This window comes from Vicia villosa, linkage group LG3 (assembly GCF_029867415.1).
Source record: "Vicia villosa cultivar HV-30 ecotype Madison, WI linkage group LG3, Vvil1.0, whole genome shotgun sequence".
Lineage (NCBI taxonomy): Eukaryota > Viridiplantae > Streptophyta > Magnoliopsida > Fabales > Fabaceae > Vicia > Vicia villosa.
Window position 1 is genome coordinate 123,309,154 of NC_081182.1, and position 72,089 is coordinate 123,381,242.

The 72,089-nt window shown below is 32.6% G+C and overlaps 3 protein-coding genes and 2 long non-coding RNA genes across 6 annotated transcripts; 3 read left to right on the top strand and 2 right to left on the bottom strand.

The window, feature by feature from the left end:
* Positions 1–8,190: 8,190 nt before the first annotated feature.
* LOC131662413 (probable tetraacyldisaccharide 4'-kinase, mitochondrial) lies at positions 8,191–12,136 on the top strand. Of its 2 annotated transcripts, none has more exons than XM_058932197.1 (7): positions 8,191–8,601; positions 9,811–10,044; positions 10,321–10,470; positions 10,639–10,848; positions 11,117–11,176; positions 11,291–11,371; positions 11,710–12,136. In XM_058932197.1, the coding sequence occupies exons 1-7, from the start codon at positions 8,314–8,316 to the stop codon at positions 11,962–11,964; spliced, it is 1,278 nt and encodes a 425-aa protein (XP_058788180.1). In that variant the 5' UTR covers positions 8,191–8,313; the 3' UTR covers positions 11,965–12,136. The 2 variants fall into 2 exon arrangements, with proteins under 2 accessions (XP_058788180.1, XP_058788181.1); XM_058932198.1 differs by having other exon boundaries at positions 8,192–8,601; positions 11,467–11,852.
* A 1,096-nt stretch (positions 12,137–13,232) lies between these two features.
* On the top strand, positions 13,233–15,628 carry LOC131662415 (GDSL esterase/lipase At5g55050-like). The gene is made up of 5 exons (XM_058932199.1): positions 13,233–13,677; positions 13,974–14,122; positions 14,196–14,429; positions 14,620–14,866; positions 15,223–15,628. Exons 1-5 carry the CDS (start codon positions 13,428–13,430, stop codon positions 15,522–15,524), a joined length of 1,182 nt encoding a protein of 393 aa, XP_058788182.1. The 5' UTR covers positions 13,233–13,427; the 3' UTR covers positions 15,525–15,628.
* Positions 15,629–30,403: 14,775 nt separating this feature from the next.
* On the bottom strand, positions 30,404–32,037 carry LOC131656615 (uncharacterized). Its single transcript, XR_009300197.1, has 4 exons — positions 31,994–32,037; positions 31,801–31,911; positions 30,638–30,746; positions 30,404–30,535 (listed from the first exon to the last, which is right to left on the bottom strand). It is a non-coding gene; the product is annotated as an uncharacterized LOC131656615 (long non-coding RNA).
* A 1,243-nt stretch (positions 32,038–33,280) lies between these two features.
* LOC131656616 (uncharacterized) lies at positions 33,281–43,129 on the bottom strand. The gene is made up of 3 exons (XR_009300198.1): positions 42,730–43,129; positions 42,492–42,552; positions 33,281–33,514 (listed from the first exon to the last, which is right to left on the bottom strand). It is a non-coding gene; the product is annotated as an uncharacterized LOC131656616 (long non-coding RNA).
* Positions 43,130–51,779: 8,650 nt separating this feature from the next.
* Positions 51,780–57,408, top strand: LOC131662416 (uncharacterized). The gene is made up of 9 exons (XM_058932200.1): positions 51,780–52,304; positions 52,698–52,749; positions 52,931–53,009; positions 53,169–53,214; positions 53,304–53,402; positions 54,661–54,729; positions 54,829–55,144; positions 55,245–55,390; positions 55,487–57,408. The coding sequence occupies exons 1-9, from the start codon at positions 51,951–51,953 to the stop codon at positions 56,849–56,851; spliced, it is 2,526 nt and encodes an 841-aa protein (XP_058788183.1). The 5' UTR covers positions 51,780–51,950; the 3' UTR covers positions 56,852–57,408.
* The last annotated feature ends 14,681 nt before the right edge of the window (positions 57,409–72,089 follow it).

A 72,089-nucleotide genomic window follows, 5' to 3' on the forward strand; every position in this document is an offset into this window, starting at 1 on the left:
TTTGTTTTTTGAAATTTCTTAATGCACACCTATATAATATAATAATGCTCTTAATTTTTTGTAAAAAACTAAAATAATTAAAATTCATACGAAAATGAGTCATATTCTCATTTTGTAAAAAATTAAAATTCTGAAAATACACTTAAAAATTTCGAAAAATGTATTTCCATAAACTCTCTCCTTCACTTAAAATGCTTGATAAGTAAAATCTGCAAGATGAATATATTAATTGAAACTAAAATTATATGTTTACTAACCGTGATATATTTTTCTGATAAAATGAGTAAACTAAAATGATCAACTAAAATTACATGTGATCAACTAAAATGAATAAACTACTAGACTAATTATATGTTTATTAACGATATATTTTTCTGATATGATAGTATTATTATTGAGAGTACTTTTATCAAGCAAAGTAAAATAAATTTACGAAAGTGTACTTTTAAAATTTTTCCGTAGGGTGCAAATATGACGAATTCTAAAATGCAATAATGGAACAAAATTTTAAAAGAAAAATAAGGTGAGACTCATTTCGAATGTGTTTTAATTTGATCAGTACATTCAAAATTACATTTCTAAAATTTGAAAAACATCTTATAAAATTTGAAGATGTTTTTCAACCACCACTTAGTTGTGTTAAAAATTTCCCAAAATTATTATTTTACCTTACCATAATCAGACCTAACAATACATCCATCAACGACAACACAACTAATTTCTTATTATTCCCATTGTTAGCCATAGGGCTGGAAATGAGTCGAGTCGAGTCGAACTCGCCTCAGCTCAGTTTGACTCGTTAAGAATTGGCCGAGTTCGAGTTCGAGTTTAAGACGAACTTTTTTTTCAGCTCAAACTCGACTCGTTAAGAATTGGCCGAGTTCGAGTTCGAGTTCGAGTTTAGGACGAACTTTTTTTTCAGCTCAAACTCGACTTGTTAGAACTTCACGAACATCTCGGTTCAACTCGTTAGATTACTCTTGTTAGGTTCAACTCGCTTATTTCACGGACTTAAAAGTAATTTTTTAAAGTATATATATATATATATATATATATATATATATATATATATATATATATATATATATATATATATATATATATATATATATATATATATATATATATATATATATATATTTGACATTTTAAATTTTTAAATTAATATTTTTAAATAAAAAATATAGAAATAAATTAAAAGTTATAAGATTGGAATTTATACGATGTTAATTTTATTTGTATAACTATTTGTAGAAATATTTTTCTCACTTGAGAATATAAGTTATCAATTATAACCGTTAGATTAAAATAAATTATAATACTAAGATTTAGAGCAAATCTTCAAACCTACTCTTAAAGACAATATAATCTATCTCATATATAATCGAGTTGACTCATGAACCTAACGAGTCGAACAATGTATAGTTCAAGTCCAGCTCATTTAGTTAACGAACTTAGTTTTTAGCTCATACTCAGCTCATTTGGTTCATGAACCTAGTTCAACGATTTAATTTCCGAATCGAGTTTCGAACTATTTTCGAGTTAGGTTGGTTCATTGCCAGCCCTAGTTAGCCACCACTAGGCTGCAACTAGAGTCGCAAAGTACCTGAAAAACTACCAAGCATTCATTTATTTTTTCCCAAAACTTCCCACTACAACTTCATTTATTTTTTGTCTTTGAATAAAAAATAAAAAAAAAAACTTCGTGGTTTTACTGATGCTAATTGGGTTGGATTCATTGATTCAAAAAGATCAACATATGGCCAATGTTTCTTCCTTAATAAGTCTTTTTATATATCGGGGAAGCTAGCAATGACTCATCACTGTTAACAACTGCAACTAACTAGTAAATTACAATGACTCTTATTATACCTATTTCAAAGACACTCAAATCACTTGCAACCACTAGTTGTACTCTATTGTAACAACTTAAGTGCTATCCACATAACTCCGAATCCAGTGTTCCGTGAAATAGCTAAAAACTTAAAAATTGATGGTCACATTGTGAAAAAGAAGTACAATATAATCTTATGAAGCTTCTACCTTTGTCATCCAAGAATCGACTTTCCATCACCTCCTAATTTTACTAAGAGAAGCATCTTTAGGATTTTTTTTTTCTCCGAATTACCTATCCATATCGTTTGTTAGTCTCTTTTAAAACCTAAATAGGACTTTTTTTATATAGATTGAGAAGGGATCAAATTCATTAGGTAAAAGCACCTTATGTAGAGTTTTTTATGTTTCGTGTGAGTTTGCTAACATCACTATCAGTCCTATTACTTCTTATAACCTTACAACTCAAGAAATTGCCAACTATTGTACTTTTAGCAAATACTAAACTATAACATTTGTTATAGGTTAGTAGAGATTTCCTATTTTAATATAAATTATCTAAGAGTTTTTTTTTTTTTTTGGTAATATTTCATTCTTTTAACACACGTTTGTTTGGTGGCCATTCTTATTTTGAAAATTTCTTTACCCACCTCCCTATGGGGGTCACCCCCAGCGAAAAACCAAAACTGCCCCTGCTTCGGAGATTCATCTCCGAAGTTATTTTTTTTTTGAATTTTTTTAACTTCGGAAATGCATCTCCGAAGTTAAAAAAATTTAAAAACGTGAATATTTTTGGAAGTTCATTTCCAAAAATATTCCTGCATATACAAATTACCCTCCTTCACTATTTCATCATTTTTCTCCAAAACATCTCAAAACCCTCTCCAAAACCCAATCAATCTCCATCCATTTTTCGCCCTAAAATCAAGTTTCAAACCGTTGATCACGTTAAAGGGAGCATAGAAAGCTACAATTTCAGGTAAACATCACTCATTTCATCCCCTATTTCACTACATTGATTGATAAATTTTATGCTGAAACTGATATGGTTCGGAAGTTCATTTCTGAAATATATTACCTAATAAATTTCAGAAATGAACTTCCGAAATATGCCCTGGCAGTTAAAAAAAAACAGTTTTAGCCAATTTTGCTAATTTATTCATTTGTTAGGTATGGTGCATCCGGACAACATTGTGCGAGACGATGGAGTATTAGTTCCGGAAATTGTCAACGTTAATAACGATCCGGTTATTGACGTTACTCCTATGATCAATGCGGTCGATGTTCGGCAACATTTTACAAATGATCGAAGCTTCGATAGTCGCGAACAATTGATTGATTGGGTTCGGAAGGAAGCTAACAAACATGGATTTGAAATTGTTATTTTAAGGTCGGACAACGGAAATAGTAGGCGGAAAGCTTTCGTTGTTTTGAATTGCGAACGGGGTGGTAGTTATGTACAATCAAACCGGGTGCTAAAACACGAGGACACGGGATCGAGAAAGTGCGGGTGTCCGTTTAAGTCGCGTGCTACTCGGAGGGTTGATGATTTGTGGCGGTTAACCGTAATTTGTGGAATTCATAATCATGCCTTGGATGTCAAGTTACACGGACATCCAATGGCGTGTCGTTTGTCCCGCGAAGAGAGGAATGTGATATCGAACCTAACGATAGTCAAAGTGGCGCCTCGCAACATACTTGCCGATTTGAAGCGTAAGAATCCGGATAGCGTTTCAAATATCAAGCAAGTTTACAATGAACGGCACAATCTCAAAGTTTTGAATAAGGGCCCTCGGTCGGAAATGCAACAACTTTTGAAACTACTAGGCGATAACAATTATGTTTCAAGCTTCCGAACCTCCGAGGACAAAGTTACGGTGCGTGATATTTTTTGGACTCATCCCGAAAGTATCAAATTATTCAACACATTTCCAACCGTTCTAGTCATGGATTCGACGTACAAGACAAACAAATATAGGCTTCCTCTTCTAGAGATAGTTGGTGTGACCTCGACGGACAAGACTTATTCGGTCGGGTTTGCTTTTTTGGAGTGTGAAAAAGAAGACAACTTTACATGGGCCTTGGGAATTTGCAAGTCTTTGTTAGTTGATCAAGAGGTTATGCCAAACGTCATTGTCACCGACCGGGACAATGCTTTGATGAATGCGGTTGATACCGTCTTCCCGACATCGACCGCGTTACTTTGTCGGTATCACATAACTTGCAACGTGAGAAGTAAGTTGAAACCCGCGGTTGGGACAAAAGATAGGCCGGATGAAAACGGTAAAGTTATCAAAGCCGGTGTTGTGGTTGAGAGGATAATGGCGGCATGGAGGGAAACTTTGGATGCACACTCCGAAGAGGTGTATACCGAGAAATTGGTACACTTTAGGTCTTTGTGTGGTTCCATTAAGACATTTTGTCATTACGTCGAATCCACCATTCTTGACAAAGTTATAGAAAAAGTCGTGTGCGCTTGGACAAATCGAGTTAGACATCTTGGTTGCACCACGACTAACCGAGTTGAATCCGCACATGCGGTCTTCAAGAGGTGGTTGGGTGATAGCAAGGGAGATTTGTGTCGGGGATGGGACACCGTCAACCAAATGCTCCAAAATCAACACAATGAAATTCAAACATCGTTCGGTCGGAGCAAGACGGTTATGGAACACCGGTATAATGGCCAAATTCTATTCTCCCAATTGATTTACAACATATCCCGAACGGGTTTGAATTTTTTGTTTCATGAAGCTAAGCGGTCGGAGACCACGGGGCCGGATAGTTCATTATGTGGGTGCACCATTATAAAGACATACGGCATTCCATGTGCTTGTATACTTGCAAAAAAGAAGAAGTTGAATTCACCAATACGCATGGATGAGGTAGCCGACCATTGGAAGAAGCTTCGTTTTGATGATTTTGACCCGCCGAAGGAAAATGACTCCAAAATCACCATCTCCGACGAGTTGGAAGTGATAATGGAGAAGTTTGCTAAAGCGGATGACACCACCAAAATGCACATAAAAGAACAATTGCAAAAAATTGCATTTTCGGAGACCACCGATTTGAAACCGCCATCTCAACCGGTTAAAACGAAAGGTGCACCGAAAAAGTCCAAAATTACACAAGATGACACGTCAACAAAACGATATCCTTCCTACTTTGAACATGTTGATGCATCGTTCCCGGATTCACCGACACCGAAGTCCAAGTGTAGTGGTAACAAAGGTGCTCGTATTTCGAAGCCACCTCGCACGCCGCCGATAAAAAAATCACCCATACCCTACATTGATGAGATGCCACTTTTTATACACAAATATATCGATAACATCGTTGATGTTGGAGGCGACGGCAATTGTGGATATCGGGCCGTTGCGGGTTTGCTCGGTAAAGGGGAAAATAATCACACTTTAGTCCGACGGGAACTTATTGCGGAGTTGACTTCGTATCGGGACATCTACGACCGACTATATGAAAATCAAGAAAAGTTTGCGAAAATTCATGATTCACTTGTTCCATCACTTACCGGTATCGCTCCGATTTCGAAGTGGATGTCATTCCCCGATATGGGTCATCTAATAGCAAGTGCATATGATATTGTATGCGTCGATTTGACGAGGTTTGGACTAAGTGAGACTTTCTTTCCACTTCATAGTCGACCGCCATTGGACTCGTCGGGCCGGATCATATGCATCGGGTATCTACGATCGCGGCACTTCGTCCAAGTGTTTTTGAAACCGGGGTGTCCTATACCGGCTACTTGTTGTCAATGGACCGCACATCGTTCAAATGAGGCGGAGACTTGGCCGGATCCTTTCGTTTCAAGAATGGCGGAGTTTGAAGAAATGATGAGCCTAGAGCGCGAGCAAAATAGAGAGCGGTCGAAGAACGTGCCTATTTTGGACTTAGGATCCACCGATTGGTTCAGTGAATTTTAGTTTGTTCCGGATCGTTTTTGGTTTGTAATGACCATTTTTGTATGTATTGTTGTTTATCATGTAAAATCAGACCGATTCAATACATATATAATATAAGTATGTTTTATGTCATCTTTGTCTAATTTATGTTTAATGTACCTTCCATTTGTTCAATTTACACAACACACTAAGCAATCAACAAAATGCAAAATTTATGTCTGTTTCTGCATAATTCGGAAATGAACTTCCGAAATATACATCTCTGCCTCCTATTTTCGGAAGTTCATTTCCGAAAAGTCCCCTGAGGCAGGATAAGTTTTGTTGGGCCATCAATGCTCCAATAAGTCTATAAATACTACACACTCTTCTTCATCCTCTTCACACCACAAAACACAAATGACACAAACCTACCCCCACCTAGCATTCGTGTACTTTGAAATTGGCTACCCGATGTCGTTCCAATTTCGCTTCTCGCGCGACACGCCGTTTGCGGAGTTGATACCGTCGCTCAACACGCTTTTGCACTATCCCGAGAATCGAAAGGTTGTCAAGCTCGAGTACCGCTCGCCATCGCTTAACGACGAGGGAGGCATTAAGTTCACACCTTTTGAGATCAAGAACGACGAAGATTTAGCGGTTTTGTGGACAACGTTCGACCGATTTTCTTCGAAAGGCCCGATCGAGTTGGATGCGAAACTTCAAAGATTGGCGGACGACGTTATCAAAATGTTGACTCATCTCCACCTACCCGTGTTCAACAATATGTAACTTTAATTTTCAGTAATATTATCGTTGTAATATTCACCCGATTAAATAAAGCGAATCGTTGTTGTTTTTCATTTTTCTTCTGTCCAGACATAAATTCGGAGGTTCATTTCCGAATTCCCCCAAGGGGGGTGCGTTCGGAGATGAACTTCCGAAAACACCACATTTTCTGAAAAGTAACTTTATTTCGGAGATGCATCTCCGAAATCAATATTTTATATTAAAAAAAACACGTTTTCGGAAATACATTTCTGAAAACACATTTTTTTACAAAAAAAAAAATACCTTTTCGGAAATGAACTTCCGAAACAAGGGGTAGTGTGGTAAATTCACCAGGGGTGGGCAAGAAGGTTAGGAGGTGGGTGAAGAAATTTTCCTTATTTTACAAACTATATGAAACCATACCTGAAATGAATCAAATTGAAGTTTTGGATTTCCTTATTATAATTCTACTTTACAAATTTACAAAACTAAAGAAACTTTAGAGGAAAGAGGGAGGAAGGATTTGGAAGGAGGGAATTTAAAAAAAAGATAAAAAAAACTTTAATATTTTTTGAAATTGTATTTTTGTATAGACTGATTAGCGAATATTTATTATTTTTTTTTGTAGATGTGAGTTTTTTGAACGGTAGATTGTATAAATATGTGAATGCAACCTCACTCTTTGAGATAATTTTTTGTGATGAGTTCCAAATATGTATCAGAACCTGGTTAAGGATTACAATAATGCAATGTGGGCATTTGACTCAGGTCTATGCTAAGCATGAATATGCGAGGACAACCTCACCATATTTGAATTAGTTTTTGGGAATGAGATTCAAGCATATTTAACCAATTTTAATGAGAAAAATTAATTTTTTGAGACAATTTAAAATGATTTCATTAAAATTTATTGTTTTGAATAAAAAATATGAAAAATTGTTAAAATTATGAAAATTTATAAAATACTTTATTAAAGTTAAATTTAAAATTTTTTAAATGACATCTAAAAGTAGGGGTGAAAAATGAGACTTACTCATTGGACATTGTGCATTTTACCCGCATTTTTTTATGGAATGAACTAAAGTTCTAAGCTCGCACTATCTTATATGTCCGACCTACTTCGCTCCATTTTTTTTTTCAAAATTTTGCTGGTATAGACATTAACATAAATTTTTGTGATTTTAAACTACGAAAAATGTAATGTTCATGGGTTTGACCCACATCAACTTCATTTTTTCGCAGAACGAGTCAAAGTTTTAACCCCGCATTTTCAACAATATCCGCCCTAGTCCCATCCAAATTTTTTTGTGGACTTTTACGTGGCGAATCAAAATGGACGAACATCCCATTTACCACCCATATCTATAAGTAAAAATAAACTCCTCTCTCACCCTATTCAATATTAATGTCAAATTGGTTATCATTAATATTTTAAAATTTGTAAATTGAATCTCATATTTTATAAAATTTTCAAATTGATCCCAAAATGTTAAAAAAGATTGCATAATGTTAATTTCTATATAATTTTTAACTTTTACAAATCGTTAAACTTTTAAAATTTGCAAAATAGTCATTAATTTTCAATTTTCAAATTTGACCCAATTTTATAAAAAAAAATAATTAAAATATTTAACAATAAATAATTTAAATACTTTATCCAAACAATACAATTTAAAATAAATGTTTGGATTAATCATCTCGATCTCAAACAATGGAGAATGGATTGAAAGTATAGTGTAGGAGGCTTAGTTTGTAGAAAGTGATATAATAACTCTCTTGTAGAAATGGGGAAAAGAATGGGTTGAAAGTTGAATCAATGGAGAAACTGAGAAAACTTGTTAACGAGATAGCCTATACGAAGAACTTCAGTAAACTATCTCCACTTCATTTCTCTCTTCTCCCTTTCCTTTATACATCATCTTCTTTCTACAAACTCGCTCTCTCAATTCGCCACCGTTTCTTTCTCTCTCAAATCCATCGTTTGCCACTTCCTGTTATCAGCGTCGGAAATTTAACATGGGGAGGTAATGGCAAGACGCCAATGGTTGAATTCATCGCTCTCTTCTTTCATCGTTCCGGAATTTCACCTCTTGTTCTTTCTAGGGTATTCTCTTTTTTCTTTACATTGTGTGCTACTTTTCCCTCATTTTGTTCATCTGCTTCAATTTTATTTTCCGTGCTGGTTAATTCTGAGATTTTGAAAAATGAAATGAAATGGAAAGTGTACTTTGAATTGATTGATTCAATAGATTCAATGATTCGTAAATCTAGCAGAGATGAAGATTGATTTTGCGGTGTCTGTGTGGTAAGACTAGACATGATAGGATTATAAATGAAAATATTAGTGAGAATGTTGGGTAGAAAAGATGGTAGAAAATAGACTTAGGTGGTTCGGACATGTTCAAAGAAGAGCGGTAGATTTTGTGGTAAGGAGAATAGTTCAGATGGAGAAAAGTCCCGCAACTAGAGAAAAAAGATGACCTAGAAAGACTATAAGAGAAATTATTATGAAAGATCTCGAGATTAACGATTTAGATAGAAGCATGGTCCTGGATAGAACATTACGGCTATGTTTGTAGCATTTGAAAAAATGTACCTGTGAATTGTTTAATTCAATAGCTCCAATGTTTAGATGCATCTTTGTTGTCTTGAGGCGAAAATTTAGATTTTAGGAGAGAAGCTTAAAAATTCAATACTCATTAGCAGAGAACTAACTCAATTAGGGTTTAACAAAAATGCTACTATGCAAGGTGACAAATAGTTCGTTGACTTGGATCAGTGATGTCAACTGCGGTTTTCGAAAAATAGCCATTTGATCAATATCCGCTACTCAACAGTGCTGCAGGATGTAGCGCATTATAGTAGAGCCGATATTTGACAGTATTTGTACTCAATAGCTAATTGCAGAGCAATATCGATATGTTAGAAGTTGTTATTACAAGTGTGTAAATGATTTCGTTAGTATGATGATTGGCTAACTAGTGAATGTTGAAATGGCTATCAATAATTCTTGGTTATGGCTCATTTTCTTGATTAATCAGTTCCCAAGTTATTGAAGATATTGCATTCTCCATGTCTAATTTTAACTCAACTTCTGTTCATTTAACGTTGCAGTGCATGTTAGGATTAGCTTATTTAAGGTTTTCTACGAGCATAAACACTTATGATACTTTTTGGGAGAACTTATAGAAACATCTTATTTCACAAACTCTATAGGATAGCTTATAAAACAACTTAATTAAAATACTTAACAAAACAGGGTCTTACTTAGTAAGTTGCTTAGCTTTGATTCATTTCTACCTTCCTTTGACAGGGTTATGGTGGTGGTGATGAAGTTAACATGCTTCGGAGGCATTTACTTGGAACATCAACTAAGTTTGGTGTTGGCGCAAATCGAGCTGCTGTTGCTAGTCATTTGATCCAAAAATATGGCCACATTGATATTCGCAAGAGTTTATGGCATGAGAAACAAAACCTTAACTGGAAGGCCCATAATTCTCTTGATTCAGAAAAGATTGGGATTGTTGTTCTTGATGATGCAATGCAGGTAAAGTAACACAAGTCTCCCCCATACTACCCTTGTTTGTTTTCCCTTGTATTTATCTAATATTTCATGATTTGCTTCTTAGTTACAAGCTTGAATTTATTTTGTGCCCCAATGTTGGTTTGGTCCATTTGTTATTTGATTTCGTTATCATTTTGCCAGAGCTACTGTTGTTTTGCTACTACTTGTGACTTAAATGCATGAAATTTAGGTTTCCTTTTTTAAAATCTTCATCGACATGACATTTGCTCTAAATCAAATCATTCATATGCAAGGTAGCATTGGAGCTTATGGCGAGATTTGGATATTATGATGGTCAACGGATTAACTCTTTGGGGTAACGGCCGACTACTGCCACTTGGACCTTTAAGAGAGCCTTTGACTGCACTCAGACGAGCAGATGTAGTTGTAATCCATCATGCAGACTTGGTATGGTAAAATGATATTTTTTTGCAAAAAAATGATTATATGATGTTATTAGTTCCTTTAAGAAACTAATTTGCTCTGTTTTGTACCAAGTTTTTCTTCATCAGTTAGTATTTAGGAAATCTATGAGCATAACATCGTACTGAGAATTGTGCTTTTGGAGATTCTTAGGTTTCTGATCATGCTCTCGAGGATATTGAGTCTATGATCCAAGGAATTAAAAATTCTGCTCCTATTTTCTTGACAAAAATGGATCCAACTTACTTATTTGAAGTGGGAAACATCAATGCTAAAATATTGTTGACAGCTCTTCATGAAGCGACTATTTTATGTGTTTCCGCTATTGGTTCTCCAGAACCTTTTGTGAAGCGGGTTCAAGAGGTATTCCTCTATATTCATCTTCTGTCAACTAAGTAGAATATATCTTCCTATAATCTTTGGTGAATAGTCTAACAACAAAAACAACCAAGTCTTATTCTATGAAGTGAGATTGACTGCATGAATCAAGCGCTGTCATGGTGAATAGTCTAAATACAAACATATTAATTGACTTTTTCATTTTAACATGTCAAAGACTCTACCATTTTGTTAAAAATCATGAAATTCTTTTCCTCTTATTTTCTTTCTATTTATTATTTCTGAAGTGCAGATGGGAGCACTATATGTTGATCGGATAGATTTCAGCGATCATCACATATTCCATGCCAGGGTACATTTATCTTTCCTGAGCCAAATAATTTGTTGACTGATTACATACTTTGTTGTTTCGAGTAAACTCTTAAACCCGTCCATTCTTTTTGACACCATGCTGTTAAATAAGCAGGATATTGGTATGATCAGAGCCAGACTTGGAGAACTAGAGAGGAAGTTTGGTTTCAAACCAATTGTTGTAGTAACTGAGAAGGTAACTAGACATAATTTGTGCTGTGTTGTGCATTATATGAATTCCTTATACATGTTTTTATACTTATATCCCTTATTAAACTTTCCTTTTGGCAGGATTATGATAGAGACCCTGAAATTCTTAAGCAACTTTATCCATTTAAAACTTTTGTTCTGTGTTCTACATTGAAGATTTTACCCTATAGAGGAAACAATGAAGATAGCTTTAAGAAATTTCTTAAGGACAAATTGAAACTAGAATTGCGTGCATCTGATTAATTTCTCGCCAATCCCTATGTTTTGCAAAATGGTTGTTTTTTTACGGTAGAAACCGAGTATATCCTCTGCGTGTAATTGCAGAGACTAATCCCTAAAGTTGGGCAACACCACAATGGACAGCGAAACTCTCTCTCAAGAGAACTTAGCACTGCTGTGTGTTTAGAGCTGAGTTCGAATCCAAGACCTCTGGTTAAGTCAGAAGAGATTCCTTACCATATTATCAAATTGTTGATGGGTATAAGAGTTTATAGTTTCCTGATGCATTTTAAGGAGACAAAAGAATTCATAGTTTATAGTTTGCATTTTAAGGAGACCAAAGAGTTTATAGTTTACTAATGCATTTTAAGGAGACAAATTTTCTGTAATATCTATTCTCTTTATAGGTACCATTAACTATCGAGTTTGATTGGAGACAATCTCTTCAAAGTCATAACTGTAACAGAACGATAGAGAGATAGCAAAGTTAATACACAACACAACCTTGCATTTGGTTTCTACTTTCTCTTTCTCTTTCATTTGGTTCTTGATTTGAACAAATTTTGGATGATTTGGTAGGCTTTTATTTTTTGGAACAACCCATTTTAAAGTAACTTTTCAACATAAAATCAGCTTAATTTTCTTTCTACTCCACTCAATGCAACCATAAAAATTAAATCAATTTAAATTTCCTACCCATCCAACATACAAAAAATACATCTATTTTGTATGTGAATAAATGATAGACACGTTGCAAAAGAAAGAAACAAAATCAAGATGTAAGATCTTTTCTCACTTAAATGCACTTGTCAAGTGGCTTGACATATTGTTACTAGTTATTAGTTGGCTCTCAAAGTTTACACCTACACCCCATATGAAAAGGAGGCTTTGCCACATAACTACCACGATCCTTTTTTGTGTTCTAGTTTCTTTAATGTTGTCACTGTCTTCATTGAAGTAAACCAAAAAAGTAGGAAAATACTTCTTGTTGTTTAGTTAAATTTATCATTGGTGTTTAATTGATCGTAACATCGGTGTAAAATACAATTATGATACATGTGATTATATACCATTATTTTTTAAAATTATTATTTAATAAACTTATCTGTTAGTGTTTTATCAAAAATCTGTCGGTTAGTGTCGCATAGTGTCGCATCTGATATTCGTGTATAGCTCTATCTAAAATACGTCGGCTAGTGTCGCATACGAAATTTGTGTATAGCTCCATCTAAAATTTGTCGGTTGTCACATATGATATTCGTGTATAGCTCTAAAATCCGTCGGTTAGTGTCGCATATGATGTTCGTGTATAGCTCTATCTAAAATTCGTCGGTTAGTGTCGCATTTGATATTCGTGTATAGCTTTAAAATTCGTTGGTTAGTGTCGCATCTGATATTTATGTATAACTCTATCTAAAATCTATCGGTTAGTATTACATCTGATATTTGTGTATAGCTCTAAAATCTGTCGGTTAGTGTCGCATCTGATATTCGTGTATAGCTTTGAATAAGTGACAATAGTCAAAGTATGCTATTGTTGTATTTGATATTAGTGTATAGCTAGCAACCGCCAAAGTAAAGTAAAGAGGTCTAATGTTAATAGCAAAACAAAACAAATTATAATGGATTGATGATGCTATCTAGAGAGTACTCTTTGCTCCACTATCTCTAGCTACTTAATCTAATCATAAAAAACTTCCCCACCTATCTTTTAACATCAAGTCAGTCTTTACATCATTAAATTTCTAACCAACACTTCTCAACCACAATTACAAACTATAAAGACAAAAAACCTAATCATATCCTAGTACACAATTTTCAAAATGGACTACTTAGTTATGATGAAAAATTACTCTCTCTTTATCTCTCTCTTGATATTCAATTTAGGATTCTTAGAAGCTCAAACGGTTCCTGCTGTTTATGTGTTTGGAGACTCACTTGTTGATGTTGGAAACAACAATTACTTGAATGGTACCTTTGCAAAAGCTATTTTTCCTTACTATGGTATTGATTTTCCAACTAAGAAACCTGCTGGGAGATTTTGTAATGGCAAGAATGCTGCTGATTTGATTGGTAAGTTACTCTAAATTCACTTTTGCTTCTTCCAACATTTATACAAATTCTAGAAACTGAATTACACCATGGTCAGGACCGTCTCCTAGTTAACGCACATGACCCAAAATTTGTCACAATAGTACTTAGTAAAATATTTGTCAGTTAAATTGGAGTTACATAATGCCTCAATTTTTTTATAAAGGTTAAACTGCGATTAGTCTACACTGAACTTCCAAAAAAATTTGAGACGGCTTTGTCTATGATATTGATGTTTTGCTAATACTTGCATCAAATGAATGTTTGTGATGTGGCAGCTGAAAAGGTAGGATTGCCCACTTCACCACCTTACCTCTCCTTAGTATCTTCTAAGGTCAAAAACAGCAATAGAAATGTATCATTCTTGAATGGTGTTAACTTTGCCTCTGGAGGTGCTGGAGTCTTTAATGGCACAGATCAAAGCTTTGTAAGTAAAGTTTATTTCTCCAACTTTATTTGTCTTTGAATAGTAAACATTATAGGTCCAACTTTTTTTGTAGTGGAAATCAATACATATGACAAAGCAAGTGGAGTACTATTCACAAATGTATGAACAATTGGCTCATCAAATAGGAGCATCTACACTTCAAAAACATGTCTCAGAGTCCATTTTCTTAGTTGTGATTGGAAACAATGATATCTTCGATTACTTTAATTCAATCGATCTTCAAAAGAATAACACGCCGCAACAGTATGTCAAATCCATGGTTTCTTCATTAAAACTTCAACTACAGGTAAGCACAATGGTTGTATTTGTAAGATAACATTGTTCCAAATTGCCGTTGCGGCCGTGATTGCCGTTGCATTGTAAATTTTGATATTGCGTCGAGATCTCTAAAACTATTATATTGTGAGTATGTGAAAGAGTAAAAAATTTATGTTGTTTACATGCATTTTCATTTTGGTATGGTAATTTTTTGGCAGAGATTATACAAAAATAGCGCAAGGAAATTCGAGATTGCTGGTGTTGCTGCAATTGGATGCTGTCCTGCGTTACGGCTCAAGAACAAAACTGAATGCTTCTCAGAAGCCAATTTATTGTCTGTTAAATATAATAAAGAGCTTCAATCTATGTTAAAAGGATGGCAATTGGAGAACAAGAACTTAAGTTACTCATATTTTGATACTTATAATGCCATCCAAGACCTCATTCAGAATCCAACTTCTCATGGTATTATCATATTCTCCTACATCTTTTTATATTATCAACGAAACTTTACTTACATCTCAATCGAATTTCAGATTACTTGAGATTTGGAGGGTTAAGCTAAAAAAAACTATTACTACTTATATTTAGGGCGGTCTTTGAGGACGTGTAAGGCGGGTTACTGTCCAGGGTTCCAAATTCGTCAGGGTTAAACTATAGTTAAATAGAATCCCAAAATATTTGTAGGTTAAATCGTGATTAAATTGGATCTCTATCTGTTCTATCACGGTTAAATTGTTGCTAACCAACACAGGAAATTCAAAAACCTGAGACGGCTCTGGCTATGCTTTAACTAACACTAGAGACATTTTTTTCTTCAGGATTTGTAGATGTGAAAGCTGCATGTTGTGGAATAGGTGAACTGAATGCTGAGTTTCCATGTCTACCAAGTGCAAACATTTGTAGCAATAGACAAGACCATATTTTTTGGGATTCAGTTCATCCTACTGAAGCAACTACTCGCATTATTGTGGATAGGCTTTATAATGGACCTTCACAATACACATCTCCTGTTAATATGAAAGAGTTACTTCATGTGTCAATTGCCAAATCAAATTTTCCCTTCAATTTTTTCATTTTGTTGAGTTTGATGGTTACTTGTTATCAAATAAAAGCAATGTAGAACATGGAAAGAAAGAAATTGTATACAAACATGAGTTATCATGTGAAATGTGAGTGTGTGACAGAAATATAAAATTAGAAGATTGATTGATGAATTTGTTATAACTTCTTTAGAGTTATTGATTGATTGATTAGTGCAGCCTACATCATAATTTGTGATTGGGAGGTTTACTCTTGTCCAAACTTTGATTTCTTTATAATTTTAAATTTTGGAAATTTCTTTCTCTACCTCCCTCTTTTCTTGGTCACCTCTGGTGAAAAATCCAAAATACCCTCACTTCGGAAATGCATTTCCGAAATGCTTTTTTTTTTCTTCAAAATTTGTCTTATTTCGGAAATGCACTTCCGAAAACACGAAAAAAAAGGTGTTTTCGGAGATGCATTTCCGAAAACACCCCCTTTTTGGGTTTTCAATAATTATTAAAAAATTAAAATCAAGGTTAATCAATACAATTAATAGGTATAAAATCAAAGTAAATCAATAAAATGAAGGTGAATCAATAAAATCAATGTGAATCAAAATTTCCTAAACAATTTTAAAGTTCAAAATTATTTTTAACTTATATAAATCAAAAACATTTTAATTCCATAAGTAAATTTTGACTTATATAGAATTAAATATAAAATTTATTCATTAAATAAAATTAAGACAAAATCTTTTTTTAATTTTTTTTAACTAAATAAAAAATTATAACTCATTTTTAATTATGAATCAGAATAGAAATATATAAATATATAATAATAATTATTAATTTTGTAAGTGAAATATATAATATATAAATATATAATAATTAATATATAAATATATAAATATATAAATATATAATAATTATTATAAATTAAAACACTCATTTTTTTAATTTTTTTAATTATTTTATAAATATATAAATATATTTATAATTAATATATAATAATTATTATATAAATATATAAATATATAATAATTTTTATAAATATATAATAATTATTATAATTATTATATAAATATATAAATTAAAACACTCATTTTTTTAATTTTTTTTGTAAATACATAAAAATTATTATAAATATATAAATAAAAACTATAACTCATTTTGTAAGTGAAATTATTTTAATTTTTTTTATTAAAATTATTTTAAATTTTAAAATATGAATCAGAATAGAAATATATAATAATTATTATTCATAACTCATAAATTATATCAAAATATATAATTATTATTATTCATTACTCATAAATTATATCAAATTTATTATATATGAATTAATTAATATTCTAAAATTAATTTTTGGGATTTTTAGATTTTTTTTTTGTTTTTTTCGGAGATGCATCTCCGAATTAATCAAAATCCCAATTTTTGGGATTTTTTTGGAAATACACTTCCGAAGTCTGGAAAAATTTAGAAAAAAAATATTTCGGAAATGCATTTCCGAAGCAGAGGTAAAGTGGGGTTTTCGCTGGGGGTGTCCCCCATAGGGAGGTGGGTAAAGAAAAAATCTAATTTTTAGGGTTAAGTATATAAAACCTCTGTAATATAGGCGAAATTTTTTTTTTCTCTATAAATTTTTTTTTCAAACACCTCTCTAAAATATAAAAATACTATATTTTTTGTCCTGTAAATGTAAAGGTTACCCCGTGTAATATTTTTTTTTTTGATTTTCCTCACAATTTTGATGATAAATTTGCACGCTTGTGGGATAATGCAAACAAAAAATATTACAAAAAGGAAACGTAACAAAAAAATGTTACAAAAAGCGAATTTCGGGTGAAAAAATGTTATGCTCATACTTATTTTTCTATTTCTCTTGTATCAATCAATTCAATACCTCAAATCAAACTATTTTTTTACTTTTTTCTCAATTTCTATACTTTTTCAGACCAACTTCTCTTTCAAACTAGACAATCCGTGTGATGTTTGCTTCATTGCTTGGTTCTTATAGTTGTCTTTCAATTAAATCATCACGACCTTCTTCATGTTTCTAAAAAAAACACATTTCATATTTTATTTCCACAATTTCGTATTTAGATTAAGTGTTATCTAACTTTGCAAGAACACGTGGCTTTAATTATGTACTATGGTTAGATGCTTGCAAGAACACATGGCTTTAATTATGTATTAATACTATGGTTAGGTGCTTGCAAGAACATATGGCTTTAATTATGTACTATGGTTAGATGTCTTTAATGGTGTATTATATCTAATTTGAATGTTATTATTTGAACTCCTAAATATTACATCGGATTCCAATGTAAATACATTATTTATAACTTCTGACGTGATAAAAAAAAAGAAGACAATAGTAAAAAACAATATGCGATTTAGTGCCACTTCAACAATGTTTCTACAACTACGAAGATAAGGCTGATCTGGGGTAGGTAATACTAGGGGGCAAAACGGGCCGCCCGCCGCCCGTCCCGTCTTAAGTGTGCTAAAAAACGAGCGGGCGGGCATGTCCACCAAATGAAATGAAAATAAAAATTATGTCTGTCCCGCCATGATGGCGGGTTGGTAGGCGACGGACTTGCCCGTCTATTTTTATTTATATTTTTTTCATTTTTTTAATAGATTAATAGGATTTTTTTTACCTTTTAATTAAATTTTTTACTTATTTTTTATAAAAACAACTTTTTAATAAATTTTATTTAAAAAAATATTATATATATTTACAAATAAATATATAAAATAAACCATCAAAATTGAAATTACTAGAATTAACTAAAAAAGGGGAAATTTTAGAGGAGGGACGGACTTTGGCGGGCGACGGGCATTGGCGGAGTGGGTGGCGGGTTTTGGCGAGCGGCAGACCTAAAATCTCAACCCAACCGCCTTTTTATGGCAGGTACACGGGTCAGCCCGGCAGACAACAATTCATTTTGCCACCCTAGATAATACTAATGACTAATCTAGTTTATACTCTGGAGTGCTTTTATGCTATTGTAGTTATTTATTTATTTATTTTTTGGTACAAAGCTATTGTAGTTATCTTACCATGAGTACAAATATGATATTTGTACACTAATAAATTGGACACCATACGGATGCTATTAATACACTAAATATTACACTTATACCGTAGACACTGTTCATCTTTTTTTACTTTTAATATATTTTTTTAAAAACTATTTTGGTTAATGAAACATTAAAATTTGATTTTTACAATTCAAAGTTTAGTTAATATATATATTTTGACATAAAAAATTAATAAATATGGTACAGACTTTGATTAATCGTATTTATAAAATTGGTTAATACAGTTCATAATTTGGTTAATGAGTTCTCAAACATAAAAAAATAGTAAATAATAAAATAAAGTTGGTTAATGAAGTGTAAATGTTGGTTAATATATTTATAATTTAGTGTTAGAACATGGTTCATAGCATATATTTTATTGGTTAATGAAGTAGTGAAAGTGGTTAGTGAATTATAAGTAAAATAATTGGTTAATGACTTATATTTTTATGGTTAATACAATTGTGAAGTTGGTTAATAACACGTATTATAAAATAAATTTTAAAAATAAAATATATATTTTAAAAATTATTATTTTATTAAAAAAACACATACGGTGTATGTATTGGTGTAAGAAAAGCTATTGTATTTTTTGTGCATCAACATACTTTTAGAGTGTGTTTGGATGAAACATTTTAATGAGGTAATGTAATGTCTTGAGGGAATTTAAAATGATTTGTACAAAATTTATTATTTGGAAACAAAAATGAAGAATTGTTGAAATGATGAAAATTTATGAAGTATTTTATCTAAATTAAATTTAATCATTTTGAAATGACACCAAAAACCAAAGAATTTGAAATTCCTCTCACACTCCATAGAATGTATTTGTTACTATTATTTCTTCAAATTTTGCAAGTTGGCCCTCATATTTTTCAAAATTACAAAATTGACTCCCAAAATTTTTAAAAATTAGAAATTGGTCTTTAATAATTTTTAAATTTTTAAATTTGGTCCTTCAAATTTTTAAAAATTGCAAATTGGCCCCTACTTTTCAGTTAAAAAATTTAAATTTTATACCAAATGTCCCCAAAAATCTAACAATGAATTATCTTAATACTCCATCCAAACAAAATAATTTGAAAATGAATGGATTTGAATTGAATCATTTGAATTGCTTTGAATTTTAAATTCCTTTAAAGTTTCCAATTATCTCATTCAAACACACTCTTAGAGATTTTTGAAAATGTATATGAATAAAAAGTATTTCAAATTTACTATCTTGACACTCTTTTCTTACACTAATAATATCTACACTGTATAGATTCTTCAATGTATTTATATGTGTTACGACCGGCTTAAATTTTAAGTCTATTAACCTAAAATACAGTCGCCACCTATATTTATTCTATCCTAAGGATAAGCGAAATACGGGAAAAAACCTAATTAGAGAGATTCTAAGTAAGTCGAGGAATTAGGATCAAGGGAAGGTGTTAGGCATCCTTAACCATTCCTTAAGGTTTAGAGTGTCTCTTAGGGTAAAGTTTATAAAAAGTTGTGGTTAAACAGTAGGGTAAAGAATAAAATCTTAAACCTACTTAATTTTTAGGGAAAGGAGACTCGCTTTGGTTTCCCAAATGCCTACGTACCTCCTTATTGGAGGATCAGACTCAACGTAGTTCGTAGTTTTTGTTGGTGTTTTGTTATGAGATTATATGCATTTATTTGTATGTGTGAAAGTGTTTTAGAAATTTAACATAGTTCGCAGTTCGTAAATCGTAGTTAACAATGAATTTAGTATGGCATATAATCCCTTTTTTGGTATTTTTTGTGTTAAATAATTAGTATGAATTTTAATTGAATTAGAAAATTGGTGTATTATAATGATAAATAGAATAGAAAAAATAGTAATATTAAATCGATAGTTATATTTATTAATTAAATACTTTAAAAAAATTAGACACATTATTAGCGACATACGTTCGATTATCGCTCGAGACATTAATCGATTTCGTATGATTTCTGTGTGTATAGGATATTTGATCGATGCGAAATAGAAAGTCGATCGATTCGAAAACGCGATGAAATTGTCATTCATTCGTCGTATTATTCGTGGAAAAGGTTGGAATTAATTTGATTTGAAAAAAATTTGATTTCCTTGAACATCTTTATATAAGGGGAGTAATCCAAATTAAATTTAATAATTAATTTGATAAAATTAAAATTATCTAAACAAGATAAAATTTATATTTTCATTTTCTTTACTTTTAATATATATTTTTTATATTAAAACAAATGACAAAATAAAGCATAATATCAATTTGACTCATTCAAAATAATCCTAGTGCTAATAAAGGAAAAGGCAAGTGGCTACTAATATAATAAAAGAAAAATAGTTGTAGAGATAAATAACGGGTGAATATTTATTTCTTTCCGTTTTCAAATTGGTCGACTTTCTATGTCGCGCCGATCAAATATTCGAAACCCCATAAAAAAATCATGTGCAGTCGATTAATGCCTTGAGTGATAATCGAATGTATGTCGCTAAGAATGTGTGAATCAATTTAAAAATTTAATTTATTTAAACATAATTATTCTAATTCAACTAAAACATTAATTAATTAATTAATACAAAAATACAAAAAGGGATTATATGCAAAATACGAGCAATAATAATAATAATGTAATAATACTACATATTCTATTCTAAAAATATAATAATAGTGATGGTGAGATTTTAACAATAATAAAGGTAACGAAAAATGAAATAAATATGAAGACAATTATAACAATATTATTTAGTGAGATGGTGCCAATAATACTTAATAATCTAAAATCTACAATATAATAATAACAAATTATATAAAAACTAACTTCAAATAAAAATTAAAATTTAAAATTAAAATGTTAGTATAAACCAAAGAAATTTATAAGACCCAATTTTGAAAATCATTTGATTTTCTTTAAAAATTAAGCGGTCAAATTTGGGTTATGACAGCCGCCCCTATTTAATTAATCTTTGATCGAAAGGTACGAGAGTACGCAGTTCTCGCATTTTCGAATCAAAGTGTTATTAAATACCGGAAGACCCCAAAATCTGACAAGAAGCTTGGGGATTAAACGTTAGCTTCCAAACGAGAGTTAGAACATTACCAGACGAGATTTTATTACCGAACGAGAATTGGATTATGACGTAATAGTCAAACGGGAACTGACTACCAAACAAGAATCGGATTTCGACGTAACAATCAGACGGAAATTGACTACCAAACGAGAATTGGATTTTGTTGTAACAGTCTGACAAGAACTGACTACCAAACGAGAATTGGATTTGCTGTAACAGCCAGACGGGAACTGACTACCAAACAAGAATTGGGTTTTGCTGTAACAGTCAGACGGGAACTGACTACCAGACGGGAACTGGATTTGATGTAACAGTCAGACGAGAACTGACTACCATACGGGAACTGGATTTGATGTAACAGACGGGAACTGACTACCAAACGAGAATTGGATTTGATTTAACAGTCAGACGGGAACTGACTACCAGACGGGAACTGGATTTGATGTAACAGTCAGGCGAGAACAGACTACCATACGGGAACTGGATTTGATGTAACAGTCAGACGGGAACTGAATTTGATTGTTTGCCAGTACGAGAACTGGACTTTAAAATGACCTAAATTACAGAGTCGCCACCTATGTTTTTATTTTATCCTGTCATACCCCTAAATTTTAGTAACATTTAAACTGTTAAAATGTTAGTAAAATTAAACAAAAAACTCATAAAATTAAAGTTAAAAATAATTTAAATGTTAGAATTAAGGCAAGCAAGTTTTGGGATATGACAATATGGTAAACAATATTTTTGTAAACAATGCATATCCTAATAAGTTTATAGAGAATCCAAAAATCCATTTCCGGTTATTGTGTGACTTTTTTTGCTTCAAAACCAAATTAAAGCGAGTAATGAGAGTTGAAATGAATGGATTTTACCTTAAATTCCAACTCCTTTAACTCCTTTTAATTTTATGAAATACAAGACTAAAGATTTGAAATAAAAACTTGATTGAGAATGGATGAATTTTTAAAGAGGATTTAAAGAAATAATAGAAATGAACTCTGATTAAGGAGGTGATTGTTTTTAACAATTTCACATTCAATTTTTTCGAAGATGCATCTCTGGATCTAACATGCAAAGGTGGCAGTATTTCAAATTCCTGCTTAAATATATCGGAGGTACGTCTCCGAATTTCTCCCCGTAATGATTAATTCCCAATTTATTTTATCAAACTCTTAGAGATATATCTCCTAAAAGAATTTTTATTTGACTATAGAAAAGAACTAAATTTGCTCGTTTGTGTGTGATGTAAAGGGTGTGTCCGAAAATATATTTCCAATATGTTTTCTATTTTCTATAAGATTCTTTTGCATCATATAGAATGCATTAAGAAATTCTTTACCAATAATAAAATGTTTCTAAATTTAAATCTAATGTCAAATTATGAGTGTTAACGAGGATTCATGTGTGGGACCAAATGAATGACATTAATGATTTTATTCAATTTTTAATAATCAATTTAATAAAAATTAATTAATTGGTGAAGTGGTATAATTTGGTTTAAAACCATTTATATTTATAAATTAGTTTATAATCAATTTGTATTTATAAACAATTTTATATATTTTTTTAACTTTTTAAATTTATTTTTTTAAAATTTCTATAACAATATTTTTTATTTAATTTTTTCACAAATTAAAAGAAGTCAATTATTTATTTTTTCCTAAAAAACATTTTTTAAAAACAAATTTTTTTTTATTTTTACGAAAAAAAATTTAGTTTTCTTAAATACAATATTTATTTATTTTGTTATCTTCTTAAGAAAAATTGTAACACCTCAAGAAATATGTCTAGAATCATACTATTCAATATGTTATTTTTGGTATTGAAACATAACATAACAGTATACACAGGATTACAAGATTTTCACACACTTAAATCATAGTTGAAGGTGGAGAAAAACACAAGAAATGGGGGATTAAATTTTTAATTTCTTTTCTTTCTCTTAGTATCTCATCTTCTGGATATGCTTTTAATATTGCGGAAGCATGCTGGGAATGGAGTTGCATAGCCAATGAGATATTCAATTTAACTTCTTTATATCATCAGAACTTCTGACTTATCTCATTACAGTTCTAAGAATATTCTGCGTAAATGTTCGGAGTTAATTGAATTGTGCAGAAAGTAAAAGACACATTTATTTTTATCCTGGTTCACCTTCTGAATAAGGCTACCTCCAGTCCACCTTCTTCTGGTGATTTGCCTCTCAACAGAGGTCTTAATCAACTATAACCAAATTTGATTACATCTGCATGATCCTCCGTCGTGACTAACAACCTGCACAGCCAACTACTGTGACTAACCCTGCACAAGCTACCCGCGAGTGACTAACCCCTAGATGACTGAACTGTTCAGTGATCCCATCTGGATATAACGTTCATCAATCTAGTAACCTGCACAAGCCAACTGCTCGTGACTAACTGCAATGGACTGTTCAGTGATCTGATCCACAGATATAACATCCATTGACTCCTGGACTTTTGATCATCACTTGGTCTCCAAGAGAATTTCCACAATGACGGCAACCACTGTCTTCTTAAGCATCAGACCTTCACTCGGTCACTTAAGGCATCATCACCAATTCTTTTCAGAATTGTTCTTCTGGAGATTATAGGCGTGCTTCTTGTTCAAGCAGATTTTCTCATATTCTAAGTACAGATGTTTATGACTCGCTGACTAGAAGTCACTTCTGGAGCCTAAACACTTTTTCAGAAGATTCCTAAGAAATGACACACTTCGAGCAGTGTTTTACAATTTATTACAAGAATAATACATAATCTTGTAGTCTTATATTCTTGAACTTCTGGATGAGATCTTCTTCTTCTGAAAGCAGATTAAGAGCAGCAGCTCTTGTCTTGGTTGCTTCTTCTTGATCTTCATCTTCTTCTTCTTAAAGCAGATTAAGAGCAGTAGCTCTTGTATTAATTGCTTCTTTCAATTTGGTCTTTTGTCATCTGAGTAAGGAGATTAGATCTTCAGCCCTTAAAATTAATTCCTTCTTGTAAGACCATCTTCATTTCTTCTTCAAGCAGATTTAGAGCAGCAACTCTATATTGAATTTCTTCTTCCAATGCTTGTCTTCTTCTTGAATACTGATCATGAAGCTTATTACAGCTGATAACACATTTAATGATCATAAGCAAACATGAAACACTTCTTCGAGCAAAAACTCAGTGTATTCAGTTTCTCAAGTCATTCTATGTGAACAATGTATGAGTTGATCAAGTATTGGTGAACTTCTGATAACTCCAGTGGAGAATACTCCTAAACAGTGGAGATTTCTTCTACAATTCTTCTATGATTTTTTCACATAGGCTTATGATTAGTGTATGACTACACTATGGATTGATTCATAACATACTGAGTATGTGTTGCCTCTTGTGTAACTTCTGATGCACGATTTCATGTTTCTTCATTTATACTTTCATGTTCAGCTTCTCTCTACAGATTTTCTCTCAAGATTTCTCTTTTTCTGCACTCTGTAATTGCACCATGGATACACACTATGGATATTCACTTAATGTATTTTGGATGTACCATTGACATACTCTCCGCACACATTTGGTGTCTGTCTTCTGTACTCACTTGGTGCTCATATTCGACACACACTTTCAAGTTTGAAGTTTGGTATATTTATAGCTTGATGTGTTACCGTTGGAATAGATCCGTTGAGATTTGTTGAGTATGCTTTGAATGCTTTATCTCGGTTGAATCATGAGTGACAAGTGTTGTTCTTTGGCAGAACCTTATCTTCAACATGATGATTGCAGTTGATGGCGTGTTTCTTTGGTTAAGCTTGTCTTTCCAATGCGCCGCATGTGGCTTGCTTCTTCATTCAACCTTGGGAGTTGTTCCTTTTAAATTTTGTAACCGTTTTTCTTATGATGATATTTCTAACGACTTCCCATTTGATTCTAAACTTTGTATTTTTATTCAATTTGTATGTTGAGCTATATATTCTTCATTGGTTCACAAATGACTCTATCGTTGTTTGCATTTTATATGTAACTGCGTTACTTTATCAGAACTTCTGATCTTTTGTTCATGTGATCTTCTTGTTGTAACGGATCTTCGTGTATATTGATATTTCTTTTTCAATTCCTTTGAAGCATCAGATGTACTTTCTGATTATGTGCTTGTTGCATGTGAACGTTGATATTTCTGTTTAAGTCTTTGAAGATTGTCTTGTTGAAATCTAGCTCCTTGTGATACTGTTGTAGTTGCATGTTCTTCAGATTGGACTTTATATTGTTGCTTCTCTTGCCTCTGATCTGCTGAATTTGGCTTGTTTGACGTATTCTTAATCAGAACATCTGATGAATCATGTTTTGGCTTTGTCAATCTTCTGGATGTTTGATTTCATATTTGAGCCGGTTTCTGATGAATCCTGTATAGGACTTATAGCATAGTACCTGCACACTAAATGAAACCATTAGTGATAAAATTATTACTCACAAAATATATGCTTGTTATCATCAAAACCAGATTCTGAACAAGGATTCTCAATCTTGTTCCAACAATAGTATGCTCAAAATACAACATAAGATACAAATAAAACACACAACTGAGCTAAAATTAAGGAGACTTGTCTTCATATTCATGCACTTATATACTGGTCCTCCAAACCAATCCATGCTTATTTGAAAAATAAACAATGAAAATGGGGTGAGATACTAATCTTAGTGGATTCCCCTATCTTATGGGTCAACTCGACTCTACAGGGTTGCTAATTCTAATATTTCTATACTCATGGTTTCATACCAAACTAAGGTTTGAAGTACAATGACTTCATCTGCAAGTGGGAATCGACTTCCTATTTAATCTTGGCAAGAAGCTACGAATTTGGACAGGTTGAATCGACTCTACGATTAACCAATTCGCTGCTCGAGGGTGGGGTATCACTTTTAGGACTAAATCCCTTGGAGAAATAACTTAAGAACAATAATCATCGCTTCCACTTATGGGCTTTACTTCCCTCGGGAATCAACTAGGTCGCTTCTACTTTTGGGTCTTACTATCCTTAGGAATGGATATGGTCGCCTCCGCTTTTGGGTCTTACTAACTGTCCACAGGAACTGGTTGAGTCTCTTCTGTCCTACCTCAATACTTACTCTCCTACGTATCGAACTACCAATTCACCAAATAGGAATCAAAACTCCACTTAAGAGATTATACAAAAAACCTTCCATAAGAAATGTGGCATTCCACTTCTAAATGACATTTTTCCTTAAGGTTAATTCTACCTTAGGGTTAATTGCTCACCAAACGTGTTTTATGATGAAAACTAGGTTTGAAACGAAAACCGACTCTCATGATTCGAATCATGTTATACTCATAATCTGAATCAACCTTGGCAAAAGGCCTTTTGTGTTAAAATTTTCTATTAATTCAAATCATGTTAAACCCATGACCCGAATCAAACCAGGAAGAACTGTATTTCTCTATTTTCTTCCAATAAACCCAGTTCTAACATGCAAAAGCATCCAATATCATTGTCCGTCATAAACTATTGTGAAGATGAACCTGTAAGGTAGCCATTTCCTAATATTTAAAGAAGACAAGTTCGCTGTATAAGTTTGGGGTTTCCATATGAGAGAGACAAGTGACATAAATGTTAGAGTTTTGTTTTGAGAGATAAGTGAAATAGATGTTAGGGTTTTATTTTAGGCTTAATTGCAACTTTAGTCCCCCTATTTTGTCTTATTCTTGATTTTGATCCCTCTATTTTAAAAACCACTATTTTAGTCCCTTTTGTAAGTTTTTTTTTTGCAATTTTCGTCCCCCTATTTTGCTTTTTTCTGCAAAATTAGTCCCTATTGTTGTCCTTTTTTCAACATAAAACTCAAAAGGGGGACCAAAATCGTGGTTTTAAAAATAGGAGGACCAAAATAAAATAAAAAAAGATAAAATAGGGAGACTAAAGTTACAATTAAGCCTTTATTTTAAAAGGGACGATTGTTATGTACTGAAGCGAGAGATAATTTCGCTTATATATAAATATGTAACACCTTTCACCATAGTTGATAATACGAACCTTAATAAAATAATTGCACTTTACACCACAGTTGATTAAAAGAACCATGGTGATATATTTATTTTGTCACGATAAATGGTAAATTGTTGATGTTGAGATTTGAACCCTTTCACTCCATGTACATTTCACTATGGTTGTTAACTATGACCGTAGTGAAATTTCTTTTAGTAAATAAAAAAAAATTCCCAAAAATGAATTATTACCACAGTTAACAGGATGCCGTTGTAATATTGTCTTACAAAATGTCTATTTTGTAGTAGTGTTTTCTAAAGAGTTTTCTGAAGAAAACATTGTGGGACTTCAACCTCTTGTGTTTCTTTAACATCTCTTACATTATATTCATCTTGTTAACAATAAAATAGAGACCGTGTTTACACAATAGTTCGAACGTCTAACTCGTTGCGGCATGTGAAATGCACTCGTAAACAATAACGTTACTCAATTAACTTCATTCGTTAGTTGTATGTTTAAGAGTTGATCAGTGACAATGAACTTTTTTAATTTGTATATTTATTTCTGTTAGTGCATCAAGCAAGCCCCATCTCTAGATTTCTATTTCTGTTAAATCATAAGCTAGATTGATTTACAATATAACTCAAGTTTTCTTTAGATACTAAACCAATTACCAATTTGAGGTATTAGTCTTATATGAACTTCTAGAGTATAAATGGATTCAAACTTGCGACTACCTATTATTTTCCTTTAGCCACAGGGTACCAAAATTTATTGAAATAATTTCATAGTTGAAATTTATGAATTATTTAAAATCAAACATCCAACTTGGTCAATATTTTATCTATCACTTATATTCACATTATTAACTCAGCTTTGAGAGAGAGGACATATCATATGAGAATGACATTTTTAAATGAGAATATGAAAATGAATCAGAACCATTAAATTTTAAAATAAATGGTTGAGATTATGTTTCATTTTTTTTTTCTCTTTCCTCCATTATTTATTTTAATAATGGAGGAAAGAGAAAAAAATAATGGCACATAATCTCCACCATTTATTTTAAAATCTAATTATTCAGATTCATTCACATATTCTCAAATAAAAATGTGATTCTCATATGATACTAGCAAAATGCCACTAATAACTATTATTTTATAATTCTATCTTTCAAACGGATACTAGTTTATAAATAACCACGCCATCAGCTCTTCATCCCGCTGTCTGCAACAAATTATTTGATTAATTAATTATTTAACCAAATTTAAGTAAAAGCATATTGAAATAAATATGGACAAAGTACTTTCCTGCTTCTCATGTTCAAGTAATGATATTCCAAAGCCAACTGCCACAGGCTTAGTTGTTTCTTTAATTTTAAAAAAGAAAAACAATTCAATAAAGAGCATAAATATTAAGATTCACCACAATCTTAATTGATCAGTTATCACCTCTTGAAACAATAAAGAATAAAAAAGAGGACACAAGGAGGGATTGAAAAAGAAGGGAAAGCGAATTTAAACTAGTGAGACTTCAATGACAACTAAATATGAAGTCCCGCATTGGTTTGTTTGGAGATAATTTTAGTCTTTATAAAGCTTACACGAACATGCCAATTGTCTTCATATGGATTGGGAAGAGATTTATATTAATCTTCCAATTGTAGTATTTTATAAATGATACGAAAAATATTAAGTAAAGAAGTTTGACCAAATTGCATACATAAAATGGAAATTAACCATTTAAAAAAGTTTTACTAATAAAATATTAGTAGTATAAAAATTAAGTTCTAAGTCAAAACAATGATCCACAAAAAAAGGTTTAAGATAGGTCAACACGGGTATGTATGCATTGTGATGGTAGTGACTGATAAGATTAAAAAAGGAAAATTTTGAAAAAATGGTCCAATGAGATAGAGAAAGAAAAAAAAATGTTGATATTTGAAAATAAAGATTTTACTTTTCAAATAAAAGTCATTGTTGATTAAAATAAAATATGGATTGTGTTGATAGTGACCCGTAAAATTAAATATTTTATTATTGTATTTATGTGCTAATTTTGTGTGTAATATCCATTAATCATTAAAAGAGTTATCAAACAATTGTGTTAATGTGTAAAATAAAAATTGTGTTAATGTGTTAAATATTCAAAAGTATCAAAATAATATTAAATAATATTAAGATATTTGTTAATTTTTTTAAACAAAACATTATTAATTTTTTTAAGTATTCTCAATTTTTATTAATAATTTTTTAAAAGAAAATAATTTATTAATGTTTTGCAACTAATTATAATGGCCTGTTGTAACTAATTATAATTATAAATTGAACACATTCTTAGGAGAGAAAACTTATTAATGTGAGAAGCTATACTTATAACCCATAGCAAATGTGTGTGTATTCAGGAGTTGAGAACTAACATACAAAATGTTCATTAGTATAATGTAAAAGATACACACTTTAGCTCACTAAATATATAACAGAATCCAGAAATATAGTCTCAAAGCAGTAGTTCATGGTTGGCCTATGATCAAACATGTTATGTTATTAGGATATGATTAATTCTTCATCTACACTAAAAGCCAAAGAATAACAGCTATATTTTTCAGCTATATCTTCAAGCTTAATAACAGCTATATTTTTCAACTTTGTGATCTCTTCATGTTCTTGCAAACTTGCAGCACCAAGCTCCTCTTGGCCCTACAAAAACATATATAATAAGATAAGAGTGTATAAAGTACTTAGTATTGTGACCTTAAGACTATTACTGGTGATAAATTTCTTAGGTGATAAAGTTTAAATCAGGCCAATATATCAAATAGAAACACCCAATTACCTTCAAATCTTCTTAATGCATTTGTCATTAACTTCACTTCTTGTAAAACAGGCTGCAAAGTTTGTTGTTGGGCATGTTGCTGAATATTTGATGATGATTTCAATTGCCCAAAATGTTAGCATATTATAATAGCCATGTAACTGAAATAATAATCCATACATTTTAATTGAAACTAATGTAATGGAGATATCTGAAACAATTTGACTCAACTTAAAGGAAAAGTGAACTATTTAATGTTTCACCTTGGTTTTCACCATCTGTCTGCACATTCGGAGCCGCTTCATGTCTTTAAATTGTTAAAAACTCAAAACTCGTGCTTGTAAATTTTGAGTATATATCAGCAGCTTTAATCTGAAAGTTAATGCACCAATAATTAAACTAATTGTCAAACAGACTCAAAGATGGTATGAAAGTTACATAAAATTACATTGTAAGCATATGCAATCCTAAATTAAGAAATATCAGGTAGAACTTTTAAAAAACAATGAATGAATGACTTCATAAAGAAAAGCATTCACAAACTCCCATAGGTAGAATTTTTTCATGGCTGAAATGCATAAAACCACACAACTTAAATTATATAGTCTTCTATCAAAGACTGAAAAACAAACAGTACTTATAAATATATGAAAACACATTTGGAAACTAAGAACCTGTATAATCTGAATCTACAACTACAGAACACCATTGCACATGTGATTTTAAGTTCTTTGAAAAATTTTAACACATAACCCAATCAAACAAAATGGATGCTAGCAAGTGGTGAAGACATGAAGTGTGTGCTTCTAAGCCAAAAGAATTTGTGAATCAGTTAACCAGAGAGAAAGTGACAGAAAAGGATTGATTAGATTAGAAGGCATAGAATCAGAAAGCATTGACTAAAAGTGTGCACTAATGTATCTATTCAAAAAAATCAGAAGTCACTCAAGTTTGTTACACGGTATTTATACAGGAATAGTAGTAATTGTAACTAAAACGATATATACCAGTGCAGTAGCCTAATAGTTAATAGTTACACGTGTAAATGCCAACAATTCAAAAAGTTAATAGTAGAGTATCAGTTAATAGTAGTAATTGTATAAACATGGAGGAGGTCCAAATGCCAACAATTCAAAAAGTTCCAGTAGAGTATCAGTTGGGATAGAAAATACATAAAAATAAATCTAGTTATCTAAAACCCTAGTAAGCATCCAACAGAAAATATCAACCAAAAAAAGAATATTGCAATTTTCAATTAGAAGAAATCCATAAATTCATTTTAATTAGAAACCTCATGCAAGTTAATAGCTAATCCAAACTTTTTAAATTTATGTAGAAAGTGATTTACCTCATAAACTCATTTTACCCCATAAACTCATTTTAACTGATAAACTCATAAACTCATTTGTAACACTTGAAGGCTCACCAGAAAATGTAACTTTTGCAGTCTCAGATTATAGATCAAAAGGGAAAAACTGGATCTGGAAGAAGGAAATAAACATGAACATCTTCACACCCTGACACCAAAAAACTGGATCTGAAAAAAGACAATTGAATAAGAGAAATGAAATGGACAAACGTTCACCACTGAACCTGCGTTTTTTCGAGTGATTGCTTACCAACAAATACATTTCGATCTATGTATTGGCCAGTGAGTCTTTTCATAAACTTCTGCAATTGTAGACCTTGTGGACCTAACATGAAATACAAAATCAATTACATAAATTGCATACACGAATTCGGATCCAGAAGCTGGATCTAGGAAAAAGGAAAGAGAGATTATTACCCGGTAAATGCAGGTGACGATAGAGTGTGACGAATTCGCAAACAATAGTTAGGGTTTGAAGTTGAAATACCCATTGCATCCATTTCAAAGACCAGTGGTTGAACACCCAACTTCTTGAACAATTATTTCACCTCAGAGCAATAGGAGCACCAAGATTTAGAATAACCGATAGAAGTGTAAGTTGGTTTCAAAGAGAAATGGAGCGATTGAAATGAGAAAGAGTGAGAAAGAGAAGGGCTCGGGTAGCCGGAGAGAAATTAGGGTTTCTCTCAGAGGAGAAGACAGAGAGAAAAGGGAGTCAAAAAAAGAGAAAGAGAAAAGAGAAAGTAGTTTATGGTGGGAAAAAGAGTTTTTCAATTTAGACCAATGAGAGGTTGACAATTGGTGCATGAAATCAGAATAGTTGAAAAAGTTAAGGGTTATTTTGTTAGTTACCAAAATGTCCAAAGTGTAGTGTAAAATATTTTTGAGGTAAGGGTAGTTTAGGTAGTTTGGGCAATTTCTTAGTAAAGGATAGAATTAACTATCAAGAATAATAAAATAACTAAAAAAGAGGGAATTTTGGAGGAGGGGCAGGCTTTGGCGGGCGGCGGACATTGGCGGAGCGGCGAGTTTTTGCGGGACGGACTTTGGCGAGCAACGGGCCTACAATCCCAACCCAACCCGCCATTTTTTGGCGGGTGCGCGGGTCGGCCCGACGTGCCACGACCCGTTTTGCCACCCCTATATCAAAGTATTATCAAAGTAATATAAAACCACATGTTTTCGAAATAGTGATAGTACAACCCTATATTAATTTTTTTTACCACAACCCTATATTTCTTAATCAAAAGATAACACTTCCTTACAATATAGATATATTGTAAAAATGAAGCTTGTAACTTTCTTATATATTAACTCCTTTTTAAAAGTGAAATTTGTAATAACTGTATATTAAAAATTGTTAATTGTGAAAACATTTAGTAGTGAAGAGTAATTGAAAATTTTCAATTCAATTAATTATAATATTTATAATTAACAAAATAAGATTAAATCATTAAATCAAAAATATTTTGATTTTTATTAATAATTTCATTAATAGATAATTGATAAAAAAAAATCAACATAAATTCAATGCAAACACCATTATTAGATAGACACTTACTTCTCCACCTTAACCATTGCCAATGCTATTGTTGGAAATGGAATAAAAGACCTCATTGATACATGATCATCTAATTTTATTACTATAATATTCTACCCACAAAATATTTGCAAGACTTCCAATTAAAAACTACTTTCAAGACAATCTCAATATTATCAGATTGCCACTTACTTCTCCAATTCATTTTTAGCCTCAACAACTCTATCCCTGCTGCAAAATACACAAACAGTCCATTCGAAAAAAATTAAAGCATATTAATAAAAAAAATAAACATCTTTAACTATATATAAAGGGGATACCCCCTTTTGGGTTGGCCTATTTTTTTTCCAACTTTACCCTTATAAATTTTAAGTTTTAACTGCTTCTAACTTTGTTAACTGCTTGAATCTTAAAGTGCCAACATTAGCTTCTAAGATGCACGTACTACAATTATTCCAAAAAAAACACCTACACTTAATAACTGCCCTTCTTATTCTGTCAATTTCTGTATAATAGTTGTAATTGTAATGTTGAGAAAGTGATACACTTATGCAACGGTTTTGAATTGTGCTTTCTTTTTAAAAGTTTACACAGTCAATGGTCATCAAAATGAATAAAGTAACTACTCTGTACCAGGGTGGAGTGTATGGGATAAAGAAAAATTGAGGAACTGAGTCCGTTGTGGTTATTTGTGACACAGCCGTAAGCAGGATTGATGACACAACATAACTAATACCAACAAAAGAGTTTGTGAATACATTTTCTGATTTTAAGGTTAGGTTTTAAATTTGATTCTTTGTTTACCATTTTTCTTGAATGAGATTGAATTGTAGATTTTGTAATATGAAATAATATTGAAATTATTTATCCATTCTCTCAATCTATCAGTCAGTGTTTGTGAAAAATGTAAATAAATTTATGTTTTTCTTATGCTAATACTACTATTTGGCCTTTGTAAATGAGATGGTAACATATATATGACTATAAGTGAAACTGACGATGAACATAAAAATGGATTGTCTTGCACAAATTTATTTTAACCTTTATTTTTTTTTTATTTTAGAAGTAAAGATAAACGTAGATATTAGAAATGTGAATAATTCAAATCTGTCAGTTATTGAAGTGGCCATGACACCATTAACGTGTTGTCTCAAATAATTTTCTTAAGTTTTTCAGTTTATTTTAAGTTGGGTATCAATTATTTTAAAACAAATTATTTTAAAGTTTTAATTTATTTTAAAATAAAATAAATTAAAAAGTAATGTGGCACCAAATTTTATTATTTTATTGGTTAAAGATTCTGCTGTGTTTTAAGGGTAACTCTTTTTGGACTGGCTTATATTTTCATTGGTGGATTACACAATAAAAATAACAACAGGAGGGATTATCATGGAACTCCTAGGATGATTTTTAATGAGCATATGATACACTTTATAGGTACAAATTTATACACTCCCTATGGTTGTAAGCATGTGTCCTATTATACAGCATTGACATATGGCCTTTTGATTTTTTTGTTGAATAATTAATATGTATACTTCATGATTGATTATCATTAAATTATGATTTGTCAATAAATATTTTTAATAATACTAATTTATACTGCGAATAACGCGGTTTTTTTTAAAAGACTAATCAATTTACTTTTGAATAATTCTATATGTATAATCATTTTACTTTTGAATTACTTATGAACGTTTGACAGTTATATCATCACAACGAAAAGTAATACCCGCCAAATGTCAAGTCAACATCAAAGGACACGAAGAGCAGAGAATGAACGCAAACGAAAACAAAATATGGACAACGCGCAACGAGAAGAGCATTTATGGAGACGACGAGAAAGTTATAGGCGGCGACAAGAGCAGCAGAAACAAACTCAAACATTACGCACTGTTAACACTCCGTCGAGAGTTCCATTTCAAAATTTGACAAATATGACTTTTCCAAGTTCACACTTTCAAGGAACTCATGACCATGAAGCCGGCCCAAGTAGAATTACACATGTTAATGACGTCGCACTTGGTTAGTGGTGATCAATATAGAAATTATATCATACATTGTGTAATATTATTAATTTGACGTTTAATGTATGTAGTTAACCTCGCAGGTCGTACTTTTGTATCACCCAATCAAACTATCAACAACAACCAATCTGGTACAGGTATAAAGGTTATTGTTTTAAGTATACGATAACTATATATATATATATATATATATATATATATATATATATTTATATATGAGCATAACTATTATTTTTGTATCAGATGATATGCATGTTAATGAATCTTTGGAGGATGTAGTAATATCAGATGTTGATATGGAAGGTAGAGATAATAATGCATCATCACGTCATTCTCAAGGTATGTTCATCAACTTTCTCCCTAAAACAATGTAGCTTATATCGAAAATATATGAAATTGTAAATTATACATTGTTAAATCTTATAATTTATGCACCATGCGTTAAGTTTTTATTTGTATTTTAGATTTTAGATTTAAGATGATATTCAGAAATTAATATCAACCTCCTACATGTAGAATCACGACATGTTTTTGAGCAAAATAAAAACTATATTAATCATAATCAAATTTAACCCCAACTAAAAATTACACCACAAAAACTATTAATTTTCAAATGTGACATACCATAATTTTCAAGATAAACAACTTACCTCTCTCACATCAGGGGTTTTGGAAATCATCTCCATCTTATGTAAATAACCCATTTTTTCTCAAATTCATAGATCCCATAAATCCCTCCTTTTCTAATTATTTATTATAATTTTTCGCTCTACGTCCCTCTCAATAATTTTTTTCACCTTTACTGTTTCGATTGCAAAATGAAGTTGCACTCTACATCTTTTTTGTTTTGGTTGGTGTGTTTGTAAACTGAAATACAAACTACAATATGAAAGTTAACAAAACGGGTTTAACTATACATAGCATACATCATACATGCACGCAACATATGTTAACTGCCTACATGTACCATGTATTGATGTTTTATAGAGGTAACAATGAAAAGAAAATAGGCCAACCATAAAATCTACGTATACACTTAATATATAGTTATAGAAAATTATAAATGCACCATGCGATGCGATGAGTTCTTATTTGTATTTTAGATTTTAGATAATGTTCAGTAATCAATATCAAACTCCTACATGCAGACTCGCGACATCCTTTTCGAGCAAGATACAATATTGCTCGAAATTTCAAAAATAACATGATGATGGCAAAATCTAGGTTGCCTAATCCAACTACCTGTAGACGTTGCAACGCAAGACTGTTTCACCACGAATCACGTAACACATGTTGTTCTAGTGGGAAGGTATCATTTCCAAGGGTTGATGCTCCTACAGAATTGCAAGAACTATTTTCGGATGGTTCAGCAGAAGGAAAACATTTTAGGCAGCATATTCGAAGTTACAACAATGTCTTCTCTTTCACTTCGATTGGTGTTCACGTCGATGAAAAAATTCTTCCGTCTGGTTGTGGTATATATACATTTCGTGCTCAAGGAGCTTTTTACCATGACATCGGAGGTTTCTATCTAAATGAGGGTGACATACCGCGCTTCCTACAGTTATACATCTATGACACAGATAACGAGCTACATTATAGAATGCGGGAAAAGCCACAACTACACCAGACTGTGGTTCAAAAACTACAACAATTGCTCTATCAGTATAATCCTTTTGTAATTAGGTTCAAACAACTGTCATTACTTCCAAATATCAGTGACTGTAGCCTCATACTCAAAGAGCGTCCAAGTAATCACCCTCAATATAATCTTCTATCTGCGGAACAAGTCGCTGCAATTATTGTTGGATGTGATACTGAATCTATGGCATATGGAAGGGATATTAATGTCATTCGCCATGATGGCAACCTAAAGAAAGTACAAGAAACAAAAGGATATTATGATCCCTTGCAGTATCCTATATTGTTTCCATTTGGGACGCATGGTTGGGATGTTAACACGACAAATTGTCATGGGCGAAGAGTGTCATGTCGAGCGTATTACAGCTACATGCTTCAGGTACATTTAAGTTATTTTTTAGTACATATTAGAATAGCGTAAATATAATTTGAAAAACATATGGTTTACTATCGACATGTTTTTTAATCCACCGTAGATTCGTCCAATTAATCAATCAATGTTGTTAAATGCGGGTCGACTATTACAACAATATGTCGTAAACAATTATGTCAAAATTGAATCAGGGAGGTTAAGGTGGATTCGAGAACACCAGTCAAATATACGTGCTGAAGTGTACCAAGGTTTACAAGATGCTTTGCATGATGGTGAAACTAATGCAGAAACGCATTAGTATTTAGCTATAGATTAATAATTCTTTTTTTGTTTAATCACAACCAATCATATATCCTAAATCTAACGCATTACACTAACCATCATAGAAAATATTGGAAAAAGAACAATATTACCATCATCATTTATTGGAGGTCGTCGAGACATGACACAACGTTACGAAGATGGCATGGCTATTGTTCTTAATAGCGGTAAACCTGATATTTTTTTGACCATGACGTGCAATCCTTCTTGGTGTGAGATAACATCAGAACTTCTACCTTTTCAAACACCACAAGATCACCCAGATTTACTAACGAGAATATTTCGTTCTAAATTCGAGCAACTAAAGGATGATGTCATTAATATAGGAGTCTTAGGAAAGGTTAAAAGTTACATGTATGTCACTGAATTTCAAAAACTAGGATTTCCGCATGTGCATATGTTGTTGGTCTTGAAAAGTAACGACAAGTTGCGTGACCCGAAAGATTATGATAGTATGGTTAGAGCTGAAATACCTAAATTACAGTGTGAACCACAGTTGCATGAAGCAGTTGTAAAACATATGATCCACGGACCTTGCGACGTACTCAATCGAAGATCTCCATGTATGAAAGATGGCCAATATAAAAAAAGGTATCCCAAACAATTTTGCAATGAAACACGTCAAAGCACTGACTCATATTCAGAGTATAGGAGAATGTTTAACGAACCTACATCTATAGGTAGAGATAGGTCTATTGATAATAGATGGGTGGTTCCTTATAACCCTTGGTTACTGTTAAAATATGACTGTCACATTAATGTAGAGGTTTGCAGTAGTATTAAAAGTATCAAGTATCTATACAAATATGTGTACAAGGGCCCTGATCGTGTGTCTATGGAGGTTCACAAAGGATCGTACATGGACGAAGTCCAACAATATGTTGATGCGAGAGGGATTTGTGCTCCCGAGGAAATATGGAGAATTTTTTGATTCACTCTTTACCAATTATATCCTTCTGTTGAAAGACTACATATCCACTTGCCAGACCGCCATCAAATGCGCTTTTATGAACATCAAAGAATTGCAGACGTCTTAAATAATGAACGCAACTCCAAAACAATGCTCACACAATTCTTTGCGCTAAATCAAAAAGATCCGGAGGCAAGGAATTATCTGTATAGAGAGATACCAGAGCACTACTGTTGGAACAATAGGGGCAAGGAATGGCATCGCATGCGATCAACGAGAAAAGTTATTGGAAGAATCTATACAGTATCACCTTCGGAGGGGGATAAGTTCTACTTGAGATTATTGTTATCTCATGTCAGAGGTCCAACCAGTTGGGAATATCTTCTTACAAATAATGGAATTCCATTTAATACATTTAAAAAGTCAGCTGAGGACCGAGGATTTTTGGAGACTGATCATAGTATTCGTGATTGTTTGGTTGAGGCCGCGGGTCTCCAAATGCCATATGCTTTAAGGAGGTTGTTCGTGACGATTCTAATATTTTGTGAACCTACTGATGTTAGAAGTATTTGGAATTAGCTTTTTACACATATGACAGAGGATTATCAAGCAATGAACAATGGTGTGGAATTAGTCTTGACTAATATGTTGTTGAAGGATTTAAATGAACTCTTAGGCCAACATGGCAAAAAAAATTGAAGATTATGATCTCCCATCATTATCCCCTGAAGCAATAGAGGAGAATTTAAACCCAAGTGCCATACAAGAGGAGTTAGCGGTTGATATCCCAAATGAAGATATTGAATCTGTTGCTAAATTAAATAATGACCAGATGATTGCGTTCAAAACCATCATGAATGTCATCGATCAAAAATACAATAGGGTATTTTTTGTTGATGGCCCAGGTGGAACAGGTAAAACATTCCTTTATCGAACATTAATGGCAACTTTACGAAATAGAGGAGAAATTGTCTTGGCAACTGCATCATCTGGCATAGCTGCAACACTGTTACCCGGTGGTAGGACTGCACACTCTCGATATAAGATACCTATCGAAATACAACCGGGTTCCATCTGTGGTATTCAAAAGCAAAAAGATCTTGCAAACCTCATTACAGTGGCAGCTGCAATAATTTGGGATAAGGCCCCAATGATAAACAAAAATTATTTAGAAGCCTTAAATCGATCATTGCAAGATGTTTGTAGCAACAATGCTCCATTTGGTGGAAAGGTTATGATCATGGGGGGAGATTTTCGTCAAGTTCTTCCTGTTGTAAAGAAAGGTACTAAGGCACAAATGATTTTGGCGTGTATTGTTCAGTCTCATTTATGGGCTCATACCAAGATTTTGCGGTTGCGTCAAAATATGCGGTCAATCCATGACCAAGAGTTTGCAGAATTTCTTATTCGCATTGGTGATGGTGTTGAACCTACCAAACTAGATGACATGGTGAGGTTACCTTCACAAATTGCAATCCCGTGGGAGGGTGAACATTCTATACAAGTACTTATCCAACATATTTCCCCTGAATTAGAATTACATGGATGGGATGCCCCTTATATGGTACAGAGAGCTATTTTGACACCAACAAATGACGAGGTTCAAAAATTGAATGATATAATCATCGATCAGTTTCCAGGAGAAGAACGTGAGTTGTTGTCGTTTGACGAGGTTGAAAGGGATACTCATAATTTATACCAGCAAGAATTTTTAAACTCAATTGCACAGGGTAGTTTGCCACCACATATTCTAAAGATAAAATAGGGTGCACCATTGATGTTGTTGCAAAATCTAGATCCTAGATATGGACTGTGTAATGGGACGCGGTTATTATGTCGTGGTTTATTTATGAACATGTTGGATGTGGAAATCTTGACAGGAAGCAACACATGAAAACAAGCTTTCTTGCCAAGAATTAAAATAAAAACGTCTACAAGTGATGGGTTGCCTTTTGTACTAAGTAGAAAGCAGTTTCCTGTGCCACTAAGTTTTGCAATTACAATAAATAAAGCACAAGGACAAACCATTCCAAATGTTGGAATATATCTTCAACGACATGTTTTCAGTCATGGACAGTTATATGTGGCTTTATCCAGAGGTGTCTCACAGACTACGACAAGAGTTTTGATCAGGGAGGGAAAATTACAGGGAGAAGATGGTGAATATACAAAAAATGTAGTCTTTAAACAAATTCTGTTATCGCATCCGCAGGTATTCACTAACTACAACATAAAAATTCATTACACATTAATTCGTATATTTGTTACAGTAAATATGATTGAATGTTTTGTATTTTTTGCTAATGACTAACTCTAAAATTATCCTTTGATTTACTATACAGGCAAGCTAAAATACAGTGAAATCTTCCAATTATGTAAGGAGTTGAGACAGAAGAATGTTGAACCTCACTGCAACAGAAAAGTGTGTTATACCGAAACATTTTTCTAATGTCATTATGTTATGTAAGTTGGGTCATTGCTCCTCTCACTATTATTGTGTAATAAATTTTAGATGGGACACTTTGAAGATAAATGGAATACATGGAAGGACGAACAAACTATTTCTTCCATCGACAAACCCGACAATAAGGTGTATTTACATGTTTATGCAAAGTAAATGTGAAAAAACTATTTGTTGCATTTTTCATCACCATTTTACTAATACTTTTATCATCCTTATTAAAATAGGTAAAACGTCTGCAGATTTACTCGGTTGGAGCTCCACCGTCATAACAGATAAAACACAACTTTGAAAAATGGTGAAAAGAGAAATATTATCTCAAAGGATAGAGATGTATTTATATTATTCATTTACAACTTTTTAGTCCTAACATATTTTTGGAGACATTGATTTAATGTTTATTTATTTGTTCATCTCTGGATATAAAACCATGTATATTATTTAAGTTAATTGTTTAACTTCATTTTAGCAAGAATCCATGTAATTCAAGCATAGAAAAGATTTGATGTTCTACCAAATCTACACTAAAACAATCTATCTCTATTCTTCAGGTATTACATTATATACATTTTATACTAAGCCAAATTATACTTTACGAGTAGCATGTTTTAAATGTATTTGTTTCTTGATCATATATTTCGTGATGTATTTGTAATTTTTTAAAACTCAAGACTTCATTGATAAAGGGGTGTATGAAAAATTGATTCGACTATTTTCAAGGTATAAAATATATTATATTACACTAATAACTATTAATACTACATTATCTTTTTCTCTAAAAGATTATAATGTGAAAGTCTTACATTTTTACTCATTACTGTGTAAATCAATTGCAGGGAAAAAGATAATTCTTGCCACAAAGATTTCATGTTCGGCCTTCCTCATAAAGAGCGTCATTGATTACATACGATAAATTGTGCATTGTATGCACCGGTCTTTGAATACAATTTAATGCATGTGTTTGTTTCCCATTTTCAAAGTGTAATAATATTATTAGCAAATTTAGAGATCATACATTCAATGGTATCTTAAATTTGTTTACTTCTACTAATAGTGTCTATATATGAATTATTTTTAGCAGGACGTATAACTCAAACTTCAGAAGAGACATATGTGTTATTGAATTAGTATCCTTAGGTCATGTAGGAAGAAGATAGGGCTCATGACACAATTTTAAACGAAGCCATTTATGTTGTGTCTAACTATTAATTTTTTTAAATGTATCGTACAATATAAATACCTCTTTAAAAGATGTACAGACATTTATTTTTCTCTGTTGTGCACATTAAAAAAGCGGGCAGACGGGCACGGGAGTGCCCGTCTGAACGCTAGTCACTTATAATAACAATGGAAATATAATTCTGGAAACTATGAAAAAACATAAAATCTCATAAGAAGGAAATGGAAAAAAAAATATAGTGAAAAAGAAAACAATAACCATGAAAATAATTAAGTATGAAGAGATAAATTTTTACCTGACTCAGCTTTGAGATCAAAAATCAGAAAACCTCATAAGAAGAAACTTGAAATGTTCATCTAAAAATAAAACAATAACATTGAAAATAAATGGGTATGGAGATGGAATACCTGGTTCAGCTTTGGGATATGAAACACGAAAAATCTCATAAGAAACCATAAAAAATTAAAGCATGTTCATAGAAAAAGAAAATAATAAAAATGAAAATAAATGGGTATGGAGAGATTGATTTTTACTTGGTTAAACACTGACATCTGAAAAGGAACTAAACAATAACAATGTTAAATGTTCAAAACATAGCCCCAAAATAAGAAATCTTGTAAGTGAAGCTGAAATATAAACTAAAACACAATTGTAACGAAAATGAAAAAAGGAACCATGTAAAAAAAGGTCCAAACCTTGTAACAAAATAACAACTTTGAAAGATTAAGAATAATTGCTTTAGATCCTTTTTATTTTTATTAACGAATCGGAAGATGCTGGGAGATAGTGGAAGATGGTGTCGTTTTCTTAAAGACGGAAGATGCTGGAAGATGGTGGAAGATGGTGTAGTTTTCAAAATGGAAGATGGTAGAGAGAGATAGCAAATATGGTAGAGAGATAGCAAAGAGAGTATGGTAAGGTTAAGAAAAGACTTATGAGTAGTAGTAGGGGAAAGTATATATTTATCTTTTCAAGAAAGATATAAAATTTAAATGTTTGGATATGCAAGTATTTGGCTTTTTTCAGAAGAAACGTGAGGGCATGAACAATTGGAAAGCATAGCAAGTAGTTAAGTTGTCCAAGTGGAATAACATGGAAGCATAGGGCAAATCGATCATTTTCAAGAAAGTGTATTTTCTTATATTGTAAATATATATTTATTCATATTTGCTCATATATATTTAACATTAATAATAACATAAATCATATTATTGTATAAATTCACACACACATATATATAGCTTTATCATTATTATTTAAAAATTAATAATATTAAATAAGAAATATGAATTGGTGTAATAAATATTTAAGTATGAACATTTAATCATATTACTCAATTAAGTTTTACTATATAATAATAATAAATTGACATTAATTTTTGATTAATTATAACAAACTGAAATTAATTCATAATCTATATATGGATAAATTAATTTGTTACTTATAATATGTCAAATAATTAAACTGCATCTTAATATATATAAATTTTGTTGGCACTTAAAGCAAACATAGAACCATTGGCCAAGTAGAAAAGGAGGTGCGCCACATCCTCCTTGACCTGGAGTTGATTCCAAGTTTTGTAAAATAAATCTGTTGGCTTTTTATCAAAATCATTGTATTCTCAATAATTTAGTAAAATTTAAGATTTAAATAAATGAAAAAAATAAAATAACATGTGGAAATATAAATAATTCAAATAAATATAATAAAGCCACATGGCGTTTCCACATAATAATAAAATAAATTAAAAATTAAAAAAAACCAACACAACTACCCCATGTCACATTTTTTTTCACCGTTGTTTTGGGATTCGTCCCAAATAGTAGGGGCAAAATGTATATTAACCCGAAAATATATTAATATAAGTGTTATTTGTAAGTTAAAACATGAAAATACATTTAGATTAATGATAAAGAAGATCACCTCTTGACCAAGAGGTCTTTTTTTATAAATGAGGGCCATATATTGAAAGAGAAAAAGATTACACGAAAGTAGGAGGACTATGCCAAAATCCAACAAACAAAATCTAAAAAGAGATCCTTAGTTCAATCCTTGCTTTAAAATTTTGATTTTTTTCAACTCTCTATGATAACTAAATAAAATTAAAATTAAAAATAAAAAAATAAAAATTATAGGAATTTAAAAATAATTTAAATTAAAAACAATAAGTCCACATTAACAAAAATAATACATATGGCAGTTCAATCACAATTCAAAAGCAAATAAAGGGATTGGCCAATGCCACTACTAGATTGGCTCTGAAAAACCTTGTTAAAACTCATCATCCTGATTTTTGCATTATTGCAGAACCATGGATGAACTTGCTTGACCTTCCTTCTAACTATCTCAAATCCCTTGGTCTTAACATTTTCTCAACTAACCTTAGACCCAACAATCTTCCCAACTTGTGGGGTCTGTGTAAATATGATTGGAACCCCTCGATCATATCCATCTCTGACCAACATATTTCCTTCACTTTCTCTATTAATTCTCTCTTGATTGGCATTACGACAGTCTATGCATCTACTTGTCATCTTGAAAGAAGAAGGCTTTGGGCAGAAACTTCTCTCATCCTTGCTAATCACTCCTTGCCTTGGTGTATTACTGGTAATTTTAATTCTATTGCTGGTGCTCATGAACACAGTGGAGTGCACTCCCCCAATCGTGTGCACATTGGTGATTTCAATTCCTGGTCTAATCAAAACAACCTTGTGAATTTTCCCTCCCGTGCTCCGTTATTTACTTGGAATAATGGTATAATTGGTCGCGGTCTCGTGGAGCGCAGGTTGGATAGGGCTTTCGGCAATCAGCTTTGGCTCACCTCGACTTGCTCGATGAGTGTTTCGACTCTCTCCCGTTTAAGATCTGATCACCATCCTCCGATCCTGGAGGCTAAGTTTAATAACACTTCCCATCCCTCTTCTTTAAAATTTCTCAACATGTGGTCCCTCCATGAGGGTTACAAATCGTTAATAGCTAAGGTGTGGGCTACTAATGTGGTTGGCTGTCCGATGCTTATTCTAACAAAGAAGCTGCAGTTGCTTAAAGTCCAATTAAACGTCTAGAACCCGGACACTTTCAGTAACGTACACAGTTTGGTGAAAGATCTGCAGGTTAAGCTTTTGGAAATTCAGAACATGATATATCAAGAGGGTTGCACTGTGCCTCTAAGGAACAAAGAGTTAATGATTCAACATGATTTAGAGAAAGCTTTGGCCATGGAGGAAAAATTCTGGTTAGACAAATTTAGATTCAATTGGCGTTGAGATGGAGATATGAATACAACTTTTTACCAAAAGGGTGGCCAAGATCAAACATTCCAAAAGCACCATTTCTATCCTGAAACATGGAAATCTGACTTTCCAGGATCCAGTTGCTATTGCAAACCATGTTGTTGATTTTTTCACTAATATTTTCTGTTTTACAGATAACCCGTAGGGGCTGGAGATGATGGATGATCTGATCTTCAATCTGATAACTAGTGATATGAACAAAATGTTATCTTCCATTCCGGCGGCATATGAGATCAAGAGGGCGGTTTTCAGTATTAACAAGTCTAGTGCTCCAGGGCTAGACGAGTTTGGTGGGGCTTTTTATCACAACTACTAGGATATTATTAAAGCTGATTTGTGTAATGCGGTTACCCAATTCTTTTGCAGTGGCTGGATTCTTCCCAACTATAATTCCAACTCCGTCATCCTAGTGCCTAAAGTCAAGAATGCGGATTCCATGATTAATTTCCGCCCTATTACGCTAGCAAACTTCAAATTTAAAATCATCACCAATATTCTCGCGGACAGACTTGCAATTCTCATGCCTTCAATCGTATCGCTGGAGCAAAGAAATTTTATCCGTGGTAGATGCATTAGAGATTGTATGTGTATTGCCTCGGAAGCCGTTAATCTTTTGTATAATAACTCTTTTGGTGGGAATATTGCTATGAAAGTTGATATTGCTCAAGCATTTAATAAATTGTCTTGGAAGTTCCTTCTTAAAGTGCTCAAGTCTTTTGGCTTTGGTAATGTTTTCTGCTCTTGGATTCGTAGTATTTTGGCTTCAGCTCAGCTCTCTACCAATATTAATGGTTCTCAGCACGGGTTTTTCAATTGCACTAGAGGGGTCCGTCAAGGTGACCCTCTCTCTCCTTTACTCTTCTGCTTAGCTCAGGATGTTCTTAGTCACGACATCTCTAATCTTGTCAATCAAGGATATCTTTCTCTAATCAAGGCCCCTGCTACTCATAACATTCCTTCTCATATAACGTATGCCGACAATATCCTCTTGTTTTGTAAAGGCAGTGTTAAGAATATAAATATGCTTAAGTAACTCTTCCTCTTTTATTCTATGGCTTCCGGGCAGTTGGTTAATGCTAATAAATCCTTTGTCTATGCAGGTTTCATTCCTCAGATGGTCCTAGATAGTATTTTATCTATGACTGGTTTCACTCAAAGTTCCCTCCGCTTCACCTATCTTGGAGTTCCTCTTTTTAAAGGTAGAGTGAAGGAGACTTTCTTACAACCGGCGGCGGATAAAATCGTGTCTAAACTATCTACTTGGAAAGGTTCGGTTCTCTCCATGGCCGGTAGTGTTAGAACATGAAATGTTCTAATCATATTTTCTAGTTTTGATAATATTAGATATGAATTTTGTATAAGCCAATATGGTACTCTAATAAATTATGTTTTCCATTTCAGGAAAATTTAAAAGAGTATGCAACATTTCATCTTTCAGATGCTTTGAACCAAATGTTCTGGATGGCCACATCAGAAGAGGATCTTGAAAGTGTCAGAACATGACTATGAGAAGCAAGCTCTGAAGCTCTGAAAGGTATCACGCTCTAAAGAACTTCCAAAGGCTGAAGTGCTGAAGCTCTAATAATGCACCAAACGCTGGAAACTCTGATATTCAAAGAGACTTGCAAAGTATGATTCCAGAACAGAAGCAAATGATGAAAAGACTAAATAGACTAGTCTGTCTGTCTGGCAAAAGGAATGTTGGAAGTATGGCTACAAAAAGCAAAGTCAGAAGTAGCAGTTATTGCAAGGCTCGAGGTAGTTGACAAAAGTGTGAAACATTAAATGGAACGTTGTACTGTACACGCAAAGCATTAAATGCAGAAATGTTCAACGGTCATATTCTCATGCCTATAAAAGGAAGGTGTCAGCAAAGAAAAGCGTTAGAAAGCCTATGTTCATTTTTCATATTCTCATCATTTGACTCTGAACCTTGCTCACGCAAAAAGCTCAAGAACAAAGAAGTAATCTTCATCTTCAAGCTCACAAACTTTTGTATACTTAGTGAGATTTAGAACTTAAGCTTAAGAGAAAAATCACTTGGTGATTACAGCTTTATTAGAAGCAACTTTAATCTCTTGTATTTGATTATATCTTTGTAAACCAAAATTCCTTGAGTGATCAAACTGTGATCTGTAGACTCAAGAAGACTTAGAGGTTGATCTAAGTGGAGAACCATTGTAATCATTTTTTATTAGTGGATTAAATCCTCAGTCGAGGTAAATCACCTGTGAGGGTGGACTGGAGGTAGTTTGAGTTCAAACGAACCAGGATAAAAATAATTGTGTTCATTATTTTTATCTGCCAAAAAGAAACAACTCTTATTCAATCCCCCCTTTCTAAGTGTTTTTCACCCTTTCAGGTAGAACTACGTTGGTTAAATCTTTTGTTTATGGCATGCTCTCGTACACCATGTCCATTTACTCCTGGCCTATTTCCCTTCTCAGAAATTTGGAAAAATGTATTTGGAACTTTATTTGGACCGGTTCGGTTGACAACACGGAGCTTGTTCAAGTAGCTTGGAAAAAGATGTGTAAACCTTACGCTCATGGTGGCTTAGGTCTCAGATATTTAATCAAGCTTATTGAAGCTTGTAATCTTAAATTAGCTTAGGATATGCTTTCCGGTTAGGAGTAGTGGGCTTTTATTTTGAAGAGTAGGGTCCTTAAAAACTACGGTCCGATTAAGTTCCATATTTTCTCGTCTCTCTGGTCCTCCATCAAAGCGGAGGTTCTTCTTATAAAAATTATTTGTGTTTGGTCTGTTGGCAATGACGATTCTGTCAATTTTTGGTTAGATAGGAGTACGGTCCGCCGCTAATTGAAGACTCTTCCATTGGGTTTCTCCATTCTAACGGTATTGTCGTTTTGTGTTAAGGTTGCTGATTTTTTCATGGATGGTCAGTGGCGTTTCCCGGCTGATTGGGACTAGCTTTTCCCTTTACTTTAGTTACAGAGTTTCCCTATCCTGTCACCTGCAGAGCTGGATTTTGTTGCAATGGCCTCACTCTTTGTCCGACGAGTTATCTCTCAAGGAGGCATACTGTTACAAATATCCTTTTTTAGAGCTTTCTTGGCCCAAATCTATTTGGTCCAATGGCGTTCCGCCAACGAAATCTGTGGTGGTTTGGAAGCTCATGTTAGACAAAATCCCTTCGAACGACAAGCTCAAGCTCAGAGATTTACGATTTGCTTCTATGTGTTTGTTTGTAACAATCAAGAAGAAACTTCCAATAATTTATTCTTTGATGGCTCATTTGCCTGTCATGTTTGGAGTTGGTTTTACAAGTCCATAGATGTTAGAAACCCGCCATCGTCTTTGGAAGATTGGTGGATCGGTGCTCGTCTAGGTTCAAACAGTGCGGGGTGGTGCTTAAGGCAACCATTATTTATATCATTTACTTTGTTTGGGAGGCTAGAAATTGGGCTAGATTAAAAAACATTCCTCCTTGAGATTGTTTCTTTAGTATTGGTTGGATCCTTGAGATCACCATTTGTACTTAAACATGTTTTTGAATTATAATAAAACTTTATTGATTCAAAAAAAAAACGTTCCTCCTAATCTTCAGACCACTATTTAGAAGATCCGCAATCACATCTATTTAACAGGTTTGTCTACTTATGCGACTTCCTTTTCTTCTTTGGACGATTTTCGTATCCTTAAAGTGTTCAACATCAAAATTCGTACTCCGGATGCTCCACGTATTATTGATTTTTTGGCATCCTTCCCCCTCCATTGGGTGAAATGTAATAGTGATGGAGCTTTCCTTCCTAATTCCACCTCTGCGCGTTGTGGTGGTCTCTTTCAGGATCATTTAGGGAATTTCTTATTAGCGTTCGCTAATTATGTCCCTTGGCCTTCGTCTTCTCTAGCTGAATTTCAGGATGCTTTGTGTGCTATGAAGATAGCAATGAGAAAAGGTTGGAATAACCTTTGGATTGAGTCGGACTTCAAGCTTGTGGTGCATTCCTTTTCTAATCTCTCTTTGGTTCCCTAACATATCAGAAGGAAGTGGAATGTTTGTATTTCTTATAACTCCAACAGGCGTCTACTTTTCTCCCACATGTTCCTGAAAGGCAACACTTGTGTAGATTTGTAGGTTTAGACTTAACATCTCTAACCATTTTTGAGTCCATTCCTTTAGGTTTAAAGAAGGATTTTGTAAGTAATAGACTAGGTTTGCCTTGTTTTAGGTTCTTATCCTATTGAGCAAGGTTGTTAAAATCTCGATTTAAAACCTAAACTCTATAGATTTTATGTTTTTAGGTCAACATTTCGTGTTAAATCGCAGGTAAAAACCTTTTTATGTAAAATCGTATTCTGTAATGATTTTACGTGATTTAAATCGTCCTAAAATCGGTGAAATCGTGTAAAATCATGTAAAATCGTTGGATTTTACTCTTTGACCTGATTTTACTTTTTTTTAGTCAAAATTTATAAATCAAATTATATTTTGGCCCATAAAATTTTATCTATGAATTTTTAATTTTTCACATTCATATCTTGGTTATAATATTAAAGAATCTTTAACATTTGGAGATGGATTTAATCAAGTCGAATATGAATGTTCTAATGAAGATGATGTTGTAGAAGCATTGAATTTTTGTTTAAGTTAAAGATGACGATGAAAAGATTTGTGTTTTTTGAACTCGAAAAACTTATGAAACTATTATTTTTTTTATAATCTTTTAGATGTTATATTTTATGATTTGGTGGATAATTTATGTAGTTTGATACAAGTTTGTGAAGATTACGATTATATAGTATATTTTTACTTTATAATTAAGTTAAAATTTTAAATAATTAATGCATTTATAATATTATATAAGTGTACATATGTCGTATATATAAATTTAATATAATTTTAATACAAGGTAAACTCTATGATTTTACGTTTCGATTTTACCTAGGTAAAACGAGTCAAGATAAAAATTCAATTCTGACAACCTTGCTATTGAGGGAGTTGGTTTTGTCTCTCCTTCTTTTTTGAGGATAGTATCCTATTTTCTTTTGTATCTTGGGTTCTATTTTCTTTCTAATATATGAGACTTTATTATAAAAAAAATAAAAAGAACCGATTTTAAGAAAATACGAAAAGACTAACATAGCTCGATTAAATTTTTTTAAAAATTAAATAAAAATATTTTTTTAGGGATTAATTTAAATTCTCTAATTTTGATGAGGGACTAAATGAATGTTCACTTTAAATTAAATTAAAATATTATTGATAGAAAGTCCAATACTATCCTCCAGTAAAAAAAGTGAAAAGAAATGTTCAAATACCCACTCCAGGTGGGAAACGGATTCTCTAACTTTTTTCCGCGAACTGCACTCTGCCGTTTATATGTTTTGGTTCGTTGGATAAATTCAATGGGTGACATGATGCCACGTAGTAACTTTGTTGATTTAAAAAAAAAAAGCAGAATATTGGTTCTTCAACCTCCGTCCTCGTCGCCGTGACACCGATAACAACAATCATCAACCAGAGACCATTCCCACTATCAGCCGTCAGATGCATCAAGATGCTAAGATAATGGCTAGTGGCAATTTTTGTCGTTTTGAACCAGAACTAAAACAAAATAACACCAGAAACCACCTTGAATCCGATCACCGCCAATCTATATCGTCGTCATCGCCACGACCATTCACGTCGTCGTCCACAATTAAATCTCACTAAGATAAATTGCTGCAGAACGAAGAATCATTTACAGGTGATGGAGGAGGTGTGGTGACTTTGACGATAAGTGATGAAAGGGTTTGGCAACATAAGTCCTCAGGCGGTGGGTGGAGGCAAAACAACAGAGTCATGACACAGGTTATTAATTCAACCATTTTTTCAAGTTAAATTTTTCTTTTTTAATTCACCAGATTTCCACCTGTCATCATCTCGGTCTCTCAATTTATCCAACGGACAACAATAACTGAACGGTAGACTACCTTTCCCGCAATAACGTTAGACAATCTGCGTCCCTCCAGGTGCTGTGAAACATGTAAAACTGAACTACTCCAGGTGCTGTGAAACATGTAAAACTGAACTAGTTATCGTTTCCTGAGTTTAATTACTGGTTTTTATTCCAAGATATAAAAATAAAAATGAAACACTGAAAATGGTGGTGTTTACTGTTTACGCGCGTGCAACACAAACTCTCTCTTTTTTTTTTTGCTGAATAATTCATTTTTCTCTAATAAAAGCAATCATTAATGTTAGGTTTTACCCCACTTGTCTTACCCGAACCTCACGTTCGTATAACCGAACCTCAGCTCCGGTAATAATCCAAACCAACCCGAACCTCCCCCAAAAATCCGAACCTTCACCACACCAAAACAATAACCAAACCAAACCAAGAGAGAGAAAATCACTTCCTTTCTAGAGAGAGAAAAAACCAAAGCAGAAAGAACCAAACCAAACTGATTCTCTCTCTAGTGAGAGAAAGTACTGAATAATTTCTAGAGAGAGAAAAATGGTTCAGGTCGCCAAACGGAAGAAAGGAAGGCCGTCGAAGGCGGATCTAGCTCGCCGCGCCGCCGAAGCTCAAGCCTCCGCAACGGAATCCGATTCCCGCCGTAGTCTCCGCCGCAAGAACGTGAGGTACAACATAATCGACTACGACGGCGATTACATCGACGACGAGGAAGATGAGAGGAGAAGAGAGAAGAAGAAGCTCAAATTGATGACGAAGCTGCACCAAGGGGAACAAGAGCAAGAATTGGAAGATCACGCACCAATGGAAGATGAAGAAGAGTGCAATGAAATTGAAGGAGAAGTTGAGAATGAAGAAGAAGAGGAAAAAGAAAAGCATGAAGAAGACGCTGTGGTAATAGTGCTTAATTCAGTGTTTGTTAGTGTCACTGAAACTCTATTTCTGTTTTCTCTCTCTAGGTTTTCTCTCTCTAGAAATTTAGGAGAGAGAAAATATAACTAACATCTCAACTGCCAAAACTACCTTCTACAAGATTCTGATCTCTTCTCTCTCTATCTATAGATATATAGATTTAGATTATTTATTATTCATTTATTTATGCAATAAACTAAATTTCTAGGGCACTGTTTTTATCTGAGTCTATGATTTGTTTTTGGTAATTATCCAAGTCTATGTTTTGTGGCCTTTTCAGATTTTCTATTTTCTATATATATGCAAGTGCAATTTTGGGTTTTTGGATGTAATTTAATTGTGTATTGTATGGATTTTTGTTTCTAATGATGACAGATAAAGGGAACAAAAGTGGATTCAAAAGGGCTCCACTCAATTTCTGTTTCAGGTTTGTGTGATTTTACTGGGGTGTACTTTGTAATTAAGGGTGCAAATTTGTCTTTTCAATTTTAAAAGATTGAAAAAGGAAAAGTGATATATTTACTGAAAGGGTATTGAAAGTTCTGTTTCTGCATTATCTTTGTGTGTTTCTGAAACTTTACTGTTTTTGTTTAATCTTTTATTGATAGGAACTCCGGTGAATTATACACATGGGATTCCATTGCCCGATAGGAAGATATTGGAATTGATACTCGACAAGCTTCAGAAGTATGTGTTCTGGTTTTATGATTCTCGGCTTGTGTTTTATTTTGGTGTTTATGATTATCTGAATCACAACATAGTGGTGTGTGTCTTAGCCTTTTAGGGTACTGTTTTATTTTCTGATGATTTGGTACTGTTGTGGGTTGGAATGGTTGGCACTGGCAGGAAGGACATATATGGCGTGTTTGCAGAGCCTGTTGATCCGGAAGAGGTGTGTGGAATTTTCTTCATGTGACTTGGTAATCTTGCTTTTGGAAGACTTCTTTGAGTTGGAAGTTCAAATTCTGTTTTAACATGCAGCTTCCTGATTATCACGATGTGATTGAGCATCCCATGGATTTCGCCACCGCGAGGAAGAAGTTGGCGACTGGATCTTATCCTACCTTAGAACAATTTGAGGTATAGAAAACTATTAATGAGTGGTAGTTTTCTTTTTCTCTTTGAGATTTTGGTTATCTTGCGATAGAATTGATGCTGATTGTGCGCTTATGTAGAGACATTACCTGAACTTGTTAGCAACAGTTTGGCCATGTATTTAGTTAAATATTTGTTATGCAGACAATACATACTTGAAATGACATGATACTGATGATAGGAACCGGATTTTCAATTACAGGGTAATATCTAACAAATGTATTGTAATCCTTGATGTACTTTTGAGGGTTTTCAAACGGAATGCCTAGAGGAGTGTCATATGAATAGAATCATTCGGTATTTACTGCTTTATATGATTGTATTTTAGACTTAAGATACTTGTGTTTTCACCCACTGATATATTGGATTTGAGCAATGGTTGTATTAATAACAGGATCTACCTTAACCCAAAATATGAAAGAAAGTGTTTCCATTTCATATTTGATTGTTCCTTGTTTAACAATGATTTGTGATTGTCTAACTTAGTATTAATATTGCATTAAGCTCTTAGGGATGTAGGACCTTAAAACAATTTTATCCCTGCACTGTGATCTTACTTAAATTATCTTATGAGCACGAGACCCGAAATGTTTTCTAGTAACAAACGATGTCTAATTGTTATTGGCATCATTGTCTCTATTTATTTGTATATTGCCGTCCATGTAGATGCAAGATATCCGTTGTCAAAAGTCTAAAATGCATACAATATTGTATATAGTTTTTTGTTTCTGGCTTCCTGTTCTTCGTAGGTGTTAGTTACTCGGGTGATAATGCCTGAATGATATGATATACTGGATCCTGGGTTCTAAATATCGATTGCCTATGAATGAGTGGCAGTGTTATAGTGAAAATCTTATAATTAGTTGGTTCTAAAATACTGTAATTAAGCGGTTGGAGGAGTCCCTGATAACACGGTTTAGACTTCAGGATGTACTATGATTTATAATGATTTTTAATAAGGCATTAAGGAAGCATTTTTCTCTCTAACTAGTATGGCTTTTCTTCATACCAACAATTTATTAATGCTTTTTGATCAATGGCAACTGTGAACATGGTATTCCAGAAACGTAAGGATCGACTTGCATCTCTACTAGATTCCACTATTGCATAAAATTCCAAAATTTTGCTTTCTTTATGTTGTTTTTTTGTTCCTCTCTAAATTGTGAATTACTTCCATACAAACTGCAAGACAAAAGGTTCTATTGTTATCACACTGACTTGTGAATGGAATTATTGAATGCAGAGTGATATATTTTTAATTTGCTCAAACGCAATGCAATATAATGCACCGGAGACCGTATACCACAGACAGGTATAAAGCTCAATGCTTCTTTGTGTTCTCTTACGAACAAATATGGCTAAACTAGCCATTTTTCCATGCTTTGTTTTTTTACCCTTATATTTGCTACAGGCACGAACAATACAAGAACTTGGCCGGAAGAAGTTTGAAAAGTTAAGGATTAAATTCGAACGTACACAGGTTGAGCCAAAATCAGAACAGAAAACCCAGTCTAATTCTTCGGTTAAGAAGTCATTGAAAAAGCCACCAGGTTGGGCCTCACAAGAATCTGTTGGCTTTGATTCATCCTATGGAGATGTACAACCAGCTTCCTATCCAATGCAAGGTGGTAGTAGCTGTGAGAGGCCTGGCACCATTGATGGTATTCTGGAGGCAAATGCTTTCTTTATTGATGCAAATCAAGATAAAGCTGAAGATGTTTTGTCAGGTATCTTATAGAAGTGAACTTGCTGTAATATGCCTTTCCTGTATGATACTAATGTTAGGATCTGGTTATTCTATTTTGATTATTTTTTCCCCTTTTCCAGGGAAGAATATTCTCTCTAAGATGGGAAGGAAGTCATTTGTGCTTGACGAGAATCGTCGTGGATCTTATAATATATCTAATCAACTAATCAATAGACCAGATTCAACGTATATGACCTTTGAGAGTGGAATGAGACAGCTGGTCACTGTATGTATCAAAAGGATGCAATTTTAATTCCTGAAAATAGTTGGATTTCTTATTCTTGTAATGTTAACACATTATAACTGTATTTTTTGGATACAGGTTGGCGTCCATGCTGAATATTCTTATACTAGGAGTTTGGCTCGTTTTAGTGCATCTCTAGGACCTGTTGTTTGGAAAATTGCTTCCCACAGGATTCAACAGGCACTTCCCGCCGACTGTAAATTTGGCCGTGGCTGGGTTGGAGAGTATGAACCGATTCCAACCCCAATATTTATGCTCACTAATCATCTACAGAAGGAAACTAGTTTGATTACAAAGTCGCACGGTGATAAAAATTGTAAGGACGTGGAGCCCAAAACTGAACATCCTGTTAATGGATGGATGGTTGAGGGAAAGCATTTTTCAGGTCCTGCAAGTGGGCCTGCATTTGAAGGAAATCCTTCTATTGGTTCTGCTGGAGTGAAGCCCAATGCTTCTCCTCCTAACATCCCAAATCAGCAGAATTCCCATTGTAGGAATTTAGGCGTACCCGAGAATAAGAGTTTGAAGAAAGGGGAGCCGGAATCTTTACCCTCAAGTAATCAAAATAATTCCAGTCTAGTTGCTAAGTTTGGAAGTAATACTCCTACAACAGAGTCTAAGACCAAAGAGATGGCGCCTAGGAACTTGAATACTTTGCCATCTAAAACTTTCAAGCCAGATACTAATGAAGTTGTCAGTGGAGAATTGCCTGATGGAAAAGTGATGAATACAAGCTTGAATGATCGATCAACTATTCCATCATCAGATAGTACCTCAAACCAAACAATCAGAGGAGCTCCTTTTCTTTTCCGTGGGCAGGAGCAGGGTCTCAGTGACTCAGTTAAGTCAATGAGAATGTTGACAGAAGAGGCTCAAAAGCCACAGACTTCTCATCATTCACCAGTTGATACTCTTCCGCAAATACCATCAGGTCCATCTGCACAAAGAGATGCCTCAGGCAATGCTTCAGCAGCAGCTGCTCAAACATGGATGTCTGCAGGGGCAGGACAGTTTAAACTAGGACCCGAGAGTTCTGGTTCATCCAAAAAGCAGATTTCTGCAGATTCTCTTCACAACTCTACAAGAGAGTTCCATCAGCATATTTCACGAATTCAGGGAGAGTTTCCTTCTGGTGGAACGTCTCTCCAGTCTAATAAGAACAATTTTCTATTTCATTCACCTAGACCTCAATCTAGTCACGTAGGTGCCGTTTCACAGGTCCCTAACCGACCTATGATTTTCCCTCAATCAACATCCGCGGACCAATCTAGATTTCAAATGCAGGCATCTTGGCAAGGTTCCAGTCCTCAAAGCCAACCAAGGCAGAAACAGGAAACTCTTCCGCCTGACTTGAATATTGATTGTCAATCTCCAGGCTCACCTGCAAAACAATCTTCTGGTGTTGTTGATTCACAGCAACCAGACCTAGCTTTGCAACTATGAGGACTCATTTCATTTGTATCATGGTTTGGATGTTTCGACTGGAATCGGACTGGTGGGATTTGCAGCTCCTGTTATCGGATGCTGAATTTTGATCCTAAAAGGCTTGATTAAATGTGAGAAAGCAAAGAGTTTGCCTGAGTTGGGATTTGGCACAAGATGGTCCTAAAGCAAAGTGAGTTTGAAAGTTCAGAAAACCTTGGTGGACACGTATAAAAATAACTTAACGACTTGCCATCTCTTCCAAATCACCGACTCTGGGCAGCAATATCCGTGGCCACTCCCCGAAGATTAAGCCGTAGCAAAACCTTCCCGTCAATTGATTATGATCAGCAGGTAGAAGGCAAAGACATGTTGTTGATGCCTTGTATATTGTATACTAATTGATGAAACTCGGTTGCCTAGATATTTCTTTCATTTGATTTGATGATTAGTACTTTGTACTACTGCTACATCTGTATTAGAATTGGTGGTAGTTCATCATCATAATTATGTTATTAATTTGTACATTTGATTTAGATGTTACTAATGTAAAACCATTGTATGCTTCCTTTGTCTAATTTAACTATATTGGGTTTCTTCAACAAACAAATTATGGTTAAGTTCTTGTTAGTCATGTCATGATTGTGGTTTTTTGAGAGAATTTCTGCAAAATATATTGTTTATGCAAACTCTAGTTCTTGACAAAAACATATAATGATACAAATGAAGTACAAAGTATGAATCAGTTTTCATCTAATATTTCCAAGTTGTATCCTACATAAACATGAAAATTCGGGTAAAGAATTGGAATTATAAATAAAAAACAAAATCTTCATCGACCTCCTTTATGTTAAAACTTCAACTTGTGGCAAATTATGGTGACATAGCTTACCGTGATTCTGTCAAACTCAGTGCAAATTTGAACATTATGCATGACTAAACAATTGGAAGGGCTTATTAGCTCTTGTTAATGGAAAAATCTCTATGTATCCTTAGATAAACCTTTCATTATTGTTTGCCCTTTGACTTTTTTGGTTGGTACTTCTTTCGATCTCTTAGCATACAGACATCACCATGGCATACAAAGTCTTTGGGCTCAGAGGACTCAGAGAAGCAACAAAAGAAAAACAAAGTCATTATTGCAAGGGAAAGCAAAACAAAGTGGCTTTGCTGAATCTGAATTCATGATGATTGATTATATATGTATGTGAGATATGAACTCACAAACACATTTTATGATGTAGTGGGAAACGAGTAACATGAGAAAAATATTAGAAATAATCTTATTGGTCAAAGATTGGAGAAACTGTGCGTGTGACAAGAATCAAAACACGTCTTGTTTTTGTTGACATCTTGTCACGTACAATAGTAGTTGCCATGAAACAAGTTGAGCTGGCATGGTAGTGTGGAGTGACCTTTCAATTTTATCAGCAATTACACATTTTAAATATCTTTTGGTTTACATACAAAATTTCGTAGTTTACATATCTTTTGGTTAATAAAAAAATTACAAGCAAAGCTAGTAGTTTAAATAGAGGAAAGATTTCAGTGTATTTTTGGTTTCATTTTTTGTAAGACTCATAATTCATTTTAGAGATTTAGAATTGATCCTGGATGATGATGATTTTAAAGTGTTTGATTTTTTAAAAATAAAATTGATTATGCCTCCGGTATTGATTCTCTTTAAAACTATAATTTGTAACTCCTGTCTTTAGAATTTATTCTGAGTAATTTTTATACTGAAATTTATTGTTAAACTCACTTTTACATAAATATATTCAAACATAAATTAATCTGTTAAACTCAATTCTCTTAAAATCAATTCTACCAAATTCAATTATGTTAAAATTAATTTTGTCCACCGCCCATCCAAACAAATATTCTATGTATTACAAAAGTATTTTCAAGTTGAAATAGAAATTTTATCACACAACTTTAAGATCCAACCCACACAAAATTAAAATATGCATGATAAAAATGAGAATACTATACATAATAGAGTTATAAATGACAACATATATTAGAAGGGGTTAGGACTATATAATAAAAGGGATTGATCAAATGAAAATTAATCAATTTCCAAAAAGTAGAGACATATCAAAAACATAATTTAGAAAGATTATTATTTTTTTAAATTCAGAAGAGCTCTAAATTATTATTTTTTTAAATTCAGAAGAGCTTGTTGTCGACCTTGTGTCTACAACAAGCTACTATACTAACTCTAGCTCATCATAGGAGTTTGTTGTAGAATTGTTCCGTTAGGAAACACCTGTAACTCTAACCAAAAATTGCAATTATCTTAAGGCCACTTCCAGCGGAGGTTTGTGGGGTTGGTTTGCCAGCATGACAAACATGAAAATGTTATTTTTCATTTCAAAGTTACTCCACCTATTCAACGGTTTATAAATATGCACCGGTTCTTTCTCTGTTCAATGACTAGTTATTGTTTTTTATTTAAGTTATTTTTTATTATAAATATAGTTTTTTAGAAAAAATTTACCAATACAAATTTTTTCTCTTTTATTTTCTTTTCAATTTCAAATTTCTCTCTCACAATTTCATCATTTTACTCATAAACTTTTAATTCTTTTTCCAACAATTTTAATTATTTTATATCAATTTTAATTTAAATAATAAAAATTATTATTTTAATTGATATAGAATTTAATATGAATAAAATATTAATAAATAAAGTAAAGTTGTGGGACCCAATATGAGTTCTTCAGAGTTGTACCATTGGAGCGAAAAATTAGTTGAGTTGCTTCAAGCTGACATGGCTTAATGGGTCCCGCAAGAAACCCAAAAATGAGTTCACGGTTGGAGATGCTCTAACAAACTGATTGTCATGCCATGCGTAGTCAGATTTGACTTAGATATATGTTTGCAAAGGTTATTAGTGTTAAAACTAGGGTTGTTCATGGTATGGTTATGTGAACAAACCGAACTGAAATGAACCGAACTATAATAAAAAGTCATCCGAACTGAACTGTTTTAATTTGACCTTAACTGAACTGAACCAAAATTATTGGTTTGGTATAACTAGAGACGAAGCCAGAAAAATTGCGAAGCCTGGGCAAAAATTTAAAGACTACATTATAGACTAATTAATATTAGGGGTAGAATATCATAGTTCTCAACCCTTGCTGAGCGAATCATCACTTCATTTGATTTTTACATTCTGTTATACCCAAACTTTCCTAGGCGTCTCATAATTGCTTCTAGAGATGCATCACGTTAGTACAGTACATGAAGAACAACACTAAAATAAAGAATCCATCCCATCCAAATGATTTCTTAAGTAAATAGCGGTCACAAAAAACAAATCATAATTATGTCCAATAATAAAAAACAAATAAAAAAACAATGACTAAACTAGAACCACAAACAAATTATCTGTGCATCGAATAAAGGAGCTACTCATTAAGTCCTAAACAAATACTTATCTCAGTTAATTGGGCTTGGTTCTTTCTATTTTTTTGTTAACCGATGCAAATAGAATCAGAGAAGCAAACAAAAATGATAAATCAATCATAACAATCTATCTTTAAGTAGTTGACTGTGGTTTTTCCTTTGAGCAATCAATGATTTCAACTTCAGCCAATGGTGAGTTTTGAATCAGAAAACTCACAATTTCTTCTGGTATGGGCGGAGATGGTTCCAATCCTTCTTCAAATGCTTTTCTTAATTCATCTGCCTCTTATACAGTTTACTACACTGATTCAATCCTAATTATACAAATATATAATCCTAAAATAGTTCATAAGATTGCACCTAATTAATCATGTATAAGTAATATGTTATACCAAATATATAAGATATAAGATGCTATGACATGAATATAACCAGAGAAGATATTTACTAACTCACTAATCATTTTGCAACATGAATAATAATCAAATGATCCACATACTTGAGAAAATAAATGGTTGCATTTAACTCTAGCAAAAAGAGATAGAAACAAATGACCCTTAAGCTGCATCTCATAAAAACAGAACAAATTAATATTTTTGAGCCTCAACCAACTACACTACTCAAGGGAAAGAAGCAAGAAACTGACATTTCATCGAACACTTCGCGTGCGAGTTTCAAAACAGCGATAACTGTAACTCAGTAACCAATTCACGGGCTGCATCATCATTAGTATAACAATTTAACATTCCATCACAAAAAAATCAACACAGAAGCAGAAGAAAAAAAAAACAATGAAGGCATTTCGTCGAACTCTTCGTAGAAATCATGGCTGAACCAAAACTATGCGTGAACCCAAAAGAGAGACCTAACAATTGTTACTATTGTAAGAAATAATTCGAGCATTTACTTGAGGTTAGGCTTGAGGTTACACGCGGAAGAGCCCGGACAGATGTCCAGCCTGACCGGGCCTTGGCTCCGCCACTGGGTATAACGGTTCAGAATTCTAAACCGTACCAAATCATTAAAAGACATTTTTTCCAAATCGAACCATTTGTTAAAGAATCAACCGTCATACTTGCTTTTGAATTTATTTTAATAAAAAAATCATTTTAAATTTGTTTTTAACATTTATTTTGTTGGTAAACATATTTTTAATATATTATTTTACATGATTTTTTTTACAATCAAAATTATATATCGATTCAAATCAATGCATTCGAAAATACAATTGCATTTATAATAATATATTTGCACTGATGAAATAATACCGTATATTTAGATGTTCATCTACTATATTTTTTATATATTTACAGTAAAATATTGTTAAAAATATAAACAGAGATTTTTTAGTTACTTTCTTTAAAAAATATTTTATATTTTAAAATGACCAAAATATTTTTGAACTGAAATTAAATTCTCAATTCACATCCGATTGTTTTGTTTGGTTATATAAAACTATTTTTTACTCTTGTTAAATTTATTGGAGATAAAAAGTTTAAGATTATGTTTATATGTTTGGTTATTTGCAATTTGGTTCGGTTTTAGAACCGTTAATAAATTATCGGTTCGGTTCGCTAACCAAACATAACGGTTCAATTATTTTAACTTCAATTCAGTTCATAGTTTTTTTGAACCGCCCTAGTTAAAACAAAATCAGTTCTACACACACTACTTGAACTCACTTGGCTTCTCTTTTTATTTTTATTGAGAATGTATCTATTGAGAAATTTAGTAAATAAAGACAACTTTAATTTTACTTAAGGGATTAAACTCAAAAAAATCGCAGGATAGATTGTGCAAAAATTGTAAGTTTGAAACACATTTGATATTACAATCGAAATGTAAAGAACTATGAAAAGAATTTTAAGCCAGCAAATGACAATGAAAAGTAAAAGAAATTTAATTCATAAATAGAACGCAAGTGCATACATTTTTCAGATAACTCTTTTTCTCTCACAATTGGATACTTTGAGTATATACAATTTGTGTGAAATTACGGACCCCTAATCCTACAAACATGAAGTGTTTATATACTAATCCTAACATAACTATCACTAAGGCTCGACTAAGCAACGTCCGACATGCCTTCACTGCCATGTAATTTTCGTCTCTGATAAGCTTCCACATGTCCCAAATAACTGTCTAATCTTATCCATTTGCATCTTATTTCAACATACTCGTAGCAATAGTAATAAGGTTCAAAACTAAAAGTTTCCCAAATTTCACTATCCCAATATTCGAATATCTATTGTCTTCGATAAAAAGCTTTGATACTCATGATTCAGTCAAGGTTCCAACATGTCTTCGACTCAGACGTAGCTTCCTAGGTCATCGTTTTGACTATAGCACACACTAGGTCGAAACCATATAGCCTGGATTTTCTTTCTCAATCCTTTTATTTCTTGTTTCGAAAATTCGAGGTAACAAATTGTCACCCAAAATACTAGTTTTCGACTCATCATACATCGAAAGGAGAAAAATGGTATTTTTGATTGATTTTCGAAACTATTCAAATCACTTTGCTGATGTCAGTGTCATCATTACATTTTTCTACAAACGTCATTTCCAATAGATTTTTACGGCTTATTCATCATTTCTCCTATTTCCTAGGAGACCGTGGACCATAACTTTCCACCAACTTCCACCATCGTTTCCACTTTTGAAAACCAAAAGCCAACTGTTTGGCCACTTGTCGCACATCTACCAGATCATGAAACCTTATAAATACCCATTCTCACTTTCTATTTTCATTTTCTTCTCTTCGCATTCTCATTTTCCAATTTCTCTCAAAAAAACCATTTTCTCCGGTCTTTAGAAACAACAATGGAAAGCACCTCCACTACTGCGATAACCACTAGAAACACCATGGCAACCACTAGTAACATCCCCTTGGCGTTTACTCTTCCAGCATCGAAGGAAGATTTATAGAGAAATCATGTTCTTGAACCACCATTGGACAAAGAGAAGAACACTATTTGGAGTTCACAGGCACTCATTCCATTTTCACTTGTTGAAAAAACCTTAGCATTTTTTAGGTCTGTACCCCACTCCAAAACCTCATCTTGAAAAAGTTAAGAATTTCTTTCCCTGTTATTCCACAGCAATGCTTTTTGCATTCGAACAACGTGCCATTAACTTTAGGTTTAGGGATGTGCCAATACGTGTATTTCAATCTTCTCTTCCCCAAAATAAAGATTATCTTTCGTGGTTAAGCAAAGTGCAAAGTAAAAGACAAGCATAATGGGAGCAATTAGGCATCTTCGACCTTATCCAGCTTTCTAGGACTGGACCTAGGTAGAATCCTTGCATGTTACTTGCTTTGATCTTTTTCTTGGAAGGATCGACAAATACTTTCCATATCCCTTGTGGAATGATTATGCCGACTCTGTTCGACATAATAGTCATTAGTGGCCTTTGACCCACGGGGTAAACATTCAATCCCACCTTAGAAACCATCATTGGCATCAATTTTTGCTTCGAACGTGCTAATTTAAAAAACTACATTACTGATAATCATGATAAGAGTACCAAATAGGTTTCTGTCTTATAACATGTTGCTTTTTGACCCTCTTGCTTTCCCACTACCTTTTTTGCCCAGGATCTTTACAAATAGCCAAACAGTTTATCCCTTTAGCGATCCAACTTCATGAAGGTCGAAATGTATCCCTGAGTAAACTGCTCTTAGCAAATATGTACAAGTCTTTAGGCATTTCTTCCTGTAAATTGAAGCATCTATTTGAGATCTACAAAAAACACCTTATCTCTGGACCTATGTGGTTTCTCCAACTTTGGTTGAATGTTACTTTTGACCCACATTTAAAAATTACCGTCTCCAAAGCTTTGATGAAGGAAAATGATGCTAGAAGCATCGAAGGCACTAGGCTTGTCCTAACCACTCATAATGATCCCCACTCAGACAAAATTTATGAGGTACATTTCTATGTTTCTCGACACAAAAGTTTTTGTTTCGACCATGACACCTTTTGTGAATCGATGTTTAGGTCCTAGATGATTCAAAATCGATTCCCTGAGGTTACTCATGCTTCGGCTGCCGAAGGAAATGCCATTTGGGAAGCCTTTTTGACCCCCACACTTCTGTCAACTCGAATACAGGCTGGGGCATCTGGCCTGGGTTTCACTAGCTACAAGCTGAATTTAGTGGCCTGACAATTTGGATTTAGCCAATTGCTGCCCAGTTCCCTCTACACATGGGAGAACGATATATGCTGCCAATTTCCAGTAAATGCTCCAACTGCCAACCTTTCGATTTCAACATTCCTACTTTTCCACCAAAGAATTTGAGGACTGGTGGTCGGAGTATTTCCGCAGTGTGTTTGTCGAGTAAACTTTTCATCAAAGGCTAACAGCTGTGTTTTTTGAATTGCAGAACCTCTTAGAGCAAAAGGAAGCTATGTTTCTTAAATAATTTTGATGGTGCATATATGTTTTACATATGACTTCCTTATATATTATTTTCTTTGCAGCTAAATAAGGTGAGGGAAAAGGCAAAGAAGTCTCCACAGCTGATGAAGATCAAAAGAAACCAAAGGAATAAAAGGTAAGTTTTCTTTAAATCCATATTCGTTGTAATTGAAACAATATTCAATTCTTATTTTTTCCTCTCAGAGTCGAAAGCATGGCCAAAGTCCACCTGCCACTTCTGCTGAATAAAGAGAAGACGAAAAAACAAAGATTGTTGCTATAAAACCCTAAAAACCACACACTTATTATAATAAAATAAAGCACACAAAGAAAACGCGTATACACTTAGGATGCTACTCGACATATAACTCATATGATCTATAACATATAATTTAATAAACAAGACTTCACCACCTGCCATCGCATGCTCACCTCACTTAGGTTATCACTACGACAAAATTATAAAATTAAACATGATTCGCAAATCATATAGGTCTCATGAAATCACTTTTTTAACTCAAATAAAATACGGTAAAAATAATCCCCTCAAACGATATAATCATCACAATAAAGAGAGTATAACATCCAACTCTCTAAAATAACATAAACAGATTAACAGGAAACAATCGTTCTCCTCGTCAAGTGTTACAAATTAGAGCATATAATCTAAAGACGCAAAATGAAAATAAAAGAAGAATAGCCTCGTGCCATCATCCACTTTAATTAAGCAGCTATTCAGTTACTTGTTTATCCGTACTCCGAAGAGGAGCACAAACCACAACAACAACAAAGGGATGAGAAATAACATTAATAAAGTAATTGGTACATACTGCAAGGTAGAGTATTAACACATACATGTTCTACATGTAATTGCACACAATATTGCACAATACATTCTCACACCCAATTCTTTAATCACACACAAAAGAGATATTATGCATACAACTCATTCATGTGATGCAACTCAACTATGCAACTCGATGCATATGCATGTGGTATCAACTTAACATTTAGTTCTCTCAAGAACCGTGTCCCCTATCCAAACCCATGAGACCTCTCTCTGAGTTCCAATCCCCCTTTTTGATCTTGGGACAAGCCATTAGCCCCCTCTCTAAACTAGCGAACATGCCTCTTAAAACAATTTAAATATTATTTTATTAGACGAGGAAGATATTGTGAAAAACCTAGACCGATAATGAAAATAGTAATCTTCTCATATTATTGTTGGTATAACAATATTTAATATCTAAAAAGTGGACATCGCTCTTATATTTTTTAGTATTGTTGGTATAACAATATGTCATAATTTATATCCGAATATTTTAAATTTATCAATTGCACCTAATTTTAGTGCTTGTATGATTCGACTGACCACTTAAATTATTCTTAACTATCTCTGAACGAACTGGGAAGTTATTGCAAGGGAAAAGGAAATTCATTAATTAGACAATAATTACTTTAAATAACTTAGTTTTTATGCACGAAAACTCATCAAATAGATAAACAACTCTTTACCCATTAGAGAAAAAAAATTCTTAATTATGATTGAAATCCTAGTTATCTTCATAGAACATTAGTGTAAGAAATCAAAATTAATTGGACAAGTAGGTTTTGAACATTTACTCAAGTGTGTTGAGATTATATTATACTATGATTAAGCTCTTTCTTTTATTTTTCAACTACAAGAAACTTTTTCTTGTTGGCCTTATTTTCATATAATTGGGCAAGTAGGTTGTGAACGTATGAAAATATTTTTTGTTAGCTTCACCCCATAAACATTCTCTTTTGTCTGTTTATAAATATTATCTTCTAGCCATGTCGTCGACATACTTTTCAGAAAAAATAATATCGTGCCGACGCAAAATGAGTTTCCAATTAAAATATAGGCCTAATAATTTGAAGTTTTTTGTCAAGTAAGTTTGTCTTATGTTTGTTTCTAGTATGACTTATATTTGGAGTTATTAGAAACGATTCATTTCTTAGGAAGTTTATTAATCCACACTTTTTCAATTTGCAAGAAACAACGTTAGGGTCAATATACCCATTTCTTGATTAAATTGCTTCAATAAAAGCTAGGCAACTCACTTTTTTAATGTACAATTCTATTAAAAATAGGGAGAAAAAGTAAAGTGTTACAAAATTAACTAACACCATATATCTCCGGGTCCATTTTCTTTCTATGAACATATAATACATGATATTCAATATTAATTTTAATAATATATGTGATACTTATACAAGAACTTCTAAAAAATTCAAAAAACAAGATCTTAGTCTAATTAGTTGAAAAAATAATTTCACAAACTTCTGATTGTGAGTACAGACATATGCATAATATTTTAGTCGATGCAACAATTAATGTCATAAAAACGCACTTTCTCAAATTTTTATTTTCCTTTAGAAACACACAAAAATTGACAGGATTGAAGAAACTTCTGGTTTTTCAATACAAATTATTCGCATCATATTATATCCGAGATGACCCGGCCGGTTTTACCAACGACACATTTAAGTGTAATTTGTAAACTACCAGTTTACAATGACATGTGCTTAAATTGTACTGATATAAGTGTAGTACAAGCCCGAGAGAAAAGACGATAGCTTTTCTATTATATTATACATTTTATGTTCAAATTCATTTGCGTGGGTGCAGTTACCGTGCATAGATAAAAATCTATGCACCATGCATAGATTATTATGGACCCTTGGATCAAATTCTAGACATCAATTGTTATTACTCAATACTCAATAATCACCACTCAATACTCAATACTGGATTTCCAATGACTTATTAGGCTTATGCATGGTGCATAAGTAAATCCTTATGCATATTAGCCAAAGCCTATTTGTGTAATACAAAGATATTCAATACCTCAATTATAATTCATGTGAATTATCTATGACAAAAATATTTGGCAAGACATAAAGAGAACACACAAAAAGAAAATATAAAGGCCAGATTAAAGTTCATTCGAATCTCGACTCTATCAAAATATGATATTACTTTCGTGTGCCTTTAAGATGGACTAACAAATGTCATGCATACATTATACTTATAAAAAGAAAAGAATAGTATAATTAAGATTTATATGAGAAATCTAAGCACTATTATAACAACTTTAAAATATGTAGCAACTTTAGACTATTGATATATACTTGCAATGTTTTAATTCTCTTGTTAAAATATCAATATTTAGAAATAATATAAATAAACAAATTGTATCAGCAAGACTTTGTTTAATATGAGGTATTACAATTGAGTACATAAATTAAACATTGATCATCCTAATTTTGGAGCATCAAGAACTATATCTAATTTGTGTAATGATTGACAATATAATCAAAACCAATATGATAGTATCCCATGATTAATAATTTTAATCATACACAGCCATATGAACATATTATCATATAATTATCAAAATTATACAAAATCATATTATCATATAATTATGTTGTTTTACTATCCTTCAGGAATGTTTGATAAGATCTTCAGTAACTATATAAATAATTTATTATAAATAATGATCGAAAATATATAACCATCATATTGGGATACGTTAAAATTATTTGTGTTATTCTTCTGGAATGACAATCTTTTTATGAGCATATTATAAATTTTTAGATCGATACAACAACAAAAATTTATGAAATCCTTTAGGGATATTTTAATATTACTCTTGCAATATTTTTGGGATGCATAAAGATCACACTTGATATTATCCGGAGAGCTTCATTTTACTTAGAAAATTACAATATTTGCAATCCTTCATAGATGCATACCATTAAATTATGAAAGAAAATTGGATCATTTTTATGAAATTTTATTTCTCAAAAAGGTAGGTTACAAATCTTTATATCATCAATAAAAGAAAAATCAAATTTCTTTGGGAAATCCTTCTGGGATACTTCCCTATTATTGATTGAATCATTTAAGAACTCGATGATATTATTGAAACAATCATTTTGTTAATTTTTAACATAATTGATACAATCCTTCTAGGATTCAATAATATTATAGATGCGGCCTTTTAAAGGTGATTGAACGTTGAATTCTTCTGGAATCCATCAATTATTATAAACATAATAATCGATTAAACTCAATCTTTAAACAATAATTTGAAGATAGTTTAATATTAATCTTTAGTTCTACAAATATCACATACAAACTATTTCCATAAACAACGATTAAGAAAAATTATTCTTTGTGCAATCCTTCATGGATATGTTATTAGTATAGATGCAATCTTTATGGAATTCATTAATATCATGATGAAATTCTTCTAATATTATAGATACAATATTTTAAGGTGTGAGAAATCCTTATTTTAAAACTTTAACTCTTCGGGAATTATATATCACAAATGATCTTCGTAGTGATAAAAAGTTTTTTTGTGTGTGTAGTTCTTCAGGAACTCAATTACAATCACCATTTTTTTATAGTTCTTCAGGAACTCAATCACATTTTGTAGTTCTTCAGGAATTATATATCAAACTCAATATTATCCTTCTAGGATATTTGATATGTTTTTTAAGAACTATATTACAAACTTAATACTATCTTTAATGGATATTTGTTAAGTTCTTCAGGAACTATATAACAAACACGTTGTTTTGTAATTATTTAGAGATTATTGACAATCTAATAAGATATAATATCAAAATTCAACACGGATAATGAGAAAGAAAATAATAAAATAATTAACTAATATTACCTCTAACAGTTAGGGCTTCAATTTTTTTTCCAAGTTTGGTAGAGCTTCGTGCTGATAACGTGTTATGAAATTAACCAAAACAATATAGAGATGAAGGAGAGATGAATGAGAGAAAGAGAAGAGAAAAAGTAATATTGTATTATCATCTTTCAAGTAGTCCTCTTTACATTGCAAAGTGGTATCTATTTATAGGATATTAGGAAGGTGAAAAATCATAACCTTACTATACCACTTAATAGGGAATATGAAGATGAAAGATAAGAATATATATGGACATCCACAATAATGTTTATTCATAATATAAAGAATGGTTTATTCTATTAAACTCAGGTTGTGAGTTTAGATCGGAGGAAAAAAAGAATTTTAAAAAGAGATTGTAGCAGTTTATATCTTAAAATTTTTTAGAGATGAATTTTTTTTTTTGAGATATTAAATTTGGTCAGTTTGATGAATTTTTTTTTGAGATATTAAATTTGGTTAGTTTGATTCTCGGATCAATTTATTATAATTTTAGAATATTGAATATATTATATTTTATATTAATTTAAAAATAGTCTAAGTAAAATTCGTGAATATATGTAATATTTTTTAAGTAAAATTTGTTAAAAAGATGTTTTATAATTTTTTTTTAAAAAGTAACATGAAAATTTTAATTGAAAGGTAAAAAAACCTATTAATCTATTAAAAAAATTAAATAAAAATAGGCGCACAAGTCCGCCGCCCGCCAATCCTCTATTTTGGCGGGGCCGACTAAATTTTTATGTCCATTTCTATTTGGTGGGCATAAGAAGGGGCGGGGCGGACGACCTGTTTTACCACCCTTAAATTTTAGGAAAACCTTTGAAGGTATCTAATGGGATTGAAAAAAACTTCTAAACACCTTAGACTTGTGTAATTCATATATTGAGAGTTGGAGAGATTGTGAAACATTTGGGTAGAAAATATGGTTTGTTCTTGAGAACTTTGAAATCTATATTTTTTAAAACTAAAATAGTGGATTGGAGAGCTGCTCTCTCCCTCAGACGTAGACCATTTGATCGAGCTAGGTTTATAAATATTTTGTGTTTCTCTCTTTCTTTTATCTTCTGACAAGTTAATTCACTATCTTATTTGTTACTATTGCTAAAGGTCATTTATTTTGATTGTCATTATTTTTTGTTTCCACACATCAAATGTCTTGATGTGAATTGAACCTTAGATTTTCACAACAAGTGGGAGATGGAGAAATTTACTAAAGACAACAATTTTGGGTTGTGGATGGTGAATATGCAAGTTATACTAATATAGGGAGACAATAGAAAGCGTGTGGAGTCAAAAATGGTTGAAGAACTATGCTTGTGGGCTTGTTATATTACCTAGGAAAAGAAAGGTGATTGGAAACAGGTGGATGCAAGTGGCGAGATCAAGGTTCAAGGGTGTCTTGTATTTGATCAAGGTTGTTGAATAGTATTTCAACATGGTAGATCGAGAGAAGTAAGGTGGTTGGTGAATAAATTGGCATCACCACAGTTTCAAGTCAAGATTGAGATAGTAGAGAGACAAGGGTTTAGAAAAATCTTCGGAGGTATCTAAGTGGATTGGAAAACACTTCTAAACACCTTAGACTTGTGTACTTTGAAAGCTATTTTCTTGTAACTTTTTCGTAATATCTTGTAATAACTTTTGGAACATAGTGGATTGGAGAGTTGCTATCTCCTCAGACATATATGATTTAATCGAACTGCATAAACAAATTTTTTGTGTTTCTCTCATTCTTTTATCTTCTTTTGAAAAGTCACTATCTTATTTATTATTATTGCTGAAGATAATTTATTTTAGTTGCCATTATTTTTTGTTTTCACGCAACAAATGAAAAATGAACCTTAGATTTTCACAACAGAGATAAATGAAAAATAGTTTTTCTTTAAAAAAGTATTTATTTATGTTGAAAATAATTAATAAATATTTAATTTTGTTATATTTTTAGTTTTAAAAGTATTATAACAATTTAAACTGAATTTAAAGAATTTATCTATATACATTCAATAACATGTTAAAACTTCCATTCAATATATAATTTTAAAGTTTTTCGATTAAATTTATTGAAGATTGTAATGAAAAAGAGTTTTAGAAAGTTTAGAATGATTTAAAATAAATTATTTAAAACTTAACTTATATCATTACAATGTTCTTAATTTGAAATAAAATAAAGATAAAATTGATTTATTATTCTTTTAAAAGTACTTTTTTTAAAATAAATTTTTTAAAATTTTATTATTATTTATCTTTGTCTTTCTAAATTCCTCATTCTACCAATCGTTAGTTGGTTCAGTGGTGATTGGCGCTGAATCCACGGTTCATTCCCCACAACTACGATCTGAAGATGGCTGGAACCACTTGATGACAGAACTAACCCCCGAACCGAACTAAACCGGTAGTGATAAACCAAAAAAAAAACATCCTCATTCTTTCTTTCTCCAAAATCACAAACAAAATTTTATAAAATCCTTTTAAATACTCCACTAAAAATGCTCGTTCGAGATGACAAACAGACATGCATGTCTCCTATGAAAAACTTCATCTTCTAAAACTTAGAAAAAAAGAGACAGAAGTGGAACAAACATTATTGAGATTGCGGGATTAAAATTTTAGTCTATCTCACAAAAAACTTAAAACGCGGTGAGACGGGCTCACAAGCGTTAACTTTCAAAACTTAAAATTGTAAAAAAAAA

Excerpts from the sequence above, each read along its gene's own strand:
- LOC131662416 (XM_058932200.1), top strand. The coding sequence starts at position 51,951 with ATGGTTCAGGTCGCCAAACGGAAGAAAGGAAGGCCGTCGAAGGCGGAT. Across the intron at positions 54,730-54,828 it reads AGACCGTATACCACAGACAG|GCACGAACAATACAAGAACT; the intron begins GTATAAAGCTCA and ends TATTTGCTACAG. Across the intron at positions 55,391-55,486 it reads GAATGAGACAGCTGGTCACT|GTTGGCGTCCATGCTGAATA; the intron begins GTATGTATCAAA and ends TTTTGGATACAG.
- LOC131662415 (XM_058932199.1), top strand. The coding sequence starts at position 13,428 with ATGGACTACTTAGTTATGATGAAAAATTACTCTCTCTTTATCTCTCTC. Across the intron at positions 14,123-14,195 it reads ATGGCACAGATCAAAGCTTT|TGGAAATCAATACATATGAC; the intron begins GTAAGTAAAGTT and ends CTTTTTTTGTAG. Across the intron at positions 14,867-15,222 it reads TCAGAATCCAACTTCTCATG|GATTTGTAGATGTGAAAGCT; the intron begins GTATTATCATAT and ends TTTTTTCTTCAG.
- LOC131662413 (XM_058932197.1), top strand. The coding sequence starts at position 8,314 with ATGGAGAAACTGAGAAAACTTGTTAACGAGATAGCCTATACGAAGAAC. Across the intron at positions 8,602-9,810 it reads CACCTCTTGTTCTTTCTAGG|GGTTATGGTGGTGGTGATGA; the intron begins GTATTCTCTTTT and ends TTCCTTTGACAG. Across the intron at positions 10,849-11,116 it reads TTGTGAAGCGGGTTCAAGAG|ATGGGAGCACTATATGTTGA; the intron begins GTATTCCTCTAT and ends TCTGAAGTGCAG.